At 44.7% G+C, this 60,948-nt stretch overlaps 6 protein-coding genes across 15 annotated transcripts in view; 3 read left to right on the top strand and 3 right to left on the bottom strand.

The window, feature by feature from the left end:
* Window positions 1-646: 646 nt before the first annotated feature.
* On the top strand, window positions 647-5,599 carry LOC109896650 (tetraspanin-9). 9 transcript variants are annotated; one of them, XM_020490938.2, is made up of 9 exons: window positions 647-903; window positions 1,479-1,527; window positions 2,762-2,841; window positions 2,992-3,183; window positions 3,282-3,356; window positions 3,476-3,577; window positions 3,748-3,879; window positions 4,066-4,149; window positions 4,262-5,599. In XM_020490938.2, exons 3-9 carry the CDS (start codon window positions 2,779-2,781, stop codon window positions 4,331-4,333), a joined length of 720 nt encoding a protein of 239 aa, XP_020346527.1. In that variant the 5' UTR covers window positions 647-903; window positions 1,479-1,527; window positions 2,762-2,778; the 3' UTR covers window positions 4,334-5,599. The 9 variants fall into 9 exon arrangements, with proteins under 9 accessions (XP_020346527.1, XP_020346528.1, XP_020346522.1 ...); XM_020490933.2 differs by having other exon boundaries at window positions 663-903; window positions 3,476-3,637; XM_031831642.1 differs by having other exon boundaries at window positions 668-903; window positions 1,479-2,552.
* Window positions 5,600-8,925: 3,326 nt separating this feature from the next.
* On the bottom strand, window positions 8,926-13,049 carry amdhd1 (amidohydrolase domain containing 1). Of its 2 annotated transcripts, none has more exons than XM_020490932.2 (8): window positions 12,781-13,049; window positions 12,419-12,525; window positions 11,706-11,770; window positions 11,154-11,431; window positions 10,316-10,541; window positions 9,950-10,168; window positions 9,626-9,786; window positions 8,926-9,351 (listed from the first exon to the last, which is right to left on the bottom strand). In XM_020490932.2, exons 1-8 carry the CDS (start codon window positions 12,909-12,911, stop codon window positions 9,246-9,248), a joined length of 1,293 nt encoding a protein of 430 aa, XP_020346521.1. In that variant the 5' UTR covers window positions 12,912-13,049; the 3' UTR covers window positions 8,926-9,245. The 2 variants fall into 2 exon arrangements, with proteins under 2 accessions (XP_020346521.1, XP_020346520.1); XM_020490931.2 differs by having other exon boundaries at window positions 11,706-11,797; window positions 12,781-13,025.
* Window positions 13,050-13,197: 148 nt separating this feature from the next.
* Window positions 13,198-15,033, bottom strand: LOC109896284 (small nuclear ribonucleoprotein F). Its single transcript, XM_020490548.2, has 4 exons — window positions 14,896-15,033; window positions 14,476-14,601; window positions 13,983-14,047; window positions 13,198-13,486 (listed from the first exon to the last, which is right to left on the bottom strand). The coding sequence occupies exons 1-4, from the start codon at window positions 14,896-14,898 to the stop codon at window positions 13,420-13,422; spliced, it is 261 nt and encodes an 86-aa protein (XP_020346137.2). The 5' UTR covers window positions 14,899-15,033; the 3' UTR covers window positions 13,198-13,419.
* A 6,221-nt stretch (window positions 15,034-21,254) lies between these two features.
* ntn4 (netrin 4) lies at window positions 21,255-40,455 on the top strand. The gene is made up of 10 exons (XM_031831641.1): window positions 21,255-21,736; window positions 22,452-22,993; window positions 28,185-28,457; window positions 34,376-34,502; window positions 34,688-34,873; window positions 37,873-38,086; window positions 38,193-38,287; window positions 38,665-38,733; window positions 39,176-39,349; window positions 39,474-40,455. Exons 1-10 carry the CDS (start codon window positions 21,679-21,681, stop codon window positions 39,611-39,613), a joined length of 1,878 nt encoding a protein of 625 aa, XP_031687501.1. The 5' UTR covers window positions 21,255-21,678; the 3' UTR covers window positions 39,614-40,455.
* A 7,617-nt stretch (window positions 40,456-48,072) lies between these two features.
* On the top strand, window positions 48,073-60,204 carry LOC109896648 (ubiquitin carboxyl-terminal hydrolase 44). The gene is made up of 6 exons (XM_020490930.2): window positions 48,073-48,199; window positions 49,798-51,483; window positions 53,784-53,982; window positions 57,648-57,756; window positions 57,946-58,187; window positions 58,331-60,204. Exons 2-6 carry the CDS (start codon window positions 49,933-49,935, stop codon window positions 58,453-58,455), a joined length of 2,226 nt encoding a protein of 741 aa, XP_020346519.2. The 5' UTR covers window positions 48,073-48,199; window positions 49,798-49,932; the 3' UTR covers window positions 58,456-60,204.
* A 506-nt stretch (window positions 60,205-60,710) lies between these two features.
* LOC109896646 (methionine aminopeptidase 2) overlaps window positions 60,711-60,948 on the bottom strand; it is a 7,012-nt gene continuing 6,774 nt past the window's right edge. The window contains exon 11 of the mRNA XM_020490929.2: window positions 60,711-60,948. This exon is cut by the window's right edge and continues 782 nt beyond it. The gene's annotated coding sequence lies outside the window, so the exon portion shown is untranslated.

The raw sequence follows: 60,948 nt of genomic DNA, 5'->3' as shown, positions 1-60,948 counted from the left end.
TTACAATTTTAATGTAAAAACGTGTGAGATGAAAATGGACACTAAAGGGCGTGCAATATAGAAGGGTAGTCAGTGGACATTCTGAACCTTGTTTCAGGTCAGTAGGTCACATGACCAAGGAGCTATTGAAATTAGAAACATTGAAAATTCATGTAAAATTGCATGAGATGAAAATGGACAAACTAAAGGGTATGCAATGTGTAGGCCCACTGAGTGGACATTCTGAACCTTGTTTGAAGTCAGTAGGTCACATTACCAAGGAACTATTAAAATTTGAAAATTTGAACGTTTGAAAAATGTATGTAAAAAACGCGTCAGATTAATATTGACAAACTAAAAGGTATGCACTGTGTAGGGCCACTGAGTGTACTTTCTGAACCTTGTTAGAAGTCAGTAGGTCATATGACCAAAGAGTTATTGAAATTCAAAAATGTAAATAAATAATTTAAAATAGAGCGAGATGTATATCAACAAAATGTGTGCAATGTGTGTCTATGCCATCGGGTTAGCTACAACCAGTTTGGAAAGTTTCAGGAGTAATGTTATTTTTTTAATTATTATTATATTTTTTAGGAGTAATGGTTAAAGAGCTATTGAAATTTTACCTCGATCAAATAAATCCATTATCTCCCAGGACGTCCCATACTCTCGTTGCAGTTCCATTCGGAAACGTAATTCCTCCCCGCCACCAGACCAGTTTCCGCCCTTCTGAGAGAAAATACTCCGCATGTGATTCATTGACGACAGCAGGAAAGTTAAAATATAGCCTACAAAAAGAATACAATCGGATTTAACTTTTGCGTTATCGCGGATTCTACACTGGAAAACCGGATAGAGGTCGGTCGCAGTAGTCAGGAGATGGTTGAAATGAGGATGAGCTGAACTCGAGCTGGTGCAGTTACGGTACGGAATCATCTCTTTGGTCTGGATACTCCGGCCATGCTGTTTAGGACAAATCTAAAATCATCCCAGCAAAGTTTTGGGTATCAAATCCAGTCCGTAATTTTCTAAAAAAATATATGAGAATATATGCTTGTAAATTATGTTAGATTCACGCACGACCAACGTTATCTGTTTACAACGTCAACGAATTAAATTAGAGGTGTAGCCAAAACCATTGGACCTGGCTGCTAAACAATGATGACATTTTCTTTGAACAGAAGTTACATCATAACACTATCAGATTCAAACAGTAGCAACACATTTTAGAGCTAGCAACAATGCTTCTTTCTCGATCCTCACCAAATGTCACTTCCTGTGGTGGCGATGTAGAAAAAAAGATGAAGGGGGAGTGCAATCTGTGATTTATTATTCTGTAGTTGGCCTAAAAGTGATGGTAGATTTATCTCTCGCTCTTTGTGTGCGTGTCCACTGTGATTGGCTCAGAAAATCATTTCCAGAAAAACATAACTACTACTACATAGAACAACAGTAGGCCTACATGAAAGAGTTGTGTGTGTGTGTGCTTTATTTTACAGGTCCCTCCGCTGAAAGCTCGACGGCATCATCTAATTCCTTATCTAAGTGGTAAAATTATTCAGAGAGAGGGAAATTACATTTAATCATTCTGAATTTTGAGAACAATTGACATGTTCAAATAGTATCAATTGTCATGCCCCAACACAACCCCAAGGGGGCAGCACTTTCCCAGGAAATAAGTGACTAAATCAAAACACTGTTCATTATGTTCTTTAGTTTTTCAAATGCATTTTCTGTTATTTCTCCGGGGCTATCTGGAGGTTTTGGTGTAAATATGACGCTCACAAGCACTTTTATATGCTTGGAGTGAATGGAGTGAACTGAATAGCCTACACAAATATTTAAACGTTGCTTTAGTCCTTAGGACTCCAGTCACTTTAATTATTGAGCGAACGCTGCCCTCTTGTGGTTCCGTTGAATAATTACATCAGGGTAATATTTTCACAGGTAAATGTCAAACAGATGGATAGGAGCTAATAATCTTTGTGTCAAACTGTACATTCACCTGGGAAAATGTAGGCCCTAGTTTGTTGTAATCCCTCAAGAGATCAACGAAGTGTTTTTTTTACAGGGACGAGCAAAAATAACATGACGTTTTAATAGATGGGTTAGCTGGAAATGTCACGGAAACAAATATGCACGTTTCTATGGGGGGCAGAAGTCAGTGTGTTGTTGTGATTCTGGATGGCCAGATTGCTAGCAAGAATGAGAAGTGCCATGTGGGGAATCGTAAGTGGCTTGTTCTTGATACCATGTCCCGTTTTGACAGATTTCATGTTAATGCTAATATGACCTAAATTCTCAAGCTAGTCAACAACTGTAACGATGTATTTGAGAGACAAGTGCTCATTGTGCACATGTATTTCTGTTTTTAATAAACATTGAATTCGAAATAGAGTTTACATGTTGTCAGCAATGTAAAGCCAACCCCGTGTGTTTTGCCCTATAGTTGTGCAAGCGTTGATTTCGTTGCAAAACAACCAACCCTTCCATACCTGCGAGTTTTGATTTGTTTACTTTGTTAACGCTGCACTGGTGGTTTGTTGAGGAATTACAAGAGTTTCGCAAGTGAGGTGAGTGCAGTATTACTATTTACCTGTAGTGCCTATGGAAATACACTCGGTTGTAACGACTTAAAGGAAACAAGTTCGAGCAGTGTTGGAAGTAATATAGATATTCAGTGACATTTGAATTGTAGTCGATTGCTGATCATTTTCAAGGGAGAAACGTACAAATTCTTCACAAAAGTTAAGTTAATAAACACTGCCCTTTTAATTTGCAGATCGTCACAGCTTCACCATGGCTCGCGGCTGCCTCTGCTGCGTCAAATACATGCTGTTCCTTTTCAACCTGCTCTTCTGGGTGGGAGAATAAACTCACTGCGCACATCATTTTCAAACAAATTGATCTTCTGATTCTGAATTCTATTTTATTATTAAATCATAGTATACTAAATGTATAATAATGATTAGAGTAATGACACTCATGTATTTATATTTTATTCTGCCTCAGTTGGGGGGCTGTGGTTTGTTGGGTGTGGGAGTGTGGTTGTCTGTGTCCCAGGGCAGCTTTGCCACCCTATCACCATCCTTCCCCTCCATCTCTGCTGCCAACCTCATCATCACCCTGGGTGCTGTCATCATGGTTACAGGCTTCCTGGGTTGTCTGGGTGCCATCAAGGAGAACAAGTGTCTGCTGCTGAGTGTGAGTGAACAACACTAACCACGATGCACCACACTACATTGCTTGGCACATTGGCAACCTCACCTGCCTCTCTCTCTCTTCTCTCGTGTTCCCTGTAGTTTTTCATCACGTTGTTGGTTATTCTGTTGGTGGAGCTGATCCTACTCATCCTGTTCTTCGTATACACTGACAATGTAAGACTCCCATAGAAGCCACCTGTCAATTCAACCCCTGGTTATCCTTCCACCTATGGTTCCTGTTCCCATAGTGCTCTGTGCCTCTGCCTACATTTCTCATGATCCACTGTGTGCAGGTGAGTGAGAACGCCAGACAGGACCTGACAGAGGGACTTACTCTGTACAGCACCAACAACAACGCGGGCCTCCGCAACGCCTGGAACACCATACAGACAGAGGTACGGTACCTAACTACTAATGATCTATCATATAACGCCTGGAACACCATACAGACAGAGGTACGGTACCTAACTACTAATGATCTATCATATAACCCCACACTAATAGCATAGCATTCCATCAAGGGAGAGGGTGCAATATGTAACCCTGTCTCCTCTCTCTCTGTTAGTGGCATTGTTGTGGGGTGAATGTGTACACAGACTGGCACACTGCCCTGCAGGAGAAGGTGGTTCCTGACCACTGCTGCCAGAATATCTACCAGGACTGTGGGCGCAATGCCACCAACCAGTTCTGGACACAGGTCAGTTTGTGTTTGTTTAAAAATGTCAGATTTTCTCCCTCCCATCAGGGAGTGTGTGTCTGATCTTCTCCCTCCCATCAGGGAGTGTGTGTCTGATCTTCTCCCTCCCATCAGGGAGTGTGTGTATCTGCATGTGTAGGAGTGTCCTTTTTCACATCTCATAATTGTATGTTTCTCTCTTGTCAGGGTTGCTATGAGAAGGTGGAGGAGTGGCTGGATGACAATAAACACCTGCTGGGAACCATCGCCATGTGTGTTCTGGTCATACAGGTAAGGTGTGTGTGTGTGTGTGTGTGTGTGTGCGTGTGTGCGTATACAGGAAGACATACAGATGTACATGTAATGATGTTGCAGTGTGATTGATGTGACTTTCTGTCTGCAGCTCCTGGGTATGGCCTTCTCCATGACTTTGTACCAGCAGATCCACCGATCTGGGAAGAAGTACGAAGCTTAGAACACACACACACAGTTTGAGACCCATTACTTGTATACAAAATTATACTCTAAAAAGACACACACATGCCACAAAACAGCTTTTTATTTAGTGTTTTGTATTTACACACCCTTGTATCATTTTGTGCACAAAGGCAATATTGTTTTTTAATTATCATCTTTATCATTATAATCAGTGTTCTTGGCTGGGATTCAATCCGACCGCGGTTTGTCAACAATGCACCGTAAATGGGTTATTCCACAAATAAAGTGCCAACAATCAGCATTTGGACATTGTCCCTCGTTATGTTTTTCCAACTTCTGGGAAGATTTCAACCAACTTCACCCCAAAATTCCTCCATGTTTTCAACATCATTGAAATTCTACTGTAAAAAGTTGAACTAGTTATGTTGTTGCTTTTGACAGTTTTTTCTGAAGGTTATTATTTATGCGATTTCATTTGTTTTCCCCTCATTTTAAGGCCAACCCTGTTACGTAAACCTGACTCTTTATATATATATATATATATAGTGAAACTATTCCTTTTTAATATTTTTTTTCCAAAACAAACTGTCAAATCAGTGTAAAAGCAGGTGAGCTGGTTCTATTCTTTTTGGTAATTTTCTAGTGTTTTGTGGTTAAACTGAGCGTGTTGATTATAACACGTCATACCCGTTACCCAGAGATTGGATTTGTTAAAACATTTCTAGCCAAACGTGTTGTGAGGCTTGCATTTATTTTCCCCTCCCTGTTGCACACAAGTGTCCATTCCCCCTGTCACAAGTGTCCATTCCCCCTGTCACAAGTGGATTTATGGCTGATTTCAGATGAAAACCTCAACCCTTATATGGTCAACCCTGTAACTTAAAAGACACTTAGTCATTTTTTTATTCAACCGCTTATGTGAAATGAGTTTGTTTTGACCAACTGCCCAAAGTGTTATCCTTTTGTGGAAGGACCCAAATGCTACATATAGCTCAATCAGAAATTCCCTTTAAAAGCTGAATTGTCGACAACCTGCAGTCGGATTTAATCCTGGCCCTAGTTCAGTTATGGGGGGACTAAGGGTGGGGGAGGAAGGGGGGGTTGGACTGTGTGTATGGGAATAGGGACACCCCTCAGTCATCCAGAATAGAATGGCTTGAACACAAAATAGAGTAATGGGAAAGAGGTTCGATTTCATGCCTTAGAAATCCTTAAACGGATTACATTTATATTGTATGGATTTATTATTGTAAAACCAGTTACTGTGATGTGTTCAATAAAAGTTATGCTTATTCTGTCAAAATGCTGGCCATTTTTCCCTCAGTTCAAATTCCAATTCTGTTTACTAAAGCATCATCTTCAATTGAGGGGGAGGTGGAATGAACTATCATCATCTAGTACTGTTACAGGAGTGAACTATTATCATCTAGTACCGTTACAGGTGTGACATCATCTAGTACCGTTACAGGTGTGACCTCATCTAGTACTGTTACAGGTGTGACCTCATCATCTAGTACTGTTACATGTGTGAACTCTCCCCTAGTACTGTTACAGGTGTGACATCATCTAGTACTGTTACAGGAGTGAACTCTCATCATCTAGTACTGTTACAGGAGTGAACTCTCATCTAGCACTGTTACAGGAGTGAACTCTCATCATCTAGCACTGTTACAGGAGTGAACTCTCATCTAGTACTGTTACAGGAGTGAACTCTCATCATCTAGTACTGTTACAGGAGTGAACTCTTATCATCTAGCACTGTTACAGGAGTGAACTCATCATCTAGTACTGTTACAGGTGTGACCTCTCATCATCTAGTACTGTTACAGGTGTGACCTCTCATCATCTAGTACTGTTACAGGAGTGAACTCTCATCTAGTACTGTTACAGGAGTGAACTATTATCATCTAGTACTGTTACTGGAGTGAACTATTATCATCTAGTACTGTTACAGGTGTGAACTACCATAATCTAGTACTGTTACAGGAGTGAACTATTATCATCATCTAGCACTGTTACAGGAGTGAACTCATCATCTAGTACTGTTACAGGTGTGACCTCTCATCATCTAGTACTGTTACAGGAGTGAACTCTCATCTAGTACTGTTACAGGAGTGAACTATTATCATCTAGTACTGTTACTGGAGTGAACTATTATCATCTAGTACTGTTACAGGTGTGAACTACCATAATCTAGTACTGTTACAGGAGTGAACTATTATCATCATCTAGCACTGTTACAGGAGTGAACTCTCATCATCTAGTACTGTTACAGGTGTGACATCTCATCATCTAGTACTGTTACAGGTGTGACCTCTCATCATCTAGTACTGTTACAGGAGTGAACTCTCATCTAGTACTGTTACTGGAGTGAACTATTATCATCTAGTACTGGTACAGGTGTGAACTACCATAATCTAGTACTGTTATATGAGTGAACTATTATCATCATCTAGTACTGTTACAGGAGTGAACTCTCATCATCTAGTACTGTTACAGGAGTGAACTATTATCATCATCCAGTACTGTTACAGGAGTGAACTATTATCATCATCCAGTACTGTTACAGGAGTGAACTATTATCATCCAGTACTGTTACATGAGTGAACTATCATCATCCAGTACTGTTACAGGAGTGAACTATTATCATCATCCAGTACTGTTACAGGAGTGAACTATTATCATCATCCAGTACTGTTACATGAGTGAACTATTATCATCATCCAGTACTGTTACATGAGTGAACTATCATCATCCAGTACTGTTACAGGAGTGAACTATTATCATCATCCAGTACTGTTACAGGAGTGAACTATTATCATCTAGTACTGTTACAGGAGTGAACTATTATCATCATCCAGTACTGTTACATGAGTGAACTATCATCATCCAGTACTGTTACAGGAGTGAACTATTATCATCAAATACTGTTACAGGAGTGAACTATTATCATCTCGTACTGTTACAGGAGTGAACTATTATCATCAAATACTGTTACAGGAGTGAACTATCATCATCATATACTACTGTTACAGGAGTGAACTATTATCATCATCTAGTACTGTTACAGGAGTGAACTATTATCATCATTTAGTACTGTTACAGGAGTGAACTATCATGTAGTACTGTTACAGGAGTGAACTATCATGTAGTACTGTTACAGGAGTGAACTATCATTTAGTACTGTTACAGGAGTGAACTATCATTTAGTACTGTTACAGGAGTGCCCCAAGAGAAACACACCAATGCCCCCTCATTCAGCAGAATATTGCCTCATGATTCTGAGGTTGTGGCTCAATGGTTAGAACCCGTCTCATAACCTTGAGTTTGGGTTTAAACCTCAACTCTTACACGTGTGAATTTCTGCAACTCTTAATGTCAAACATACAAGAGGTGCAAGAAAAGTGTGACGGAGTCTGGCTTGTGAAACACACCTTCCACGTCGTTCATTCTTTTCCATAGAACACATAGCCTCATTGATTATCCGTTACAGAAAGAGTAGAGGGAGAAATGTGAAGCAGTCAGTGGCTCGGTACTTAAATCTCTGCCTCCTACCTAGAGGTTATGGGTTCAAACCTCATCTCTTATGCTTTAATGTACATTTCAACAATTCTCTATGTCAAACATACAGAGGGGAGTGTGAAGGAGTCTGTGGCTCTGGTGTAAGGCTCTTGCCCCATAAGTACAGGGTTGTAGGTCTGAACCTAGTTGCTGGCTCTGGCTCATGGTTGCCTATTGGGACTCTGAGTCAAGGGTGCCACACAAAGATGGTTGGAGCAATAAGCGGGGGTGGTTAACTCCTGGGGGGGCCTACAACTTCAGAGCAGTGGTTATGAAGAAAATCTCCCGAAAAAAGTGGACACTTAGTTTTTAACTGTAGGCAACTCTTCATTTAAATACTAAGTGTCCACTTTTTTCTGGAGATTTTTTTCCCATACCATCTTTGAGTGGCAGCACCTCTTTAGCACTCACGCAACCATGCTCCAGTGTCACACACAGGACTGGATCATACTGAGCACAGTCCCCTTGCAACACTACCGGATCATACTGAGCACAGTCCCCTTGCAACACTACCGGATCATACTGAGCACAGTCCCCTTGCAACACTACCGGATCATACTGAGCACAGTCCCCTTGCAACACTACCGGATCATACTGAGCACAGTCCCCTTGCAACACTACTGGATCATACTGAGCACAGTCCCCTTGCAACACTACTGGATCATACTGAGCACAGTCCCCTTGCAACACTACTGGATCATACTGAGCACAGTCCTCATGCAACACTACTGGATCATACTGAGCACAGTCCCCTTGCAACACTACTGGATCATACTGAGAACAGTCCCCTTGCAACACTACTGGATCATACTGAGCACAGTCCCCTTGCAACACTACTGGTATGCTTGATCAGTTGAGCTGGCAGATAGTACCATGTTCTACAGGCTGAGCTTCCTCACTAATGATTCACCTGTGTTAGCTTTACTAACTCTTCTACAAACTCAGAGAGAGAGAGACAGGAAGGGGAGGGGTGTAGAGCTGAAGGGCGAAATATTAACAGCAAGAACGAGAGGAACCAAGGGTCAGAAGGTCTCCAACCTAAAACAGGGCAAAAAAATGACAGCGCAAGAATGGAGACTTTTGTTTATGGTAAGAAAAACATTTCAATCACGTTATTTTTAACAAACACTTACTGGATATGAACCCTACCCAACTCTACAGTAATTTGGAGATTGGAGAAACAATGGTTCAAAGCCGATACTCAAATGTTACCACATACCCAACTGACATTGAATATCTGGTTAATATTAACTGTCTATTTACAAAACCTTGACTGTGAGCTGTGTCCATTTATAGGGACACACAGCCCTGTCCACTAGGCCACGGGGCTAAGGGCCGTGTGAGACTATGTCTGGGGGAAGAACAATTATTCAAAACCAATTTTGGAGTTAGAAGTCCATGGTTTTGTCGTTGTTGTAGACGACGTTGCCCCTGATGACAACGTAGCGGATCAGTTCCTGGTGTCCTCCTAACTGGTAGATGAGATGCTCCCAACTGCAGGACAACACCAACACAACACTGTCAGTCCACACACACACACACACACACACAACACAACCTTAGGTAGTCTCACTCTCACAAACCAACCGGTTCCATTCACACAGCTACTGCATTTTAGACAACGCCATACACAGTCCTCACCACAATTACAAGATAACCTTCAGCAGCTAGATGACTTAACGGTCAACTGGAACATACACTGTGGTGTCTGACCAGTAAATGAAGCCAGCTCTTAAAATATAGTAGTATTTATTGACAGTAACTTTACCGTGGTGCGTTGAGGACCAGCAGGTCGCCATGTTTGTTGACCTCCAGGGAGCCGTGCGTGTGAGAGCGGCCCAGGGCGTAGGCTGCGTTGATGGTGGCGGCGGCCAGAGCTTCAGGCATGGACATCCTCATGTTGACACATGCCAGGTGCATCACCACCGGCTGGGATAGACAGAGAGGGATAAAGAGATGATGACAGAGGGATCGCTATATAGAGGAATAGGCTTTTTACCTTCTCCCGCTAACTCATTGAACTTACCCCCACAGCCCCCTCCATCTTTCCCCCCTAACTTTCCTCCTCCACCCCCCGTCCTCTGGTACCCACCATCGAGCAACAGTAGGCATTAGGGTTGAAGTCACTGCCCAGGGCAACAATGACCCCAGCCTCCAGCATGTCTCGGGCCCGTGGCTGGGGCAACCGTAGGATGTAAGCGGTAGTTGGGAGCAGGATGGCGGCGGTCTTAGCTGTCGCCATGGCAGCGATGCCCTCATCTGTCACCTCCTCCAGGTGACTGATAGCCAAGGCACCAAGCTCTGCCCCCAGCTAGCACCACCAGAGAAACACACACACAATACAGGAATGGTTAAGGGAGATGGACAGTACCATAGACACTTAAATAATACGTACAGGTAGTAAACCAGCTGTTGTTACAACAGTGACAGAAGAGAGGTGCAGGTTGATGATGCGTACCTGTGCAGAGTTCATGGGGTGCAGCTCATCTCCGTGGAAGTTGATGTTGAGGCCCATGTCCAGGCCAGCCTGCAGGATGGAGCGCGTGGAGGACAGGTCAAACACACCCTGCTCACAGAACACATCTATGTTGTCCACCCTCAGGGCCCCCGCTGACATACGCTCACGTAGCCGCGGCAACTGGACCTTAAGGATGTCTGTTGTCGCCTCGGCAACAGTCTTACCCCTGGGAAAGAATCAGAAGGGGTGGGTATTTAATAACACCTAGTGAGGATGAAAGTTAGTAGGGTTAGCTGTATGGGTGTGGGTGAATGTAATACATAACCTCAACAGGTCATGACGGGGTGGAAGTGAGGTGTCTGTTCAGGATGGGGAAGTTTTGCTCTGTCCAGAATACCTCTGAAGTACCACCTCATGTGCATTTTACCAGCTTGCCTATGGTGTCATGAGTCTTCTCAACTACCTCCTGTGGATAGACCAACTACCCTCTGTGGATAGACCAACTACCCTCTGTGGATAGACCAACTACCCTCTGTGGATAGGCCAAGTACCCCCTGTGGATAGGCCAACTACCCCCTGTGGATAGGCCAACTACCCCCTGTGGATAGGCCAACTACCCCCTGTGGATAGGCCAACTACCCTCTGTGGATAGGCCAACTACCCCCTGTGGATAGGCCAAGTACCCTCTGTGGATAGGCCAACTAAACCCTGTGGATAGGCCAACTAACCCCTGTGGATAGGCCAACTAACCCCTGTGGATAGGCCAACTACCCCCTGTGGATAGGCCAACTACCCCCAGTGGTCCTAGTACCACTGGTGTAGAGTGTGTGTTCAGTACTTAGGGACGGCGTGTGCGCCACAGTAGGTAGACGATATATTGATTGGCAGGGTACGTCTGGCCGTCTCGATGACCTCCAGCATCTTCAGCTCTGTCTGCAGCTCCAGGCCGTAGCCACTCTTACACTCCACCAGGGTAGTGCCTGCCCGCTGCATCCGACCCAGCCTGCCTGTCAGAGAGGTCAGCAGGGTGGAGGCAAGAGCAGCCCGGGTGTGCTCCACTGTGAAGTGGATCCCTCCTCCGGCACAGTGCACATCCATGTAGGTGGCACCAGCCAACTGTAAGCACACACAACATTACCTAGGCTGCATTTTGACAGGGAGCCCAATTCGGATATTTTTTCACTAATTGGACTTTTGAAAAATCAGATCAGCTCTGAAAAAGATCTTGTGTGAAACGATCTGATGCGATTGGTAAAAAGACCAATTTGTGGAGAAAAAGATGAGAATTGGGCAGCTTGTGTAAACGCCATATAAAGCTTTACTCTGAAAGATGAGTCATATTACAAGCTGTTGAGGCAGAGGGGACAGGACCCATGGAAGTCATATTTACCTTCATGGCAAATTCATGCACCCTGTCTCCAGCCCATACGGGGTGGGTGTGTGCATCAACCAGTCCTGAAACGCAATAATCAAAGAGCACAACTGCATTTCTGTAAAACCTCATTCTTTACATGATAGAACACTAAACCAATGATTCAAATATTTGTATCAATAGAACAGGGGTGCGTTCGGCAGGACCTAACATTTTGGAACACTCAAATAAAAAAATGCTATGTAGACCAAACATGGCTCTCTGACACACAGGAGGCTGCTGAGGGGAGAATGGTTCATAATAATGGCCAGAACAGAGCAAATGGAATGACATCATTCCATTTGCTACCATTCCACTGATTCCGCTCCAGCCATTACCACGAGCCCGTCCTCCCCAATTAATGTGCCACCAACCTCCTGTGCTCTGACTTGTAGAATACGGAATAATGTCGGCCCTATTCATGGCAATTCAATTTGCACAGCTCGACAACGTTTGGCAAATAAACGTGGTCAAAGTTGCATGTTTACATGGCTCTTGCTATCCAGTATCCTTGGGACATCCCTACCCCATTGAAGTTGCCATTTAAAATGGTATGGGTTAAATTTAGGATTAGGAAAAGGTTATGGTTAGGATTAAGGATCCCAGATAGCGCAAACCATGTTTACACCGGTGTGCACACCTAGATCTACCGCCCCCTATTGTCCATGGTGGCGTATTGCACTGATACTTGCCTGGAATGACACACATGCCAGTTGCATCGATGACTTTATCAAACGAGACCCCTGCATATTGGAAATCAATGGTGCTCGCTGGTCCAATATCCTTTATCAGGCCGTCGCTGCACGAACAATACACAGCTCTTTTAATCAATAGTTTGCGGTGGAATAACATCTGGTTTAGCCCAAAATTTAATTTTACTTTCAGAGCACGTTAGGGCAATTTGTAGTCTGCGACGTTTGACAGTCGCTGTCAAGTCGTTCTAACCAAATTGTAACAAACAATAACTAGTAGCCAAACCACTGAATATTAAAAAAATGTTACAATCTGCAACCCTATATCGGACATTAATGATACATTAATGATTTCGACTTACCTCCCGATAACCAAACTACTGTTCTCAATCACACACAGCTTTAGCATCCCATCCTTCGTCAGGAACTTCTCACCGTTGTTGCAAATTAAAACCACCTGTTTCGCGTTTTTTACCAAAAGTTTGTTGGACATTTTGAAATAGTCTAAATTAAAACTTTAAAATGTTGAATTACTTTTGTAAGTCACCTCTATTTCGATGTCGCCTCGCTGTCACTTTCTAGTGGTTTGGGGGAAAGTAAATATGTGCTCAACAGGTGTTCAAAGTGCAAGAGCCAAATCCTGGGTGGAGCTTTGAAAATGAGGAATACTGTACATTGATTGACAGGCTCTGTTCAATGTGTAGTGTTTGATAATAAGGTTGAGACACCACATCAATCACCTCCCTCACAAACCTGTAATAATACCACCAGACAGCAGGTTTAGGAATGGGTACAATAAACATCCTTTAATTTTTTTTCTACAGTGATAATACATACTGATCATAAACAGTAGAAGAAAAAAAAACTGTTTTCTTGAAAGTTTCACACATAAAACTAACTTGCTTCCCCAAGGGTCAATTTTCCACATAGTGAAAATGAAAAAAATAAAAAAGATTTAAACACTCATCCAGATCATCAGTTGTTAAGTCTCATCCTCGCCATCATTCTTTCATTTCTCCGTCCTCCTCTTCTTCCTCCACTCCTCTAATATATAAAACATTATTGCACCTGTGGGTAGAGAATACACACTTTAGATCAGAGAGAATTACACTGAACAGCCACTATCAAACATCTGCATCAGTCACACCAGAAGTATGCTGGATACAGAAGTCCAGGGAGAATACATTTCTACTGGTATTCATTAAAGGGTTGACTTGCAGTTTAACCAATAAATCAGAATATAGCGTTACATTCTATTGCAGAAAATATTTGATTTCAACAAATACTCCCCCCCTCATCGTTTTCTTGAACTGGGTATTATTTACTACAAATCAAACAAGACGAAGTGGGACTTTCCTGAACTTGTTCAATATGAAACCTGTTTTTGTTGCAAAACACTTTCTGTTGAAACAGTCTACACTAATGAATACACCCCAGGTCACTGCTCTTAAGAGAGGTAGATATTTCATGAACACAGTCATTGTCAATCTTGATCACCTCAGGAGTGAAGGACAAGGGGCAGAAGGCAACATTGTAGAGAATCCAGAAGAGGGCTCTTATTTACCTAACAAGTACTTCTCCAAGGTGACCAGCCAACGCTCCATCCACATACTCTTCTGTGTTCGCCAACTGTCGAAACCAATAACAAAAACATGACAAATTTACATTGGCATTAACCTGCACCAGCCACACACACACACACTGTCCAGGTTAGTGCAAAATACAAGTCTTGCACATGCAGCATATGTGGACAAAAAATGAATAACTTGTGGGGGACTTTTACTTTGACATGAGATAAGCAGAGAGAAAGTGGGTCTACAACAGACCCACATTTGGAAAGTCTGTTTAATAATACAATCCTTTAGATATTGTCTCAAATTCCGTCATAATGACTAATCGTCCTGCCCACCAGCACTGTAAACTGAAATGGAATTGTTTTTGACTTCTGGCTTCCCACGGACTGTTTTTGTGCAATACAATCCAATTGAAAGCAACGTTAGCGTATGTAAATACACCGGCGTTTCTAAAAGCACACGTGTCCAGATGTGCTCCCTCACCTGCATGTTCATGTAGCTGTCCACAGACACTAGGTAGCCCTTGTACTCCATCCCCCACTTCAGCTTCACCATCACCGGCTTGCCTGTCAGGCCGTTCAGGAAGGGCTTGGGGTTCAGAGGTAAACTCTACACACACAGCAACGGGAAGACGGTGGGATTATTGTTATGGGTAATAATTTAATAGAACAAAATAGAACGTCGAGACCCATGTGTAGGGAAGAACAGACGTATATCACCATGCAATGAAACGCATATTAGATTTCAATCTGCAACATGACTTTATGTGCTGTTCATTCACTGCAATGAATGAATGGGATAACGTTAGCTTGCTGGAAAAAGGCACCCAACTCAACTGCTGATCCGTTTTTCTTTTCAAAAGATCCTGGCAATTGTATTATAACCAACCATGTCAACACTCACCATTGCTGTGCGAAATGTGGTGCTATTATATCTTAGTACTTTACTATCTTTTCGACACAAAAACGTCCAGACTAGCACGCATTGCCGCCAAAACCAGGAAACTGGAGCAAATCAACTTTGACCCAAAACAAATGTTAATCAATTGAGAAGAAGAGCTCGAAATATTTATGTACCGCCACCTAGTGTACTGAGTGGCAAAAATTAAGAGACATGATTTACATTTCCATGTTCATTGCTCATTGCGGCAGATATTTTAACGGAAAACTTTATAGATAAGTAAAGGACAGTAAACTATTATATTTATCCATATCCATCTTCAAATGGTTGCATTTTATTCAAAAGACTGCCCATGTGTATGGGACAATGGCGCCCTCTGGCGGTTATAGTGGTTATCGTGTTGAGTACTGCAACTCGGTCCACTTCCCCAAAATCTTTGAGCTGTGATGTGACTTATTTACTATCAATGGATGTAATCTACCTAGATAAAGCTGTACTAATTTCTATGTAACCAAAACCCAGTCTTCAGTCATGTCCCAGGAGGAGTGGCCCATCAATGGAAACCACTGGTGTCCAAGGTCATTGTAATTGAATTAAAAACATTTGAAATCTGCATTTAATTTCAAATAAAATATTTATTTATTTTCAATAAAAGAATATGTTTTGTCTGGAATTGCATGAAGAACTTATGGCATAGAGGTAAACTGTCATATCTGGGTCTGTCTGGCAGCTCTCTTTACTCTTACTAAACCGTTTGGCAAGTTTGAACTTGAGATCATGAATAATACTTCCAACAGCAAGGGATGGTTTAAGTGGAAATTCCTTTGAAATTACACTAAACCGTCTTTACATTACTGAAATACTGATGTCCTTACATCAATGTTAATGTGTTTGTGTGAGCATGTTCAGGTGTGTGTGTGTGTGTGTGTGTGTGTGTGTGTGTGTGTGTGTGTGTGTGTGTGTGTGTGTGTGTGTCAAATTAAATCAAATTTTATTGGTCACATACACATGGTTAGCAGATGTTAATTTGAGTGTAGCAAAATGCTTGTGCTTCTAGTTCCAACAGTGCAGTAATATCTAACAAGTAATCTAACAAATTCACAACAACTACCTTATACACACAAATGTAAAGGGATGAATAAGAATATGTACATATAAATATATGGATGAGCGATGGCCGTGCGGCATAGGCAAGATGCAGTAGATGGTATAGAATACAGTATATACACGATATGAGATGAGTAATATAGGATGTGTAGACATTATTAAAGTGGCGTTATTTAAAGTGACTAGTGATATCTTATTAAATCAATTTATTAAAGTGGCCAGAGATTTGAGTCTGTATGTTGGCAGCAGCCACTCTATGTTAGTGATGGCTGTTTAACAGTCTGATGGCCTTGAGATAGAAGCTGTTTTTCAGTCTCTCGGTCCCTGCTTTGATGCACCTGTACTGACCTCGCCTTCTGGATGATAGCGAGGTGAACAGGCAGTGGCTCGGGTGGATGTTGTCCTTGATGATCTTTTTGGCCTCCCTGTGACATCGGGTGCTGTAGGTGTCCTGGAAGGCAGATAGTTTGCCCCCGGTGATGCGTTGTGCAGACCGCACTACCCTCTGGAGAGCCTTGCAGTTGTGGGCAGAGTAGTTTCCATACCAGGCGGTGATACATCCCGACAGGATGCTCTCGATTGTGCATCTGTAAAGGTTTCTGAGTGTTTTAGGTGACAAGCCAAATTTCTTCAGCCTCCTGAGGTTGAAGAGGTGCTGTTGTGCCTTCTTCACCACGCTATCTGCGTGGGTGGACCATTTCAGTTTGTCTGTGATGTGTACGCCAAGGAACTTAAAACTTTCCACCTTCTCCACTACTGTCCCATCAATGTGGATAGGGGGGTTCTCCCTCTGCTGTTTCCTGAAGTCCACGATCATCTGCTTTGTTTTGTTGACGTTGAGTGAGAGGTTATTTTCCTGACACCACACTCCGAGGGCCCTCACCTAGCTGGGGGCGTCTCGTCATTGTTGGTAATCAAGCCTACCACTGTAGTGTCGTCTGCAAACTTGATGATTGAGGCGTGCATGGCCACGCAGTCATGGTTGAACAAGGAGTACAGAAGAGGGCTGAGAACCCACCCTTGTGGGGCCCCAGTGTTGAGGATCAGCGGGGTGGAGATGTTGTTTCCTACCCTCACCACCTGGGGGCGTCAGAAAGTCAAGGACCCAGTTGCACAAGGCTGTGTCGAGACCCAGGGTCTCGAGCCTAATGACGAGTTTGGAGGGTACTATGGTGTTAAATGCTGAGCTGTAGTCAATGAACAGCATTCTTACATAGGTATTCCTCTTGTCCAGATGGGATAGGGCAGTGTGCAGTGTGATGGCGATTGCTTCGTCTGTGGACCTATTGGGGCAGTAAGCAAATTGGAGTGGGTCTAGGGTATCAGGTAGGGTGGAGGTGATATGATCCTTCACTAGTCTCTCAAAGTACTTCATGATGACAGAAGTGAGTGTTACGAGGCGATAAAGGGCATTGTGTGAGCGTGTGTGTGAGCGTGTGTGTCTGGTTGTATGAACAGACATACACCTAGGTATGTATCATGGGAAAACTCTTATACTGTTAAAGGATAGTTAAACTATCACTAATCATGAGCTGCTGCATGCATGACCTAGGATAACACTGACATGTCCCATTGTCTATTGTGTAATAGATGTGCAGGGATGAAGACTCACGGGGAAGATGGAAACAGAAGTGCAGGATATAATCCAGGAGAACTAGAGCTTTCAGCAAAACAGAGAATGAAATATATTAGACAGTATGCAGGTCTGCTCTGGTGTGTTCCATGCAGAGTAGCCATGCTGGGCTCATTGAGGTGAAGCAGAAAGCAGCAGAGAGGAGGCGGTTGAGGGCCTATCAAAGAATTAGAGCAGGAGATCACTGAGCTAAAGGAGGAGGAGGGAGTGGGAGGGGGCATTGAGGGTCAGAGCCCCACATCATTCCTGAATACCAATGCAGCTCCATGACTTCACTGTCCTACTGTATAATGCTCATCGCCAGCACTGACCACATGAGGGCAACATGTACACAGACACCGTTTGTTACTGATTTAGCTCAAATGTCTGGAAGCATGTAGCCTATTGCAGAGAGAGAATATTCTATAATCAAACCCCATATCCTAAGCAGCACTGTCACCAGCTACACTTTTATATAGGCCTAATGACAAGATGAGAAGTTATAATATTATTGAGATTTTGTCTATAATATTAGGCCTACAATAAGATTTATTGCTGTTATTATTAAAGGGATATTTGGGGATTTTGGCAATACCCTTTATCGACTTCCCCTGAGTCAGATGAACTCGTGGGTACCATTTTATGTCTCTATGTGCAGTTTGAAGGAAGTTGACAAGCGCTAGCGGAGCTTGCTAACTAGCATTAGCGCAATTACTGGAAGTCTATGGGCATCTACATGCTAGCAGATCCGTATAGACTCCCAGTCATTGCGCTAACGCTAGTTAGCATTGGCTCGCGAAAATACCTCTTACTGCCTTCATAATGGACACAGAGACCTAAAAATGGTATCCACGAGTTCGTCTGACTCTGGGGAACTCTTAGCCAAAATTCCAAAGTATCCCTTTAAGAGTCCTTTGGAAACAGAAGCAGGACTTTGGTAGGCTATTAAAAAGTCATCTAGGAATTAAAAGGCCAACCCCTGGTATAATCATCTCTGCATAAGCCAGGGTAGTTCATTAATTAATTGGTACTACATAAAACAGATCAGTTAATAATTCTCAATTGGCTTGCATTCCACTCCAATTAGCTGGGATTTTGGATAGGCCATCAGTAGCATATTGTCAACATAGCCCATGCAGAAGTGTATTTAGCCAAGTGACCAAACTCCCCATATATATAAACTACCGGTCAAGTTTGAGGTCACTTACAAATGACCTTGTTTTTGAAAGAAAAGCAATTTTTTTGCTCATTAAAATAACATCAAATTGATCATAAATACAGTGTAGACATTGTTAATGTTGTAAATGACTATTGTAGCTAGAAACGGCAGATTTTTTATGGAATATCTACATAGCTGTACAGAGGCCCATTATCAGCAACCATCACTCCTGTGTTCCAATGGCACATTGTGTACTACTCCCTTCACAGAACAGTGCAAACTGTCTCTAACCAGAATAGAAAGAGGAGTGGGAGGCCCTGGTGCACAACTGAGCAAGAGGACAAGTACATTAGAGTGTCTAGTTTGAGAAACAGACGCCTCACAAGTCCTCAACTGGCAGCTTCATTAAATAGTGACCGCAAAACACCAGTCTCAACGTCAACAATGAAGAGGCGACTCTAGGATGCTGGCCTCCTAGGTTTGAAAAACAAGGACATTTCTAAGTGACCCCAAATGTCTTTGTTGTTGTTGTTGTATTTTACCCCCTTTTTCTCACCTATTTCGATTTTGTCTCATCGCTGCAACTCCCCAACAGGCTTGGGAGGCAAAGTTTGAGTCATACGTCCTCCAAAACATGACCCGCCAAACCTTGCTTCTTAACACCCGCCCGCTTAACCTGGAAGCCAGCCACACCAATGTCTCGGAAGAAAAACAGTTCAACTGACGACCTGTGTCAGCCTGCAGGAGCCTGGCCCACCACAAGGAGTCGCTAGAGTGCGATGAGCCAAGTAAAGTCTGCCCGTCCAAACCCTCCCCTAACCCAGACGACGCTGGGCCAATTGGGCGCTGCCTATGGGACTCCCAATCACGGCTGGTTGTGATACAGCCTGGGATCAAACCCAGGTCTGTAGTGATGCCTCTAGCTAGACCATTGCGCCACTCAGGAGGCCCCCAAACTCCACAATTGTAAAGTAAGTGCCCAGTGAAAATCTCTCTCACTTTAACTCGTCCTACACTGGTATTTGTGGCCAAAACATAAATGGGAGAAAAAACACGTCAAAACCTCAATCTCAAATTTGTATCTCAAACAGGTGTTTCAAAAATGCTTGCCATTTCCTCATATAACATGACGTCATCTCCCTGAGGAGGATGAGCTGGCCTATCAGCATTCTAGAGGAGGATGAGTTGGCCCGTCAATGGTTTACTTGCATGAATATTTATAATGTCCAGTACACACACACCACTCTGTTGTTGGGGGTATGCCCACACCATTCCAACACAGAAACGCTGCTGTTTTAACATAATTTATAAAACATCTTGGAAGGAAAACTATTTCACTCATATTGTCAGTTATTATAGGTCATATTTCATAGAAATCTGGAAACACTGGGCAGTTACTTTAGTTTAAAGTGGGTCACTAGCTGGGTTTCCATCCAATTGGTGACAGATTTTCTTGTGAATATTCTCAAATCTGCATAAGTAAAATATGCGCATTTGATGTGTTTACATCAAATTGACTTGTGCTAAAAGTCTGTGTGTGATGACATAGTACACATAAAAATAACTGTTGCGGTTAAATTCCCATGTACAGATAAAAAAAAATACAGGTTAAACGGGTTTCCATTATATTTTCAACTCTACTGATGTCACAAAACATTTGTTATATAGCGAATGTGCCCACCCTGGTATTGGCATGTGTGCTTTAGCCACCAGCTTGCAGATACAGTTGTGGGTACAGTCTACGCATGATAAGATTATTATGGCCAAAAGAGGGAGATTGTTTTAATTTGTCAAACGGCAGCCAAGCATGGATTCATCAAGTCACCAGAATAAGATCCTCGATATTAATTGGAAAGTAGCATTAACCTCATCACCTTGCACTTTCACCACCCTATGAAGTTCATCATCATGTATTCAATCTGTAGCCTAATAAACTGTATGCTTTCCCGAGTCCTAGTGGGATGACCACATAAACATGTCATCCGTGACTACAAATTTACTTCGATATGATGGTTATATCAATATTTGGTCATAAAAGCGTTTCCACCTTCATTTCTCGCATAATACATGAACCTACACGAAAATATCCAACCTTATATTTGACCGACAATATTAGCTGTTTCCATCAGGCATGTTGTACTTTTTGTTATCGGACATCTAGGCCAACTTTATTCGCATAAAAAGGTTGGATGGAAAAGTGGTTCGTCTCCTTTCTAAAAAGGGCCAACTATTTCCCCCAATGTGAATCCTGTTCAGCTCACGAGACTCAATCATTCTGGACCCTTGGCTTTGTTATTCTGCGTTCCTTTGTTTTGTTTACACGAAGTGTCAAACTTTACCGCATTTTTTTTTTATCCGGATGAGTGTCTGTGGATAGGAGAGGTTTGGATGACCACAGCGTGCCAGCTCTGACCTGACACCGACTGGATCCTGACGACCAGGAATGTTCCTTTAAAGAGAAAAATGCAAAGAGACGGGGCGGAGCCGCAAGCCCGCTGTCACACTCTCAGTATTCCATAGTAGATTCACAGTATATCTTCAGGCCATCAGCAAGCAAATTAACTGTAAGGTAGAAGGTCCCGACGAATACAAGAGAACGAAAATCAGTCCTCGGCCTTTGCAGAAGTAAATGCGGCATAATGGAATACTTTTCCCTGGGTGTCTGAACCTTCTGTCTTGTCAAACTGGGCACTTTGTTTTTCTTTGATCATATCTGATTGTTATTGAAATGGATAGTATAACCTACACTGGCTTTGAACCTTGGCATTACATTCGCGGATGAAATCTAGCATATATTTGCCAATTGAATAACACCAACGAGGTGTCGCGTTGCCTATTCACAAGGCTGCTCTCTAGGTATCTCATAGCCTAACCTCTTCTTGGGAACACTTGCTCGTGGGTCGGAACTATGATGTGGACTTTGTTTGCTGTTTTTACCTGCACTGGACTATCTGGTATTCTTGCAGGTTTGTATGTTTTCTTTAAAAAAAAAACTGATCCTATTCGAATTGGATTCATAGGCAGTGTATTCATTGTGTGCAACAATGTAACGTTCCCGCTGTCTCGGAACAATACGCGTGATAAGGGCAGCAACGGTGACGAAAGTATTTCCTTACGCTCCGCTCTGTTGACCACCTCGGGTCAACATTCTATTTGTGTCGAGGTGAAACTCGTGTCTCATGATATCATTGAGATTTTCTCTATAATGTAGAATGTTTTCAAACGAAACACAAAGATACTGATGTGTTTTTATAACTATGTAATAACCTCAAAAGACCATAACAATGAAGGCTACTGTGAGCTAACATCCATTGTCGACTGCCAAAAATTGATTTTGAATACCTGCCCATATTATAAACAGAATTGTTGTGTTATAAAACCATGAAACCCCAGCTGTGAACAGAACAGCCCTTGTGTGCATGTTGGCAGTGGAGAGGACTCTTAAAGATGGCAGTGTTGCCCAGAAGGTGTTCTTAAGACCCATTGGCAATTCATCTGGAACGAGTCTGGAGTGCACATCCTCCTCCCATAGCTTCCCAAAACTTGATCTGTGTCAAAGTCCACATTGAAGCATTCAAGTTAAGACTTTAGATTCAAGTTTATATGACATACACACAGACGCACACACACATCCTCACTCTCCTCCTTCTCCTATAACCTGTCCTCTCTCTCTTCCTATAGATGTGGGTCGTGTAGGGGGGGTAGCCCCTCGCTGTGAGAGTCAGGCGTGTAACCCCCGAATGGGCAATCTGGTGCTAGGCCGCAGGGTCCTGACCCAGACCGTGTGTGGCTACAAGGGCACAGAGCCCTACTGCTCCTACTCTGACCCCTCCTCCTCCACAGTGCCCTGCCCCCCGGCCAGGTGTGGGGAGTGCAACGCGGCCCTCCCCCTGCAGGCCCACCTGGCTGCAGCCATGGCCGACTCCTCCTTCCGCCACCCCAACACCTGGTGGCAGTCGTCCGGGGAAGTGGAGTCTGAGACTCTGCAGCTGGATCTGGAGGCAGAATTCATCTTCACCCACCTGATCATGGTGTTCCGCTCGCCCCGCCCTACCGCCATGACTCTGGAGCGCTCGCAGGACTTCGGGCAGACCTGGAAGACATTGCAGTACTACGCCAGGAACTGTAGCGCCACCTTTGGACTGGAGGAGGGAAAGGCAGTGCTGGACGGGGCCCACTGCACCTCCAAATACTCTGGAGCTTACCCCTGTACCAGGGGAGAGGTGAGGAGGGCTTGTGTGTGTGTGTGTGTGTGTGTGTGTGTGTGTGTGTGTGTGTGTGTGTGTGTGTGTGTGTGTGTGTACGGAGACAGACAGACAGACAGGACTGTCTGAGACAGAACCAGGTGTTAGTCCAGACAGCAGCTCACACTCACACCTCTAGCCGTCCAGGATGTGCCCTGTCATGGCACCTTACTTATGGACGGATGAACAGCTGGAAGGAAGGAGGGATGATAGATGTTGGCTACTGTACTGCACACAGGAGTGTCCACTCCACTTCCCCCCATTCATAAAGCTAACCTGCATATTCCCCTGTGTGTCTGAATCATGGGTCTCTAATCTAAATACAGGTACTAATGAAAACCGTGATGAGTTGAGTCAGGTGTGTTAGTGCTGTTCTGGAACTCCAGTCTGCACACCCTAACCTCTCTACAGCTCTCTATGGCCTGGGTAGTCCGTAGTACCCAAGCCAGCAGCAGCACTACGGAGGAGTGTGTTATTACTACAGAAGGGTGGTTATCAGGTGGGTGTAGGGATTATGTGGCAAGAAAGGGTTCCTGGCAGCTCCTTGATGTCTAACTGAAACAGTGTGTGAGGGGTTTCAGCTCCTACCAAGGCAGAGCTAACAGTTCACCCAGTGCAGGGAGATCATGTAGTGCAGGGTTCCCCAACTGGTGGCTCACAGGGCCAGATTTGGTGGTTTTGTTAGGCCCCCCAAGTTTTCTGAGAATAATAAAAAACAATATACTCTATCTGTGTATGTATCTATGTATGTGTTGTTGTTTTTTTGTTGGACATAAAACACTGTAAAAACACCAGGAAATCAGCTCCATTTTGAAAATCTATTCCAAGTATTCCCATGCATAATAGAGAGGCACGTGATCGTAAACAATCGTAAGCAAGGTTTGAAATTATTATGTTTTAGTCAAATATTATATATTTGTGATCTTCTTGCGGTCATTTTGCAGTCTATAAAATTATTTCCAATTATGTTCCGTCCCCCCGACCACCCGCTTAAGACATAAATGGGCCGCGGCTGAATCTAGTTGATGATCCCTGATGTAGTGCATGTTGACTCTGTAATGAATCTAGTTGATGATCCCTGATGTAGTGCATATTGACTCTGTAATGACTCTAGTTGATGATCCCTGATGTAGTGCATATTGACTCTGTAATGACTCTAGTTGATGATCCCTGATGTAGTGCATGTTGACTCTGTAATGACTCTAGTTGATGATCCCTGATGTAGTGCATGTTGACTCTGTAATGACTAGTTGATGATCCCTGATGTAGTGCATATTGACTCTGTAATGAATCTAGTTGATGATCCCTGATGTAGTGCATGTTGACTCTGTAATGACTCTAGTTGATGATCCCTGATGTAGTGCATATTGACTCTGTAATGAATCTAGTTGATGATCCCTGATGTAGTGCATGTTGACTCTGTAATGACTCTAGTTGATGATCCCTGATGTAGTGCATATTGACTCTGTAATGAATCTAGTTGATGATCCCTGATGTAGTGCATGTTGACTCTGTAATGAATCTAGTTGATGATCCCTGATGTAGTGCATGTTGACTCTGTAATGACTCTAGTTGATGATCCCTGATGTAGTGCATTTTGACTCTGTAATGACTCTAGTTGATGATCCCTGATGTAGTGCATGTTGACTCTGTAATGACTCTAGTTGATGATCCCTGATGTAGTGCATGTTGACTCTGTAATGACTCTAGTTGATGATCCCTGATGTAGTGCATGTTGACTCTGTAATGACTCTAGTTGATGATCCCTGATGTAGTGCATGTTGACTCTGTAATGAATCTAGTTGATGATCTCTGATGTAGTGCATATTGACTCTGTAATGAATCTAATTGATGATCCCTGATGTAGTGCATGTTGACTCTGTAATGAATCTAGTTGATGATCCCTGATGTAGTGCATGTTGACTCTGTAATGACTCTAGTTGATGATCCCTGATGTAGTGCATGTTGACTCTGTAATGAATCTAGTTGATGATCCCTGATGTAGTGCATGTTGACTCTGTAATGAATCTAGTTGATGATCCCTGATGTAGTGCATGTTGACTCTGTAATGAATCTAGTTGATGATCCCTGATGTAGTGCATGTTGACCCTGTAATGACTCTAGTTGATTATCCCTGATGTAGTGCATGTTGACTCTGTAATGACTCTAGTTGATGGTCCCTGATGTAGTGCATGTTGACTCTGTAATGACTCTAGTTGATGATCTCTGATGTAGTGCATGTTGACTCTGTAATGACTCTAGTTGATGATCCCTGATGTAGTGCATGTTGACTCTGTAATGACTCTAGTTGATGATCCCTGATGTAGTGCATGTTGACTCTGTAATGACTCTAGTTGATGATCCCTTATGTAGTGCATGTTGACTCTAATGAATCTAGTTGATGATCCCTGATGTAGTGCATGTTGACTCTGTAATGACTCTAGTTGATGATCCCTGATGTAGTGCATGTTGACTCTGTAATGACTCTAGTTGATGATCCCTGATGTAGTGCATGTTGACTCTGTAATGACTCTAGTTGATGATCCCTGATGTAGTGCACGTTGACTCTGTAATGACTCTAGTTGATGATCCCTGATGTAGTGCACGTTGACTCTGTAATGACTCTAGTTGATGATCCCTGATGTAGTGCATGTTGACTCTGTAATGACTCTAGTTGATGATCCCTGATGTAGTGCATGTTGACTCTGTAATGGTACTGCTCCACAGGCTTTTCCCTGGTAGTATTGCCTACATGTAATCCTGTCATCTTTTATGATCCGCTGTATTGTACATCCAAAGCAGTCTTCCCCTGTGAGTGGTGTGTGTGTGTCCATGCAAGTGTGAGCATGTGGAAGTGTGTGCTACTATAAGATACTTGAGTCATGTTGTGATGTGCGTGCAATGCATGTTTGTGTGTGAATGCTTGTGTGTTTTTGTGTGTGTGTGAGGGAAGCAGCGAGACACTGTGATAGTAGCATGACCTTTACCCTCTAACCTCTGTCTGATGACCCTGAGGTCAGGGAAGGGGTCCAGACTCCAGAGCCCTTTCAGCTCCTCATCACAGAGTCTGTTATACTAAACCATTCTCCACTCTCTCTATCGCTATAGCTACTGTATTTATCTTGTGATGTTCATCATTAACTAAAACCATCATTCTGACAGCTCATATGTCTGTGGCCTGTCTGGTGATGACAGCAAGGCATGTACAGAACTGTGTGTGTGCTTTACCCTGGGAGCTGAGAGCTGTGCTCTGTGTGTTTATGTTCATACAGAGGGCAAGGTGCACATGCAAATATGCCTACCATGTCAGGCTTTCACCTACTAGCTCAATGTGTCAAGTGTGTGTGTGTGTGTGTGTGTGTTTAGTCAGTGTTAAGTGTTTGGGCTCCTGCAATCAGATAAGTTTTTAACTGTGATGGATAGCAAGAAGGAGGGAGGAGGAGTGTCTTAGCTTGGAGCAATACCGTGAGGGAGCAGGTATTCTCAGCTTCCCCCTCCTTTATCTGATGAACATTAAAAAGCATGTCATCTCTTGTGCTGAGAGCTGAACATGTTCGTCTGAATGGGGGAAAACCTGGGACGCTTGTTCAGGTACTAACTGAAGAGGTCTCGTTAGTCTCTCTGTTGGAGAGCTCAGGGCTCCTTGTGTTATTTATGAGGTCAGCTGGGCTGGAAGAGTGTGTGTGTTTAGGTGTTATAAAGACTGTAACCTCCTTAGAGAGGGAGCCGTGTAAACAGAGCCTCACACACACCTCTCTCTCTCTCTCTGTCTGTCTGTCAAGGAGGAAGTGCCGTTGCCCTGATGGAAGTTGGTCCTGCAGGCGAGACGGCCCATCCCCCTCCTCTCGCTTTCTCTCTCTCTCGCTCTCTCCCTCCATCAATGCCCATTGTTCCTGTTTACCAGAATACAGTCCACAACGCTTTGATGGAATTAGGGCTGTTAAAGCCAGACTTACACTGTTTTTCAGACTGTAACAGGAAGAAAAGATTATGAGCGTAGAAATGCCACATGCTCCCCTGACTAAGATTTCTGTGGAACTGCTCTCTCTGTTTCTATGGTTTGGGAGACCATACCCAGACAATGACTTGACATTTCATAAAAACTTTAATGAGAGACTTAATTTGTTTGTTTGTATGTGTGTGTTTGAGTTTGCTTTCGTTGTGTGGGTTGCATGAAGTCTGTGCCCTTCTGGATAATCCAGAAGGCCTCTTGTGGAATTTTTGCAGGGTATGGAAATGTTGATTGGGTAAGTGTGTGTGTAGTTGGGAATGTTCATTGGATGTTGTGTGTGGAGTTTGGGTTTGTCCATTGGGGATGTGTTTGTATGTGTGTGTGACAGTGTTGCTGCGGTGTCGCCGGGCTATCGTAGAGCCTTTGTCCAGGGCTGAGTTATGTGGGGCTGCATCTCTCGCCCGCTCTTTTGTCTCGTCCTCCTCTCCCGCGGACTGGCGCCCCTTGCCCTATTTGTTGTGTTCCCTTAATTGCGGAACACAATGCCATGACTCTGTGACCTATTCCAACAACAGGGAACTTAATAGTGCTCCTCCCATCACACCCCAGGCCAGCCATACAGCCAATGGAGACACAGCATGGGCTCGACTCACAAACACACACCCCTCACCCAATGATATCTATATCAGGGATACATACTCTCCTCCAATAACACCCCCTCCCAGCATCACACACTTCCCTCAATGACAACGAACTCCCCTTAAAAAAACACACTTCTGCCCCAGTGATATCTGTGTCAGAAACATACTTCTGCCCCAGTGATATCTGTGTCAGAAACACACTTCTGCCCCAGTGATATCTGTGGCAGAAACACACTTCTGCCCCAGTGATATCTGTGGCAGAAACACACTTATGCTCCAGTGATATGTGTCAGAAACACAGCCCTCTCAGGAACACAGTTCACCCTCAACAACGGCAGCAGTGTAACAGGTTGCCATAGGAACAGCCACCGATGTGATGGCAATTGTGCTTGGGCTGGGGGGTAAAATGGAGGGATCATCAATTTAGGGATGCAAGACTCAGCGAGAGAGAGAGAAAGAAAGAGAGACAGAGAGAGCGGTGCAGAAAAGAAGATGTGTTGTCACCAACTCTTGCGTAATAACATGGTGCCACTAACTCGTATCATTTTGACTGACTGTTGGATTGGTTGATTGACAGGTGATCTATCGTGCCCTCCCCCAATGGGAAGCTCTTGACCCATATGGGGTGGCAGGCCAGGAGCAGCTGAGGGTGACCAACGTGCGCGTACGTCTGCAGGAGTGCCAATCCTGTCCCTGCCAGGCCAAAGATCCCACCGTTGGAGCCCCGCCCACCCAGCACTTCGCCATTTATGACCTCATCGTGAAGGGCAGCTGCTTCTGCAACGGGCACGCCGAGCAGTGTGTCCCCGCGCCCGGTTACCGCCCTGTCAGGGACAGAACCAACCACGTGGTGAGTGTGTGTGTCTGTGTTTGTGTCTGCGTATCTGACTGTCTGTGTGTGTAAGTGCGTGCATACCCGTGTTCATGCATGTGTTTTGTGTGTCAGTCATTAGCATAGTGATGAGGGCTATCACCTTTCTCTGTCCCACTTCCTGTGCTGGGCTTGCTCTGTCTGGGTAGATAAAGAGCTCCCTTTCCTGTGATCCAGATTACAAAAGAGATGTTGATATTGATTCAGCACTGGGCTAATGATGGTGTTGAAGTCTAAAAAAGTGTGTGTGTGTGCGTGCGCTGATAAAGGTGTGAATGGACATGGCTGATTCACAGTGTGTAGATGGACATTAGAGATGCAGCGAGCATTTCCAGACTGCCTGTGGAACGCCTATCTCGGCCATCTCCACAAGCAGTTCCGCCCGACGCCTTTTGAAGCAGAGCGCCTATTCTATTGCAATCAGCAGGCCCAGAGAGCAGGGAAAGTGAGTGTGACAAAATAACCTTTAGACTGCAGACACAAAGACATAGACACACAGAGACTGTCTGACTGTGGGTAACTATAACTTTGTGTATGAGTGTTAAGCCCACAATAGCAGTGTCTGTGGCAGTATTACAGTATCTAGGAGCTTGTATGTTTGCAGCCGGTCAGTCTGTCTCCTCTGTGTGAGCCCACTGTAATCAGAGGTGTCTGTCTGTCATCCTCCCCCATAATATCACTGGCTTATCTAGTAACCCAGTGGACTACACCTAGTTAACCTAGTTTGGACTTGACTTTATCTAGGCTACAAAAGCATCCTCAGAATGTGTTTTAATCTTTTTAATGTTGATATTCTAAACATCAGGTAATATCACAACACGACCTAACGTTGTAGTGTGATATGCGGGAGAGTTGGGTAAACAAGCGTTGAGACGGGGACGGTATGAGGTTATATAAGCTCTCTCTCTCTCTCTCTCTCTCTCTCTCTCTCTCTTTCTCTCTCTCTCTCTCTCTCTCTCTCTCTCTCTCAACACACTCAAACAAGACGGGAGGGTGTGAGTTTGTGTTCATGTTTTCCTACCTAATAAGGACCAGAATGACCTGACAAGACTTTGTTCATGTCGTGAATTTGTTAAAATGCTATTTTAGGCTTAAGGGTTACGTTTTGTGTTTGTGGCTAAGATCAGGGTTAGGGTTTTAGGTTAGGAGTTAGGGTTAGGGGGTTGAGGTTTAGGTTAGGTTAAGTGAAAATAGGATTTTGAATGGGAATATATTTTTCCTCCCCAAAAAGTCCAGAAAATTCTGAGTACCCCTCGCCATGGAACAAGGCGGGGTTAGTTGTGGGCAGAGTCGGGCCTGTACCAGCCCCGCCCACCACACGTTTTCATTGGTTGAATTCCACCACACTCTGCTTTTTGATATGTCAGCACATACAGTACCAGTCAACATTTTGGAAACTCCTAATCATTCAAGGGTTTTTCTTTATTTTTACTATTTTATACATTGTAGAATAGTAGTGAAGACCTCAAAACTATGAAATAACACATATGGAATCATGTAATAACCAAAAAACTGTAAAACAAATCAAAATATATTTCAAAGTAGCCACCCTTTGCCTTGATGACAGCTTTGCACGCTCTTGGCATTCTCTCAACCAGCTTTATGAGGTAGTCACCTGGAATGCATTTCAATTAACAGGTGTGTTAAGTATAGTTGTGTTAAGTATATATTTCCTTCTTAATGCATTTGAGACAATCAGCTGTGTTGTGACAATGTAAGGGTGGTATACAGAGGATAGCCCTATTTGGTAAAAGACCAAGTCCATATTATGTCAAGCACAGCTCAAAACAGCGAAACCACAGTCTATCATTACTTTAAGACATGAAGGTTAGTCAATCCACAAAATGTCAAGAACTTTGAACGTTTCTTCAAGCGCAGTCGCAAAAATCAACAAGCACAATGATGAAACTGTCTCTCATGAGGACCGCCACAGGAAAGAAAGACCCAGAATTACCTCTGCTGCAGAGGATAACTTCATTAGAGTTAACTGCACGTCAGATTGCAGCCCAAATAAATGCTTAACAGAGTTCAAGTAACAGACACATCTCAACATCAACTGATCAGACGAGACTGTGTGAATCAGGGCTTCATGTTTGAATTGCTGCAAAGAAACCACAAGTATGGGTCACCAATAATAAGAAGAGACTTGCTTTGGCCAAGCTGCATGAACAATGGACATTAGACCTGTGGTAATCTGTCCTTTGGTCTGATGAGTCCAAATTTGAGATTTTTAGAGCTAATACGCTAACAGTATAGACTTTACGTCCGTCCCTCGCCCCGAACTGGGGACGCTCTGCACACGTCAAGAGTCACCCTCAAAGCATCGTTACCCATCGCTCCACAAAAGCCGCGGCCCTTGCAGAGCAAGGGGAACCACTACCTCAAGGTCTCAGAGCAAGTGACGTCACCGATTGAAACGCAACTAGCGCGCACCACCGCTAACTAGCTAGCAATTTCACATCGGCTACACTAACATTTATGTAAACTCTACATAGTTATGTTCTGTGGGTGTCACTGTGTAGACTGATAACCCTTTCATAGGTGCACAATCCATGGGTAAGTCTGTACAGTGCATATCAATATGCCCCCAAAGCAATTATGCAGTCTTAATACATCCACAGTGGGATTTCAAACATTTGAGTTGTTGTTGTAAACAACAGGTGTGGCCTAACAGTGAAACTCGGCCCCAGTGATGTACTACAAGGCTGTGCGCAATACCCTCTGTAGCGTCTTGCAGTCGAATACCAAGTAGTTGCCATATCAAGCGGTGATGCAGCCAGCCTAGATGCTCTCAATGGTGCAGCTGTTGGACTTTTTGAGGATCTGAGGACCCATTCCAAATCTTTTCAGACTCCTGAGGGGAAAGAGGTGTTGTCATGCCCTCTTCTCTACTGTGTCGGTGTGTTTGGACCATGATATGGCCAAGATTCTAAGAAAAAGGATATTACTTCAGGTCCCATTGGTAGGATAGTCTCAAACGGAGCTCTTCCAGTTTATTCTCCAGTGATTGTACATTCACCAATAGAACAGAGGGTAGAGGCGGTTTATTTACTTGCCGCCATAGTTTCATCCGGGTGCCCACACGTTGGCCTTTATATTGCCGGATTTAGGGTCTGGTGTGAGCAGTATGTCCTGTGCCGCCGACTCATTGAAGTAGAAATCTTCATCCAAATCGAGGTTAGTGATTGCTGTTCTGATGTCCAGACGCTCTTTTCGGTCATAGGAACCAATGGCGGAAACATTATGTACAAAAAAAGTTAAGTTCAGCTCAAAACCCCCCCACAAAATAGCAGTTTAGGAGCCAGGATTTTGTGCACCCATGATTTCAACAGTTGTTTTCTGTTTGTCAAAGTAATTAATTATTGTATTAAATCTTAAATTCTAACAACATTCCAACCATATTTAGCATTATCTAGTCCAAAGCTGACATGATTCTATCCACTATTTGTATGTTTGCATCACTTTTAATGAGGGACTTTTGTTCAGAACCGCAAATTCCACTTTTGTGGCTAATTGTTAATGTGGCTAGCTTCACATTGGTAGGGACAAGTGTGTACCAGGGCCGCGTTCAGCAGGAGGACGGACACAACGTTGGCCAACTTTCAGATATAAATGTAAAATGTAGAACAAACATGCCTCTCTGATTTAAGAAATCATGTCAGTTCTATTCATGGCATTTGAGTCTGCAACTTTCCAAAACGATTTTTTACTGAACATGCCCAGGCAAATCCATTGAGCAACACAAACCCAGCTCTGCGCATCGCTTGTCTGGAAAGCTTCAGCAAATGAAACCGTGTGGTAGGCGGGGTAGGCCCGGGCCACCTCGCCCACAGCCGCCCCCTTAAGTGTGTCGTGGCTAGGGGCTTCTTGAAAATTAATGAAAACAAAGCTATGTGTGTGTGTGTGTGTGTGTGTGTGTGTGTGTGTGTGTGTGTGTGTGTGTGTGTGTGTGTGTGTGTGAGAGAGAGAGCAAGTAAGTAAACCCAATAATCAGTGGCCTTGATATTGAGGGCTATTAGTGCCCAGACAGTTTTGTGCAGTCCGAAGTGTTTTTGGGGAGAAACAGTGTTTTTGTTGTTGTGTTGCAGGGCTCACAGGTCCAGACTACATGGGAGGGTGATCATGGTCTGTGTGAGCCACTCTGAGTTGGCCACAGAGCCAGTTTTTGACCCACATCCAACCCTCCTGGCCCATGCTCAGCTACTGGAGCGTTAGCAGCAATTAGCATAGCAAATGGAGAGGCAGTAAGAGTCTCTAAGGGCTGTAGAGACTTGCACAGTAACTGGAGTCTGATAATGAGTTTCTGCAGAGGTGTTGGAATTTAAAGACTGCACCTCATGGAGAGTATTGTGCTATACAGGTGTTTGCCTGAGTACACACACACGCTGATGATCGGATTAACACACACACTTATCATGTTGTTTGGATGAATACACACGCACGCTGCTGATGAATGACTTAATTTCACATTGGCCCATAAAGCTTTTGATGTGTGAGGGGAAATGGGCGTAAGTGACGCCCATCCTCTGGGTGTGGGGCTGCCAAGGTCTTCCTGAGCACCCGTCTGTACCCTCTGCCACCCCTCCCTGTCCATGTCCAACAACCTCTTTATCAGAGGGTCAGAGTGTTTGAAATACAGGCCTGTCAAAACAGAACACACACACAAGCTCAGGGCAGGAAGGAGTGTGCGTGCATTTTATTTGTGTGCGTGCCTGGGAGCCTGGCTGCCTGGGTATGTATTTATGTGTGTGTCTATTGGTGTATGTGTATATCAAGCAGGTAAACATGTGAAATTGTTTGGAATACCAGCTGTCTGGAGCTTGGCCAATGTCTCTCCTCTCCTTCCCCCCTCTTTCTCTTCTCCTCTCCTCCCCACTCTTCTTCTCTCTACCTGCCTCCTTCCCCCTTTTCCACAATCAGTCCTGGTTACAGATGATTCCATTCTCATTGATGTAGTGATGTACACAGAGTTCCTTTACTCATTTTCTCTATGTTTGTCCAATCCAGATCTACCACATCCATTTCTCACACTGTCTTACCTGCCTGTCCTTATCTTCCTCCATTCTCCTGGTTCATGGAATATGGTTGGGGTTATGTCTTGGGCTGGCACAGTGGCTGGGGTTGAGTTTGAGATAAGGTTAGGGTTCGATCTGGGGTTAGTGCAAGGGCCTGGGATATGTCCCAGTTCCGGTAGCTACAGGTCTCTCCCATGCCTGTGTTTAACCCTCTGTGTGAGCGTCTGTGCAGCATAGGGGAGAGGGCATTTTGTGGTAGAGGGCAGCAGCCTCTATAGCCATACACCGTGGGAAACTGAAACTACCGCAGGGGTTGGAGTGTGTGTGTGAGTGTTTGTGTTCAGTGTGTGTGTGTGTGTGCATGCGTCTGTGTGTTTGAATGTGTGTTCAGGCCTCTCTCTGTGTCTCTGTTCCCCCACACAGAGGCACTGTTACCCAAACAGATAAATAGCTACCTCAGATGCCTTGTCAACCTCCCACCTAGAGTACATCATTAACCCGCGTGCATGACATTCCAACTCACAGGAATGACAAGGAGACTGTTATTGTGCTCTCAGCGCTACATATTTCCATGCACACACACACACACACACTCAGACACTGTCCTTTTCAGGCCTCTTTCGTCACAAGGCCAATGTTCATTTCCAGCGATGAAGCCAAACAATCAGTCTCCATTCAGCAATTACAGGACAGGACCTGAAAGAGAACAGGCAGGGGAGCCCCCCCGACCCCCAGGGGTTAGACTTGGGGTGCTGCTGCTCTCACGTGGGAACTGCTCTCTCCCTTACACTGACCTCTTTGTCCCCCCTTTCTCCTTCTCTCCCTTTCCTCTTTCTCTCTCCCTTCCTCTCCTCCTCTCCCTCTCCTCTTCCTCTCTCTCAGGTTCATGGGAAGTGTGTGTGTAGTCACAACACTGCAGGTGTTCACTGTGAGCGCTGCGCTCCGCTCTACAACGACCGACCCTGGCAACCTGCGGACGGACTCACAGGGGCTCCACATGAGTGCAGGAGTGAGTGACAATACTGCTATTCACTATACACTAGGGCCAGGAGTTCTATCTGAGGATGAGATCTGGTCAGGAACAACGCACGGCCCCACTTACAGCCATCATTGATCATGATGACCAATCAGTGCCTGTTTAGAGAAGATTGACAGATATCTGTGATTCTGATGTCCCGTCCTGTCTCCCTATAGAGTGTAAGTGTAACGGGCATGCCCAGAGCTGCAGTTTTGATTGGTCGGTGTGGCGGGAGTCCGGCCAGCGCAGCGGAGGTGTGTGTGAGTGTCTACACAGCACAGAGGGACGCAACTGTCAGAGCTGTAAGACTGGCTTCTACAGAGATCCCCAGAGGGCGCACACGGCCCAGGACTCCTGTAAACGTAAGACAAACTCTCACACGTGCACTCCAGATGGCTAAAGCAAAAGCTCAATGTACTTCAAAGATTTCAAGTAGTATTTGAACCCATGTCTGACTCACATTCACTGGCTTGCTCTATCACTCACTCACTGACTCAATCACACAAACACTCACACACATAAACACACACCGTAGGAATCCAGAAAACATGAGACACATACACACCGTATACACACACCCTTACTGGCAGAGCCAACTCATTTCTGTCCGGAATGCTGATTGCTGAGATCGCAAGCCGAGACGTGCTGGATAACGTCGCTCCGGATGGGCACCTGGTTCTTTGTGTGTGTGTCAGTGTGTTTGTGTTTTGTCTTTCACACGGCCTACACTCTCTCTGAGGATTACACATAGATGAATCATCAGACTGGGGCATACCTGGGACCTGAGGGTCACACACTCACACTGCCTACCCCAACCCCTGTCCCTGTTGTTATGGCTGTTTGTGTTCTCTGTGAGTCACTGGAGTGGTTCGTCATCACTAATTAACACAGTGGTGGCTCATGTAAGGAAAAGGAACGGGAAAGGGGGATACCTAGTCAGTTGTACAACTGAATGCATTCAACTGAAATGTGTCTTCCGTATTTGTGTGTGTGTGTGTGTTGTTTGTGCTCTGTGATGGGACTTAAGTAAACACTAGATACCCATCCATAAAGACGACAGTGGCTACATTCTCTGATTATCTGTCTGATTTGACCCAGTGAGCTCAGCCCCACAGTTATGCAGAAGGCTGGGGAGACGCCGGCTGGTGTGTGTGTGTGTGTGTGTGTGTGTGTGTGTGTGTGTGTGTCACTGCATGCTTGTGTGCATGTGTTTAGGTTTGCCTTTAGGGAAGTCTGTAGCATGTTGTTATTTTCACATTGTCAACAAGTGAGAGTGGAACACATATCTGGGGAATGTTTGTAGACAGGACACATTTAGGAGGGGAACCCCAGTGTCAGAGCGAGGTTGAAATCTGACAACTGAGGAATTTCCCTCCGTCTCGAGGAACATATTTCCAATTCCAGGCATGGCGGAGCTCTTTAAAGAAAACACACAATCGAGCCGCAAACTCACACACACACACAGTAACAACGAGTGTGTGTGAGAGATTCATTTTAGTTTGTTTTCTAAGTGGGTGTGTTCTGTGGTTGTTCGGGCAGCTGCTCTGTCACGTATCACTACAGACCCATAATGTTCTCATTGTGAGAGCTCACTGCGTCAACACACACACACACAAGTCCACACATTCTCATCTCTAAACTCCAATAATTATACAATTAATGTATTAACAATGTCCTATTATACAACATGATCCTATTATACAACGTGAGAGAGCGAGAGAGAGAGGGGGAAAGTGTGTATGTGCACCTGCGTGTATGTGTGCTGATGACTTTGCTGCTTCTAGGTTTGCTATCACTTGAGGTGACTGAACACTACAGTCTCAACAGGGCCTCAATAGATGCTTTTCAGGAAGAGAAATGATTTGAAGTTCAAATGTATTACCGTAAATGGAAGAGAGAGACTGTCTCTCCTAGCTGCCTTACATATGCCTTTGGATTTAGATGTCAGTGTAATGATTCCCCTGTCTTTGAGTGTGTGTGATTGTGTGTGTGTGTGTGTGTGTGTGTGGTCTGCATGGGTCTTTACAAGGTCTGTTGATAATGAAAGACACAAAATGAATGAAACTACAGATGCATCTTATCTTATATTTGTTGCCCGTGGCGATAAGTGATAAAGGTACAGCCTTGTCTGGGTCTCAGACAGTAGAGCCTTGTGACATCATCTCCCTGCACCCAGACAGGGGAGCGGGGGAGACACACAGGGGGGCTGGCTCTGGTTAAATAGTAATTTACTGCCAGTGGGGTAGGATGGGGGGGGGGGGGGGCATCATTAAACAACAGAAATAAAGCTCTACACCACCCCTCCTCCTCCCCTTCCCATCTCTCCCTCCCTCCTCTTGTCTCTCTCTAGTCCCCCGCCCCCGCATCCCTTGCTCAGATGAGTACAGATTTATGGTGATAGTGATACTTTGGCTGTTACTCTCACCCCTGCAAAGTTATCTTGTAATTCAGACTAGTAGGACAGCAATAATGTGTTTGTGAATTTATGTGTACATTTTATGTGGTGTGTATGTGTGTGTGTTTTGAGCCTTTGCAAGTTGTGTGTTTCATAGCGGGGTTATGGTGTGTGTGTGTGTGTGTGTGAGGTGGTTGTTGAGTGGCCAGAACATAGCACTGACTGTGCTATCTTATATTGCTGCGGCCCGTTTAAAGAGCAGACTATCAGCTGAGAGAAGGGACAGAGACAGGAGAGAGCACAGTGGAAGGTATTTGAGAAAGATGTGTGCGCATGCCTCTGCATTCCTGCGCGTGTGCCTGGGTGCATGCGCATGTCGTACGCGCGTGCATTTATACTTATGCGTGTGTGTGATGGCAATCTGATAAGACGATGACAAAGAGACCATTGTGCTTCGTGGTTTTCCTGGACTGTTCCAGTCAGTCCAGAGTCCTTTGGGAAGTGGTCTCTCTCCCTCTCCCAGTCTTATCACTTCCTCCTCCAGGCTGGGCTACAATGAGGTGGCACGCTCTGGAGTGTGTCTATCTGTGTGACAGTTACACAAAGGGAACTCTACATGACTAATAAGTGCCTAATAAAGCCATAGGTAGAAAAAATATATATAAACTGGAAATGTTGCCAACATTAGGGTTCTCAATCTGAATGTGTGCAGTGGTTTACTTTGTGTGGATTTGATTGGCTGTGGTTGAGTGTGGTGGATTTAATTGGCTGTGGTTGAGTGTGGGTGGATTTGATTCGCTGTGGTAAGGTACAAATAGATCCAAATGAATGTCTGTGGTTTATTTGTCAGTAGATAACATTGGGTTGAGTGCCGATGTATTTGATTAGCTGTGGTGGAGTTATTGATGTATATGTGACTGATGTGCCATGTCTCCCCTCTCTCTCTCCTCCCTCTCTTCCCCCCAGCATGTGGCTGCCACCCCCTTGGTTCAATACCCTTCCACCTGGGTGGGGGGTCTCTCTGTGACCCTACCAACGGAGACTGTGTCTGCAAGCCCGGTGTGGGGGGCTCCCACTGCGACAGGTGCATGGTGGGATACTGGGGTTTCCATGACTACGGCTGCCGTCGGTGCGACTGTGCGGGAGACTGCGATCCCTTCACGGGATCCTGCATGTCCGGGTGAGTCATATATATATACACACACACACATACACACCGTTGGATATGATATATATAATATTACGTTTATATTAACAGCAAGTCTATAATGTGTATGTGTGTGCAGGTCAGATCGGGACCTGTATAATCTGGAGGGAAACTCCAGTGAGCTGGTGAGGATCTTTAGGGGAGACGAGCTCTTTTCTGCCCTACACTACTCAGGTTAGACATGGGGTCACCACTGTGTGTGTGTGTGTGTGTGTGTGTGTGTGGTCTGCTCCACAGCCCAGTGCCCAAGCGTTAATGGTTAAGTAGTGAAAGTTATGGTACATCCTTACAAGGGCAGAGAACAACGATCTGTGTGTCTGTGGACAGTTTCCAAAATGTCCTTCTCCTCGATCTCCCAGGGCCTACATCTGAGGAAGACAAATTCCTCCTTGATCACACACACATACACGCACACTGTCCTCACATTCCTAAGTCACCACTTATCTAAGTCCACACACACACACACCCACTCACCCACAGAGCAGGTATCAGTCACATATCCGGACGGGATATTGGTGTGTAATATGTCAATATGATTGTGTCCCCTGCAGAGAAATGTGAGTGTAAGGAGCAGGTCCTGGCTAACAGCAAACTCTTCTGCACCATGAAGTTTGCCTATGGTGAGTACTGAGACACACATGAACAACAGCGAGAGAGATGGTGGTAATAACACCATATTTGTTTTTTGCTTCCTTGGTTTCCACTGTGTTGTTTGTTTATTGATTTCCACTGTTGTTTGATTATTGATAACTCTATGTAAACAGTATTTTATTGTACAATAAAGGCTTGTTAAAATTCTAAATATCTCTTTCCCTCTCTCTACCTATCTCTGTCTCTGTCTCTGTCTCATATTTCTTTCCCTCCCTCCCTCCCTCTCCTCCTCTCCCCACTCTACTCCCTCCCACTCTCCTTTCCTATCGTTTTCTCTCTCTCTCTCCTTATCTCCTCCTTCCTTCCCTCTCTCCCTTTTCCTCCCTCGCTCTCCCTCCATCTTTGTCTCTCTCCTCCCTCCCTCTCTATCACTCCATCTTTACCTCTCTCCTCCCTCCCTCTCTGTTTCAGTGTTAAAGGTTAAGGTCTTGTCAGCCCATGATAAGGGCTCCCATGCTGAGTTGGAGGTGAAGGTTCAGAAGGTGTTGAGTCAGAATACTAAGGTGAAGATCCAGAAAGGACGAGTAACACTCTACCCAGAGTCCTGGACCGCACGGGGCTGCACCTGCCCCATCCTCAACCCAGGCCAGTCTCACACACACACCTATTCACAGGCACACGTGTGCACACACACACACGCACAGTTACGTACACACACACGCAGGGCTGCTGAGCTAATGATGTCTCTGTTTATGCTTTGACTACTTAGGTGGGGAGTACTTGGTGGCGGGCCATGCAGACAGGAAGCAGAACCGGCTTATTGTCAACATGAAGAGCTTCGTCAAGCCCTGGAGAGCCAGCCTTGGACGCAAGGTCCTCACACTAATGAAGAAAGACTGCACCTGGTAAACAGACTGGAGGACACTGGGAGTTGGACAGACTGACTGATAGATGGAGAGAGCGACAGAGAGAGGAGAAAGAAGACACTACCATTAATTTGTTTTTGCCTTCTCTGGAGGGGGAGTTCTCTTATGGAGGTGGGGACTAAACAGACTATAAATGCCCGCCTCTATCTGCCCTGGGCCAATAAGAGTGTGTGGCTGGCAGAGAGAACATATACAGACTCTATGAGCCTCTGTTTGAGTGACAGTTCGGCCCTCTCTTCCATGCATACATAGACACCCAGCCACTCCCTCTCTGTAGCACTTTAGCCCAGGGCAGAAGGGCCAATAGGATCATGGGTTGACCTCAAGACTGGAAAACCGAAGGACACATTTGACCCCTTGTGACCCCTGTAGGAAGGCTTGTGGTGGATGGTGACCTGTGCCTCTTTCCCCAATGTGTTCTGTTACAACAAACTGTCTGTCAAGCTGTGTAACAGACACAGATGTGTACACACAGAAGGATGTTGAATAAGCCATACATGCCACTACAGGTGGTCCAGGTGTGTCTGCGAATGTGTATGTATGTTGTGAACTCTGTGTGTGTCTGTGTGTGGCTGCATGTCTGATGAGCACAAATCCATCCAGCTTCAGTCCAACTGATCTGTTTTTGACTCTGGAATTTGGGCAGAATAGCCTCTAGAGATAAAAACAGTCCTATCACAACATACACCACTGAATATATGACAATACACATATTACCTCCCAATATGTAATACTGCTGTGACCTACAGAGCCCTGAATTCATCTCTATTCCTTCCTGTGTCTGCTCATGTACAGTATTACTTGTATATATCTATAGAAATATGATGTCCTCTCTCTTTCTTTGATGATGTGTTAATGTAATAATGTAATTCCTGTCAAATGTTGAGGCACTACATTTTCTTTAGATTTCCTCACTGTGGAAAAACCCCTGTCCTCCGGGTTAGTGAGGACACAAGACCGATAAGTGGAAGCACACACTCACACACACAAACAAACACTGCTGTTTATAGACTTTAAAACAACAGAGTTACATTTCTCCATCAGGAGCCTTGGAATATCTCAGATTCATTTGATGAAAATATCCTCATCATCCTTCATTTCCCTCCTGCTCCTCCTCCTGTCTTTCTCTCCCTCACCAGATTAGGTACTAATACACCCCTCCCCCTCTCCCAAAACACTGACACGTTCACACAGACTCAGGGAATGTTGACCATAACAGAGAGATGGGAGAGCAGACAGAATGTTTGGCTTTAGGGAGAGGGTGTTTGCTGCGGCATACCGGACCATTCCTGGCGTACTCGTCAGAGCGACGTGGATGAGCTCATGGTGCCGAGATATTCCACACATGCCAGGTGTGGGTAGTCCAGCTCTTCTCCTGGCCAGGTCAGAGTTCACAACCTGCTATGGTGACCCTGCACACTTGGGGCGATCACAGGAGTGGGAAGCAGAGGTCTGGGTCAAGAGTCAAGGCCATGGGGAACTGAACTGTCCTTGGAACAGAGACACAACAGTGAGCCCCCCCCCCCCCCCCCGGACTGGGAACACACTGGTAGGACGGAACACACTGGTTGAATCAACATTTCCACGTTGATTCAACCAGTGTTGCACCAACGTTGAATTGACGTCTGTGGGACCGGACTACTGCAGCTCGGTCTCTCTCCTCTGGTGGTGGGACTGAGGGGTGTATGATGTGGAAAGGTTGACTAGTATGCGTGTGTGTTTGGTCTCTCTGTGTGTACATTAGAGTTAAGTGTCTTGCTTAAGGGCACATCAACATGTTTTTTTCCCCACCTAGTAGGCTCGAGGATTCGAACCAGCAAGCTTTAGATTACAGGCCTAACACTCTTAAATGCCAGGCTACCTGGCACCTTGTGTGGGTCAACTTCCACCCAGACTACTGTGTTGTATAAGGGGATAGAGATACAGGAAGAGGGAGAGATAGGTGGGGGAAATAGAGGGAGGGCAAAGAGGAGATTGTGGGGACAAAAGAAGGGAGAAGAGAGGAGAACAGGGGAGACACACACCAACCTGATCCCAGACCTGTTTCATGTGTAAGGAGGAGTGCGATGGAGGGAGTGGAAGGAGAGAGCGAGTGGGGAAAGAGGGAATGATATACACTACTCAAAAAAATAAGGGGAACACTTAAACAACACAATGTAACTCCAAGTCAATCACACTTCTGTGAAATCAAACTGTCCACTTAGGAAGCAACACTGATTGACAATAGATTTCACATGCTGTTGTGCAAATGGAATAGACAACAGGTGGAAATTATAGGCAATTAGCAAGACACCCCCAATAAAGGAGTGGTTCTGCAGGTGGTGACCACAGACCATTTCTCAGTTCCTATGCTTCCTGGCTGATGTTTTGGTGGCGGTGCTTTCACTCTAGTGGTAGCATGAGATGGAGTCTACAACCCACACAAGTGGCTCAGGTAGTGCAGCTCATCCAGGATGACACATCAATGCGAGCTGTGGCAAGAAGGTTTGCTGTGTCTGTCAGCGTAGTGTCCAGAGTATGGAGGCGCTACCAGGAGGTAGGCCAGTACATCAGTAGACGTGGAGGAGGCCGTAGGAGGGCAACAACCCAGCAGCAGGACCGCTACCTCCGCCTTTGTGCAAGGAGGAGCAGGAGGAGCACTGCCAGAGCCCTGCAAAATGACCTCCAGCAGGCCATAAATGTGCATGTGTCTGCTCAAACGGTCAGAAACAGACTCCATGAGGGTGGTATGAGGGCCCGACGTCCACAGGTGGGGGTTGTGCTTACAGCCCAACACCGTGCAGGATGTTTGGCATTTGCCAGAGAACACCAAGGTTGGCAAATTTGCCACTGGCGCCCTGTGCACTTCACAGATGAAAGCAGGTTCACACTGAGCACGTGACAGATGTGACAGAGTCTGGAGACGCGGTGGAGAACGTTCTGCTGCCTGCAACATCCTCCAGCATGACCAGTTTGGCAGTGGGTCAGTCATGGTGTGGGGTGGCATTTCTTTGGGGAGCCGCACGGCCCTCCATGTGCTCGCCAGAGGTAGCCTGACTGCCATTAAGTACCGAGATGAGATCCTCAGACCCCTTGTGAGACCATATGCTGGTGCGATTGACCCTGGGTTCCTCCGAATGCAAGACAATGCTAGACCTCATGTGACTGGAGTGTGTCAGCAGTTCCTGCAAGAGGAAGGCATTGATGCTATGGACTGGCCCGCCCGTTCCCCAGACCTGAATCCAATTGAGCACATCTGAGACATCATGTCTTGCTCCATCCACCAACGCCACGTTGCACCACAGACTGTCCAGGAGTTGGCGGATGCTTTAGTCCAGGTCTGGGAGGAGATCCCTCAGGAGACCATCCGCCACCTCATCAGGAGCATGCCCAGGCGTTGTAGGGAGGTCATACAGGCACGTGGAGGCCACACACACTACTGAGCCTCATTTTGACTAGTTTTAAGGACATTACATCAAAGTTGGATCAGCCTGTAGTGTGGTTTTCCACTTTAATTTTGAGTGTGACTCCAAATCCAGACCTCCATGGGTTGATAAATTTGATTTCCATTGATGATTTTTTGTGAGATTTTGTTGTCAGCACATTCAACTATGTAAAGAAAAAAGTATTTCATAAGAATATTTCATTCATTCAGATCTAGGATGTGTTATTTTAGTGTTCCCTTTATTTTTTTGAGCAGTGTATATAGAGAGATGCACTACTGAGAGTGAATGAGCATCACGTGGTCTTATCCTATCCGCTCCTGATTCAGTTAGAGAGGAAATGAAGAGAAGGGAAACCTGACGGGAACTATAAACTCAGACACTCAATCACGGATTCTAAAAATACCAAAGCTATTCTGTACTATGTATCTTTTATTTTTATTTCACCTTTATTTAACCAGGTAGGCCAGTTGAGAACAAGTTCTCATTTACAACTGCGACCTGGCCAAGATAAAGCAAAGCAGTGCAACAAAAAACAATACAGAGTTACACATGGAATAAACAAAAGTACAATAGAAAAATCTATATACAGTGTGTGTAAATGGAGTAAGGAGGTAAGTCAATAAATAGGCCAATAGTAGCGAAGTAGTTACAATTTAGCAAATTAACACTGGAGTGATAGATGTGCAGACGATGATGGGCAAGTAGAAAATACTGGTGTGCAAAAAAGTAAATAAAAATAATATGGGGATGAGGTAGGTAGTTGGGTGGGCTATTTACAGAAGGGCTATGTACAGCTGCAGCGATTGGTAAGCTGCTCAGATAGCTGATGCTTAAAGTTAGTGAGGGAGATATAAGTCTCCAACTTTTTGGAATTCGTTCCAGTCATTGGCAGCGGATAACTGGAAGGAAAGGCGGCCAAAGGAGGTGTTGGCTTTGGGGATGACCAGTGAGATATACCTGCTGTAGCGCGTGCTATGGGTGGGTGTTGTTATGGTGACCAGTGAGCTGAGATAAGGCGGATCTTTACCTAGCAAAGACTTATAGATGACCTGGAGCCAGTGGGTCTGGCGACGAATATGTAGCGAGGGCCAGCCGACGAGAGCATACAGGTCGCAGTGGTGGGTGGTATTTGGGACTTTGGTGACAAAAAGGATGGCACTGTGATAGACTGCATCCAGTTTTCTGAGTAGAGTGTTGGAGGCTATTTTGTAAATTACATCGCCGAAGTCGAGGATCGGTAGGATAGTCAGTTTTACGAGGGTATGTTTGGCAGCGTGAGTGAAGGAGGCTTTGTTGCGAAATAGGAAGCTGATTCTAGATTTAATTTTGTATTGGAGATGCGTAATGTGAATCTGGAAGGAGTCTAGCCAGACACCTAGGTATTTGTGGTTGTCCACATATTCTAAGTCAGAACCGTCCAGAGTAGTAATGCTAGTCGGGCGGGCGGGTGCGGGCAGCGATCGGTTGAAGAGCATGCATTTAGTTTTACTAGCGTTTAAGAGCAATTGGAGGCCACGGAAGGAGTGTTGTATGGCATTGAAGCTCGTTTGGAGGTTTGTTAACACAGCGTCCAAAGAAGGGCCAGATGTATACAGAATGGTGTCGTCTGCATAGAGGTGGATCAAGGAATCACCCGCAGCAAGAGCGACATCATTCAAATCAAATCAAATCAAATGTATTTATATAGCCCTTCGTACATCAGCTGATATCTCAAAGTGCTGTACAGAAACCCAGCCTAAAACCCCAAACAGCAAGCAATGCAGGTGTAGAAGCACGGTGGCTAGGAAAAACTCCCTAGAAAAGGCCAATACCTAGGAAGAAACCTAGAGAGGAACCAGGCTATGTGGGGTGGCCAGTCCTCTTCTGGCTGTGCCGGGTGGAGATTATAACAGAACATGGCCAAGATGTTCAATGTTCATAAATGACCAGCATGGTCGAATAATAATAAGGCAGAACAGTTGAAACTAGAGCAGCAGCACAGTCAGGTGGAAGTTGAAACTGGAGCAGCAGCATGGCCAGGTAGACTGGGGACAGCAAGGAGTCATCATGTCAGGTAGTCCTGGGTCCATCATTGATATATACAGAGAATATACAGAGAAAAGAGTCGGCCTGAGAATTGAACCCCCATAGAAACTGCCAGAAGTCCGGATAACAGGCCCTCCGATTTGACACACTGAACTCTATCTGAGAAGTAGTTGGTGAACCAGGCAAGGCAGTCATTTGAGAAACCAAGGCTGTTGAGTCTGCCGATAAGAATACGGTGATTGACAGAGTCGAAAGCCCTGGCCAGGTCGATGAAGACGGCTGCACAGTACTGTCTTTTATTGATGGCGGTTCTGATATTGTTTAGTACCTTGAGCGTGACTGAGGTGCACCCGTGACCAGCTTGGAAACCAGATTGCACAGCGGAGAAGGTACGGTGGGATGCGAAATGGTCCGTGATCTGTTTGTTAACTTGGCTTTCGAAGACTTTAGAAAGGCAGGGCAGGATGGATATAGGTCTGTAACAGTTTGGGTATAGAGTGTCACCCCTTTTGAAGAGGGGGATGACCGCGGCAGCTTTCCAATCTTTAGGAATCTCGGACGATACAAAAGAGAGGTTGAACAGACTAGTAATAGGGGTTGCAACAATGGCGGCGGATAATTTTAGAAAGAGAGGGTCCAGATTGTCTAGCTCAGCTGATTTATACGGATCCAGGTTTTGCAGCTCTTTCAGAACATCTGCTATCTGGATTTGGGTGAAGGAGAAGCTGGGGACGCTTGGGCAAGTAGCTGCGGGGGGTGTGGAGCTGTTGACCGGGGTTGGGGTAGCCAGGCGGAAAGCACAGCCAGCCATAGAGAAATGCTTATTTAAAATCTCGATTATCGTGGATTTATTGGTGGTGACAGTGTTTCCTAGCCTCAGTGCAGTGGGCAACTGGGAGGAGGTGCTCTTATTCTCCATGGACTTTACAGTGTCCCAGAACTTTTTGGAGTTAGAGCTACAGGATGCAAACTTCCGTTTGAAAAAGCTAGCCTTCGCTTTCCTAACAGACTGTGTGTATTGGCTCCTGACTTCCCTGAAAAGTTGCATATCGCGGGGACTATTCGATGCTAGTACAGTACGCCACAGGATGTTTTTGTGCTGGTTGAGGGCAGTCAGGTCTGGAGTGAACCAAGGGCTATATATGTTCTTATCTATCAAACCATTCACACACACACACACACACACACACACACACACACACACACACACACACACGCACGCAGGAACACTTCTTTATCAAAAGTGGCCTACATCAAAAGAAGCCAGAACTGGGCCTTGTTGACATAGCAGGGTGATTGAGACACAACTTGTGATTATGATACTTCCAAGAAAACGAACCCCTGATGTCATCCACCTATTACACCCACATATACACTGAGCGAGTGACACGCGAGAGAAAGGTGCGGACAGACAGGAAGATAGATAGGCAGGCAGGCAGGCAGACAGCCATAAACTATTAAGACATGTACCAATCACACATAAATGCTACAAACATAAACCATAATTATGGGGAATGTTTTTATTTACTGGTTGTAAACCATTTCACCTCACCCATCAGCAACTGTGTTTTCACTTGCCACAAACCGCCACTATATAGAACTTTCACAGAGCTATGGCATCCACTTTTTTCAATACAAACAGGAGGTGTGTGTGTGTGTGTTTATGTTTGGTTTGTGGAGTATGTAGAGTATGGGTGAGAGAAGGCGCGATGGAGAGGAGAGAGAAAGAGGGAGCGAGAGGGGGAAGGGAGGGAACGTGTGTGGACATGAAGACTCAGTTAGGGCCGCGGGACAGAGAGGGAGAAAAACATTAGTGGTTCAACAGGAATCGGATGACAGATCTACACACACATACATGCACATACTCTTTCACTCACACACACACGTATGATCAATGTCCCTCTCACGAATCCCTCTCTGATATGGAGAAGAGCTTTCAGCAGTACCAGGTGTGTGAGTGAGTGAAAGGTGAGTGTCTGTGTGTGTTTATACTTGTGGGGACCAGAAGAATAGTAAACAAACAAATATTAGACAACTGTGGACATGTTGTTAGTCCCCACAAGATCTTATGCTATTTCTAGGGGGTTTTGGGTTACGGTTAGAATTAGTGTTCGTTTTAGGAGATAGAGTTATTTTTAGGGGTAAGGTTTTGGGGTTAAGGTTAGGTTTAGGGGTTAGGGAAAATAAGATTTTGAATGGGACTGAATTTTGTGTCCCCACAAGGTTAGTTATACAAGACTGTGTGTGTGAGAACCCGGTTTCATGTGCATATTCTTTCATTTTTCTGTTTAGTGATCAACAATCCTCCTTCTCAGTACCCCTTTTTATGCAGAGTGACGGTTTATTTAGCATGTCTAAGACTTACAGTATGTCTCAGGAGTTCTGGGGTTTAATGTTAGACACCTAGTCTGATACCATCTCTATAGTGTGTGCCTTCAGCCCCCAATGCCCTCATTAACCAGCATGGAGCCCTACACCTGCATCTCTCCAACACACATACACACACATAATACTCTCGCATGCAATGTTTACAACATATTCTCACGCACAACTTGAACATTGATTGATACATCACTGCCATCTTGTGGCATTGAAACGTTTTGAATGCAATTGTTTTTCCAGAAGCAGTAATAGAAAAAAATACTTGTTAGTGTTACTAGTGTAGCAAAGGTAAATAGCCCATTTGCAGTGCAGTGCCAAACAGTGGTCTTTATGTCATACTCAACAGCAGAATGTGCTTAATGGAATGTGAAGGGCCACTTCACTTTTATGTCAAATATGTTCTCTGACTGTGTTGTGTAGGCCTGGCTTCATGAATTTGACATGACAATTCCTGAGATTATGTCACAAAATTGTGCCATCTGTGCTGAGGAGGTTAGAGGTTGCCCCTAACCACTGATACAAAGTCAGATGTTTTCTAATCACCTCAATGATAACATTTAGAATTAGTGTAGAATAATCTGATCCTAGATCTGATGTTAGGAGAGCCTCTACCTTGAGCCATGCAACAACGACACTTGACGCTACCGCGGACGCGCTCGAGCCAACACCACGCGACAAGAGTAGATACAAGATGGCGACCATTTTAGTATCAGAGGAATAAGTGCCTTGAAGGATAGGTATGGTACTTTTTCAATTTTCGCCTTTTTATTAATTTTTTGAAACAATGTGTCAGTTGTTATGGTGTACACATTAATCTGAAAACTAACTAGCATGTTTGATAAACAATTCAAACCCTGACGCATTGATCCCTAACGTATTTAGACTTGGCTCGACAATATTAGCTTTGTTGCTGCTAGCCATGTAGCTAGCCATGTTACTCACCAAGTTAGCCAACAAACCAGTTGGATACTTTATTATTTTACTAGCGATTATGTTTAGCTATATTACGTTAGATACTCGATGTGTTTTTATTTAGAAGATACATACCGCCAGACAGAGAAAGAAAGCACAAGGGCACCTTAGGCGCGCGCACGAGCCTTTGATATCCTCCTCGATAAGTTTACGAGTAGGTTCTTGTCAGCAGTAACGTTAGCCGTGTTATAACTATAGATAGTTAGTGACATCAGGATAGAAGAAGGAGCGGTTAGTTACCAGTATTTTGGTGATATTGTTAGCTAGAGCTAGTTTTCAAAGTTGTCTTGCCGGGACAATTTACCAATCTCAGGTGAGTTAACGTTAGTGAAGTGGTAAACACGTCTGGGAAAGCTTGCTAGCTAAATTATCTGGTTTGAAAACACAAATCTCGCGCTTTTTGTTATCAGTGTTGACTGGGTAAAATGAAGCAGAAGCAAAGGGATGTCATTGCTAGTAACTGCCCACCAGATCTTTCGTGGATTAAAAAACTAAACAATGTATCACGATTGTTGGTGGTTATAAAACAACAATTGCATTAAATCACGAATGTCTATGCTCATAAAACCACAATTGCATTGATTACATGTTATATAAAAACAGTGGTCAAAGGAGTACAATGTTGACAGACTCAGTCAGGGCATTCCAGCCAGAAACTCCTTCAGTGGTAACAGCTACTTATTTAAATCACACGAAGGCAATCTGGAATGGTAAATGAACACAGAACTTGGACCTGTGTAGTCAGGGTCGGCGCTGTACTGTTTCTCCTCCTAAATAGATTATAGATTGGTTCATGGAGAAGGGTAATAGTAGCTGGGACTGGCAGCCTCTGATCATCAAGTTTAGTTTCCCTTCTGATCATCCTATCCATCTCTTTCTCCATTCCCTTTCTTTCTCCATCTCTTCTCTTGCCCCTTTCTCTCTGTAAGGCTGCCTGTACACATACAAAGGGTGCTCTACCCTCCCAACTCAGCCCCCCTTTGTCTGCCAGGCTTAAGTCTCCCTTTGGCCCCATTGGGGGGTGAGGATGATGGCGCTGAGACTCTAAAACAGGAACCCCCAACCCCATCCGTTTTCAAACTGTGCTATGGAAGTGCCTACCCCCCCCCCCCCCCATGTTCGAGAGCTAACTGGTTAAATGTGTGACCACAAATTTTTATAAAGACCAGAATGGGTTGTGGGTTAAAAAGCAAGACAAAAGGTTTTGGTACAATTGTTTTCACTAACAGGCATCTTGTAAAACAAAGGATCTCTTCATACGATTTGGGTAAGGCCTTTACTGAGAAGAGATTAGAGATGTTTAAAGAGTTTTGTACAACTGCCTTTCTCACTCAGTCTCTCTCTTCTCTTTCTTCCTCCCCAGAAAAAGCCATGCCGTGGGACCACCCCGTTTCTGAGCTCGCCATGGTGATCTGAAGCCCCAGTGTGGACGTGTCACATCCACACTCACCTACCCACAGACACACACACGGACTGAGCCACCCAGCAAGTGTGTGCGATGGACAGGTGTAAGCACGTGGGGCGGCTCAGGCTGGCCCCAGACCACTCCATCCTCAACCCCCAGAAGTGGCACTGCGTGGACTGCAACACCACAGAGTCAGTGTGGGCCTGCCTGGGCTGCGCCCACGTTGCATGCGGCCGCTACATCGAGGAGCACGCCCTGCAGCACTTCCTGCAGCATCGCCACCCGCTGGCCATGGAGGTCAACGAGCTCTATGTCTTCTGCTACTTGTGTGATGACTATGTGCTCAACGACAATGCAACGGGAGACCTCAAGCTGCTGCGCTCCACTCTCAGTGCCATCCAGAGCCAGCGCTACGAGGTCACCACGCGCTCAGGACGCACCTTGAGATCGGCTAGCACTCCGCCCGACGCCCCCCAGCCCTGCGGCTCCAGTGAACTGCAGCTGAGGGACGAGGACCGCATGTTCACGGCGCTCTGGCACCGCCGCCGGGCACTGATGGGTCGAGTGTTCCACACCTGGTTCAGCCTGACGGAAGCGGGGAAGAGGAGGGAAGAGGAGGAGAGGCAGAGAGAGGAGGAGGAGGAGAGGCGGAATGAGTTGAGGGAGAGGAGGAAGACATTGAAGAGGCAGCTAAAGGAAGCGTTGGAGAGCGCCCCACCAAGGAAGAGCCACCGCCTGAGGAGAGCCAGTCAGAGAGCTGCTGCCGCCGCCGCTGTCGCCCCCCGCCCCACACGGACACGCACACCCAGCACCACTTACACACCCCAGTCTCCCCTCAAACCCCAACCAAGAACCCAGAGCCCCGCCACTCCCACCCCCAAGAGAATGGGCCGCCCCCCTAAAACCCCCGCGCCCAAACCCACTCGCTACTCAACCCCTTCTTCCTCCACCAAAGGCAAACCCAGAGCCTCCTCTGTCCAAGCCCTGACTGCCCCCTCCCCAGCCCCCCGCCGTGCCCCCTCCAAACAGGGCGACTCGCCCCTCAAACGGCGGCCCACTGTCACGCCGGGTGTCACGGGCCTGCGTAACCTAGGCAACACATGCTACATGAACTCCATCCTGCAGGTGCTGAGCCACCTTCACATCTTCAGGGAGTGTTTCCTCCGGCTGGAGCTGCTGGCCTCGGCCGTCCACGGCCAGCTGTTGGTTCCCAGCCCCGGGGGCCCAGTGTCATCCTCCCCGCTGGCCCAGAGGAGAGGCCCCCAGGTGGGCGTTGGGCTAAGTGGGGGGGCCTCCAGAGCCCGGAGTATGGAGCTGATTCAGCCCAAGGAGCCCAGCTCCAAGCACATCTCCCTGTGTCATGAGCTACACACACTCTTCCAGGTGATGTGGTCGGGCAAGTGGGCGTTGGTGTCGCCCTTCGCAATGCTGCACTCGGTGTGGCAGCTGATCCCAGCCTTCCGGGGTTACGCCCAGCAGGATGCCCAGGAGTTCCTGTGTGAGCTGCTTGACAAGGTGCAGCACGAGCTGGAGAGCACAGGGACTCACATGCCACCCGCTGGTGTGTCAACCGGACAGAGACATCTCATCAAGCAGGTGCTCAGCGTAGTCAACACCATCTTCCATGGTCAGCTCCTCAGCCAGGTAAGAAAAAGAGAGATGTACACACTCTCCCAAACACAGTTATACACAGACTGATACACAGTACACACTTTTTATAATGATATAGACACACTTTTGTGATGCACCAGTCTGGACATGGATTGAAAAAGGGATTAAAAGGTTTTTACATGGATTAGTAGTGATCTTACTGGAGGGATTTGGATGGGAGCTTTTACTGCACAATGTGTGTGACTGTTACCACATTTATGTCTTGATAGTAATATAAAATAAATAGATATAAAATACAATATGTCAAAAATGTATCTGTCTAAATGTGCTTGGCTCCAATCAAGAAATGGGGACATTTCAATGGCAGATCAACACATTCTGAAGCTCCGTCATTTTAAAAGTTAATGGACGGGTAAATCCATTTTGAATTCATTAACTTTTCGACAGAACCCCTTTTGATTTGAACGAAACCTTACATACTTGCCCATTGTAGAACGGCTCAGAAATTAACTGTTTGGACCAGAATTTTTATTTATTTATTTATATTTTTTTAACCTTTTATTTTACTAGGCAAGTCAGTTAAGAACAAATTCTTATTTTCAATGACAGCCTAGGAACAGTGGGTTAACTGCCTGTTCAAGGGCAGAACGACAGATTTTGTACCTTGTCAGCTCGGGGATTTGAACTTGCAACCTTTCGGTTACTAGTCCAATGCTCTAACCACAAGGCTACACGAATGCCAAAACACTTGAGATAAGTGTTCAAAGTTGACTCCTTTTGCATACCATACCATGAGACATCCATGTCTTCATCAATGGAAAAGATAAATGGTTGAGATTTATATAATTTAAAAGTTTACAAAGAGGGTTGTCAAACTACTATAATGACTTGAATTTTGTTTTGTTATTGACTTAAAAATTATTATTTTTTACCTCTAACGTACACTACCATTCAAAAGTTTGCGGTCACTTAGAAATGTCCTTGTTTTCCATGAAAACATACATGAAATTAGTTGCAAAATGAATAGGAAATATAGTTAAGACTTTGACAAGGTTATAAATAATGATTTTTAATTTAAATAATAAATGTGTCCTTCAAACTTTGCTTTTGTCAAAGAATCCTCCATTTGCAGCAATTACAGCCTTGCAGACCTTTGGCATTCTAGTTGTCAATCTTTTGAGATAATCTGAAGATATTTCACCCCATGCTTCCTGATGCACCTCCCACAATTGGATTGGCTTGATGGGCACTTCTTACGTACCATACGGTCAAGCTGCTCCCACAACAACTCAATAGGGTTGTGATCCAGTGACTGTGCTGGCCACTCCATTATAGACAATACCAGCTGATTGCTTCTTCCCTAAATGGTTCTTGCATAGTTTGGAGCTGTGCTTTGGGACGTTGTCCTGTTGTAGCAGGAAATTGGCTCCAATTAAGCGCCGTTCACAGGATAGGGTATGGCATGGCAAAATGGAGTGATAGCCTTCGTTCTTCAAGATCCCTTTTACCCTGTACGAATCTCCCACTTTACCACCACCAAAGCACCCCCAGACCATCACATTGCCTCCACCATGCTTGACAGATGGCGTCAAGCACTCCTCCAGCATTTTTTTCATTTTATCTGCTTCTCACGAATGTTATTCTTTGTGATCCCAACACCTCAAACTTAGATTTGTCTGTCCATAATGTTTTTTTCCATTCTTCCTCTGTCCCGTGTCTGTGTTCTTTTGCCCATCTTAATATTTTCTTTTTCTTTGCCACTCTGCCTAGAAGGCCAGCGTCCCAGAGTCGCCTCTTCACTGTTGACGTTGAGACTGGTGTTTTGCGGGTACTATTTAATGAAATTGCCAGTTGAGGACTTGTGGGGCATCTGTTTCTCAAACTAAACACTCTAATGTACTTGTCCTCTTGCCCAGTTGTGTTTGTTTAAATCAAAAGGGATGCTATCTAAAAGGGATTGAATTCAAATCGATTTACCCTTGAGTGAGTGAGTGTGACTGAACGTGTGTACTTTCTGCTTCGGTGTATGTGAAAGAGAGGAGTGTCTTGAGTTATCTGAGCATACACCCACACCTGCTCTTTCCTAACAAGGGTGTGTGTGTGTGTGTGTGTGAAGGGGGGCAGTGTTTCTAAAGCTGTGTATCTCAGACAATCCAGTTCCTGTGTGTGCTACTGCATTAGTTAGCTCAGCTGCACTTGGCTTGCCTTCACACAACTCTCTCTCTTTCATCCTCACTTTCTACCCCTAACTCTCTCTTTCTCCCTCTCTCTTTCTCCCTCTCTCTCTGCCCCGCCTCTTTCTATCGCTCTCTCTTCTCTTCCCCCTCCATCAGGTGACGTGTCTTGCATGTGACCACCGCTCCAACACGGTAGAACCCTTCTGGGACCTATCGCTGGAGTTCCCTGAGCGTTACCACAGCAACAGCCGGGAGAGCGCAGCGCAGGTCTCGTGCCAGCTGACGGAGATGCTGGCCAAGTTCACGGAGACCGAAGCCCTGGAGGGCAACATCTACGCCTGCGACCAGTGCAACAGTGAGTGACCGAGGCACACATACAAAAATGTACACAGTGAGCACACACAAACACATTCATTCAATGGTATGATTGTTAGAGGTACAATAATTTTGCCAAAGCAGTTCGTTTTCTCGATTAATTTTTAAAATTATAATAATAATAATAAATTACTACCATCCAGTGCTATAGTTAGACTGACTATTCACATTCACACAGCCCTGTCCAGAGCATGTGAGCGGAGCTGGAGCAGAGCGTGCTGAATTTGAATGGAGCGTGGCGTGAGTTTCCCAAAGACTGGAGTGTCGGCCTTCTCGCCCACTCCAATTTCACTTCAGTAGTGCTCACTTCACAAGCTCAGGGCATGCCCGGACCAGCATGCATTTGTAGTCAACTTGTATGCTGCTTTAGCCCCTTGTTTTAGTTACTGTTATCTAGTATGCTATATATTTTCAGAAAGGAACTGATATAACACACAGGTGAAAAATCAAGGTGCCTTACAAAGATGAGGAGGACCAAGAGCAAGAGGGGGAGGGCAGTGATGTTTGGGGTCCACAACAAAAAAATCACTGTGGAATCTGAAAAGACAGGTATCCCGAAAGCATGATGGTGTAATTAGTAGGTGCACATGCTAACAGAAAGGAACGGGGTTGGTAGCTAGCTACGTGTGTCATTGTAGCAAAGTATTTATAAACCAAAAATCAGATCTCTTAACTCTTATAACTCTTATCTCTTAATGTTTCCTATTCATGAAAATCGCAAATGAAATGAAATAAATATATTCAAACACAAGCGTAGCCTTTTGTTAACAACACTGTCATCTCAGATTTTCAAAATATGCTTTTCAACCAAAGCTACACAAGCATTTGTGTAAGAGTATTGATAGCCTAGCATAGCATTAAGCCTAGCATTCAGCAGGCAACATTTTCACAAAAACAAGAAAAGCATTCAAATAAAATAATTTAGCTTTGAAGAACTTTGGATGTTTTCAATGACGAGACTCTTCGTTAGATAGCAAATGTTCATTTTTTCCAAAAATATTATTTGTGTAGACGAAATAGCTCCGTTTTGTTCATCACGTTTGGCTAAGAAAAAGACCGGAAAATGCAGTCACTTACAACACCAAACTTTTTTCCAAATTAGCTCCATAATATCGACAGAAACATGGTAAACGTTGTTTAGAATCAATCCTCAAGGTGTTTTTCACATATCTATTCGATAATCTATCAGTGGTGGCAGTTGGCTTCTCATCAGAAGCAAACGGAAAAATACTGCAGCTGGAGATTACGCAATAATTGCGACGGAGGACACCAAGCGACCACCGGGTAGATGAAGTCTCTTATGGTCAATCTTCCAATGATATGCCTACAAATACGTCACAATGCTGTCGACACCTTGGGGAAGCGACAGAAAGCCTAAGCTCATTCGTGGCCCATTCACAGCCATATAAGGAGTCATTGGCATGAGGCGGTTTCAAAAAATGCGGCACTTCCTGATTGGATTTTTATCTGTTTTGTTTCTGTAACATCAGTTCTGTGGCACTCACAGACAATATCTTTGCAGTTTTGGAAACGTCAGAGTGTTTTCTTTCCAAATCTGTCAATTATATGCATAGCCGCATCTTTTCGTGACAAAATATCTTGTTTAAAACGGGAACGTTTTTCATCCAAAAATTAAAGTAGCGCCCCCTATATCCAAGAAGTTAAACCCCCTAAAGTCTATCTGTGCCCCGTGGAATTCTACTTAGCATAATACAAAAATCCCCATAGAAATCTCTGTTAAGATATTTTTTTTGCATTGGACGCATCTCCATCCACTGCATCTGCCTATGTCTCATTTCCGCACCTGCGGTGACAGAGCTAGAGCGGTGTTTCTCACCATGAGGCATCCCGAAAATTGGTCTTCACACAAATCGTCTGTAGCGTGTGAACGGTTTGGCCCACAAACTATTTTGACCCCTCTCACGAACATGATGGTGTTCTCCGTTTTGCTCTACGACCCCCACAAACGGCTTGGGACTCGTCTGAAGTTGGTACAGCCGATCTGCCAACTTCTAACATCCAAACAGTTTGGGCTACACACTAATATGACCCTTCTGTGCGAAGGTGAGACTCTCACGAACAAGTCGGTTGTTTTGCTCTAAGACGTCCACAGGCCTTTCAAGACTCGTCTCAAGGTCCCCCGGTACCAGATGGAAAAATCTATAATTTTAAAAGGCTAATTGATCATTAGAAAACCCTTTTGCAATTATGTTAGCACAGCTGAAAACTGTTGTTCTGATTAAAGAAGCAATAAAACTGGCCTGCTTTAGACTAGTTGAGTATCTGGAGCATAACCATTTGTGGGTTCGATTACAGGCTCAAAATGGCCAAAAACAAAGAACTTTCTTCTGAAACTTGTCAGTCTATTCTTGTTCTGAGAAATGAAGGCTATTCCATGTGAGAAATTGCAAAGAAACTGAAGATCTCGTACAATGCTGTGTACTACTCCCTTCCCAGAACAGCACAAACTGGCCCTAACCAGAATAGAAAGAGGAGTGGGAGGCCCTGGTGCACAACTGAGCAAGAGAACAAGTACATTAGTGTCTAGTTTGAGAAAGACGCCTCACAAGTCCTCAACTGGCAACTACATTAAATAGAACCTGCAAAACAACAGTCTCAACGTCAACAGTGAAGAGGCGACTCCGGGAAGCTAGCCTTCTAGGCTGTGTACTTTTGCCCATCTTAATCTTAAATTTTTTATTGGCTAGTCTGAGATATAGCTTTTCTTTGCAACTCTGCCTAGAAGGCCAGCATCACGAAGTCACCTCTTCACTCTTGACATTGAGACTGGTGTTAAATACATGTATAAAATAAAAATAACATGTTTGCTGATCTTTCTTATATCTCTCAGATATAGGACAGACATTTCAGAACAAACTTCATTTAGTTTCCCCCCTCCCCCAAAAATCTATCTGTTCCATGTAGTGAATCTGTTATTCATTGTGTTTGTATGGGCTAATAGCAGTAAGGCTATTGTTTTGATACTTAAAATTTCAAATCAAATAGCAAATGTATCCTTGGAATGACACTTAATACAATTCCATATAGCTTAGTAGAACCCCACCCCCCCACCCCAGCTTAGACATGGTTTAGACTGTTTGTGGCAAAAATAAGGGGTTAAAAAAAAATATAATAACTAATGTTTTTCCTGATCTTGTATCTCTCGGATATAGGACAGACACTCAGATATAGGCGATATACTTCAGAACAAATTTCCTTTTGATATTTCTTCAGGAACTATCTGTTCCATGTAGTGAATGTTATTCAATGCATTTGTATGGGCTAATAGAAGTAAAATCAAAAATATTTTTTCATAAAATTATAATATATTTTTGTTATAGTTCAACGTGTGTTCAAATTCCAAATCAAATAGCTAAATGAGCCCGGGGTGACCAGTGTAGAACCACCTCGCCCGGATTAGACAGGGCTATAATAAGACTCTTATGGGTTAAATGTTTAGTTCATTTTCATTCTATTATCTATACAATAGGCCTGGCATATTATCTCTTTCAAGGAGGTAAGCACTGCTCCATGAGTGCGATTTCCACACGCTCAACTCCTCACAACTCTGGCCCTGTCTGAGGTGTCCCTCTAGTGTGCAAGTTTAGTTTTACAGTGTGGGTTAATGCTCACTCTTGTCTCTAGGTAAGCGGCGGAGGTTCTCCTCCAAGCCCGTCATCCTGACTGAAGCTCAGAAACAGCTGATGGTTCACAAACTGCCTCAGGTCCTGCGCCTGCACCTCAAACGCTTCAGGTACTGACCGCATTATGACCACATGATGACCATAACATACCCATGCACCTCAAACACTGCAGGTAACCATTGAGCACATAGCAATTGCTCAAGAACCATAACTCAACCATGCATTTGAAACACTCTAGCTGTCTTATTTGGTCTGTTGACGTGTTCGTTGAGTGTTCTGTGCTTGTGATTGGTCGTCAGGTGGTCTGGGAGAAACCACAGGGAGAAGATTGGGGTCCACGTCAGCTTTGACCAGCTCCTCAACATGGAGCCATACTGCTGCAGAGACCCCTCCCCCAAGAGCTCGCCATGCTCCAGTCCCACCCCCGCTGGCTCCCCGAGCCCCAAACACTTCCTGTACGAACTGTCCTCTGTGGTGATGCATCATGGGAAGGGCTTCGGCTCTGGCCACTACACTGCCTACTGCTACAACAAAGAAGGAAGTAAGAACATCTCTCACTCACGCAAAATGCATTTTTACGTAAAAATTACAAATCCAAAGATGACACACAACCTTCTCTTGATACATTTTCATGGAATCTACCTACAGCTAATACCCATTCTCTTCTCCTTCTCCCTCTCTCAGGGTTCTGGGTCCACTGTAATGACTCTAAGCTGAACGTGTGTTCTGTGGAGGAGGTGTGTCGCGCCCAGGCCTACATACTCTTCTACACGCAGCGCTTCACTCAGGACAAAGACAGGCCTCTATAGGACCAGAACCCACTGAGCCCCGCCCCAATCCTCCTCCTTTGTACCTCAGCAGTCCAGTGACATGTCATCATCAGCATTACCACCACCACCACCAAAACATCTCAACCCCCCCCCCCCCCACACACACTCTTTCTTTGTGGGCATTTTATCTCCTCTGGGGAGAGGAATGATTCATTGTATCATTATTTTTCTAAGAGAGACACACTCCTTTTTATTGTTTTTTGTCTGTGAATTTCTTGTACATGTTGTTTATATGGGTTTTAAAAGAAAAGTCAAACGTGTTTGTGTTTGATAGTGTATAGGTTCATTTTATCAAGAGTATCAGCCAAGTTGTGCGTTGTATTATAGACACGCCTTTACAGGAGTAGAGACAGACTTTGGCCAGGTGTGACTGTAATCTGTAGTTCAGATTTATTCAGGTGTCAACCTTTCTGCTCTTCTGTGCTCTATTTTTATTTTTCTTAAACGATTTGAATCAACTAAAATGTTTCTCACAGCCACTTTAGACAGTTGACCAAGGGATGTCAGTCAGTCAAATTCTCAAATGGAATGTAGATAATTCCCTCCATAAATAGTCTAATGTTTAACCCTTTTTGGTTTGCCAAGAGATGGAAGGGGAAGTGAGACAACTCACTCACTTCTATTTTCTGGTTCATATACAGTCAATGAACTAAGCAGGCCAGACCCAGCTGCTAATGCATTGGTGCCTATGGGAGAGCCACCACTTATTGGAATGGAACAGTGACATTTAAAAAAAGAAAAGGTAAACAGCCTGAGTGGGACATCTTAATTAATCCACCATCTTTGGTATCGCTCTCTCTAGTAAGTCTGGTCGGTCAGGAAATGGTTCATAATTAACTACTGACCTCACGCCAAAGCACGAGGGAAACGTTTAAAAAGTATCTCAGATTCTCCAAAAACAATTACAGAACATTTGCAAGATATATTCTTTGACTGGTTTTGGGAAATCTATTTTATAACCAGTTTCCAAAGGGATGTTTGTTTTTAGCTGAATCCTGCCCTCTGTCTTCAGAATATAGATGTCTTTTGTGGTGCTGGTGCTTTTAGGCTTGTTGCCTCCTAACTTTTGGTTGGTATCCCTACAGCAGAAACATGTCATAGAAAAGTGCCCTTCGTTATCAGAACATATCTATTTTTGTAGTTCCCTTGCCATAAGTGTATTTGGTATCAGTTCTTTGTAGCAGACTGTAAAATGCAGTCTCACCCAGGCCAGCATTTAGAATATTGAATGTATTTTTGTGTACTCGGACATTGAGGATTTTTCACAAAAGTTGTTTAAAAAAAAAACAGGGCCACTGACTGTTAGAGATGTTTTGTAATTGATTCCTTCCCCCCCAGCAGGTCTGACCCGTCTCGTGTGTGTATACCAGCATATGTGTTCACACAACCTAGTTGGCTCTGTATAATGTAAGTATAAAACAGCCAGACTGATGCAAGTAGATCCTTGCTGTGTGTTCAAAACTGTACGCGTGTGAGAAAGATATCTCCACGCTGGTACTAGCTTAACTGCTCAACCTAAATGCTGTTCATCTCTAGATTCACCTTTTGGGGAGAATTCAAAGCACATTTCCACTTCATCCTTTTGTCTGTCCGACATGTTTGTCTGCATTGTGCTCATACTGCCTCGGGTGTGTTGTACATTTATGGAAGTGATACTATGCAAATTCTTACCTCAATTTTTATAGAATTACCTCAAAATGAGAATATATTTTCATTTTTCTAAGAAAACACGTGTACTTTTTAAAAAATCCACACCACGCTGTAGCCCTCACAATTTCCTTTCACTTGTCTAAATAGGGCATACATAATGGCTGCCTCAGTGGATTATGGGGAAAGAGGCTGCCTGCTAGACTTGAGATTTGTATATGATGCTCCTGTCTCTGCCCTAACAATGGTAGTCATCCCAAAAAGCTGGCAACCAGCTTAGGTCCACAGTAAGCTCATAGAAATGCTTTTGTGAGAGTGAAATCTCTTGCTTTGCCTCTTCCTCTCTACTGGAAGCCTGCAAGATTGTGAAGGAACAGTGGGCTCCCGAGTGGTGCAGAGGTCTAAGACACTGCATCTCAGTGCTAGAGGCATCACTACAGACACCCTGGTTTGGAGTCCCATAGGGCGGCGCACAATTGGCCCAGTGTCGCCTGGGTTTGGCCGTCATTGTAAATAAGAATTTGTTCTTAACTGACTTGCCTAGTTAAAGGTTGAATTAAAAAAAATTATCCAACCCCATCGGCCAATCAAGGAATACAGAGCAACATTTTTTATTTCAATACTTTTGTTCTTACAAAAACATTTCCAGGGCATTCAAAATTAAGCACTACATTTGGGTACATATAGTGGCAGCAACCATTTCAAAGATATTTTACAAATATCTAAGAAACAAATACTGGAGGAGCAGAGTCCCCTCCCTGTAACATGAAGCCAAACATACAGCTGTAGATGTGTGGTTGTCTAGTCGTCATCGTTCCCACCCAG

This window comes from Oncorhynchus kisutch, linkage group LG9, assembly GCF_002021735.2.
Source record: "Oncorhynchus kisutch isolate 150728-3 linkage group LG9, Okis_V2, whole genome shotgun sequence".
Taxonomy (NCBI): Eukaryota; Metazoa; Chordata; class Actinopteri; order Salmoniformes; family Salmonidae; genus Oncorhynchus; species Oncorhynchus kisutch.
The sequence above is the reverse complement of the archived record's forward strand: the minus strand, read 5'-3'. Positions and strand labels throughout refer to the sequence as shown.

Bases quoted from the DNA above. Each gene is read 5' to 3' on its own strand.
- LOC109896648 (XM_020490930.2), top strand. From the start codon at position 49,933: ATGGACAGGTGTAAGCACGTGGGGCGGCTCAGGCTGGCCCCAGACCAC. The intron at 53,983-57,647 runs GTGAGTGACCGA...TCTTGTCTCTAG, and splicing joins CGCCTGCGACCAGTGCAACA to GTAAGCGGCGGAGGTTCTCC. The intron at 58,188-58,330 runs GTAAGAACATCT...TCCCTCTCTCAG, and splicing joins CTGCTACAACAAAGAAGGAA to GGTTCTGGGTCCACTGTAAT.
- LOC109896650 (XM_020490935.2), top strand. From the start codon at position 2,779: ATGGCTCGCGGCTGCCTCTGCTGCGTCAAATACATGCTGTTCCTTTTC. The intron at 3,638-3,747 runs GTACGGTACCTA...TCTCTCTGTTAG, and splicing joins GGAACACCATACAGACAGAG to TGGCATTGTTGTGGGGTGAA. The intron at 4,150-4,261 runs GTAAGGTGTGTG...TTCTGTCTGCAG, and splicing joins TGTGTGTTCTGGTCATACAG to CTCCTGGGTATGGCCTTCTC.
- amdhd1 (XM_020490931.2), bottom strand. From the start codon at position 12,911: ATGTCCAACAAACTTTTGGTAAAAAACGCGAAACAGGTGGTTTTAATT. The intron at 11,798-12,418 runs GCAAGTATCAGT...ACAGAAATGCAG, and splicing joins TGGCATGTGTGTCATTCCAG to TTGTGCTCTTTGATTATTGC. The intron at 9,352-9,625 runs GTAAAGTTACTG...GTTGTCCTGCAG, and splicing joins CTGGTCCTCAACGCACCACG to TTGGGAGCATCTCATCTACC.
- ntn4 (XM_031831641.1), top strand. From the start codon at position 21,679: ATGATGTGGACTTTGTTTGCTGTTTTTACCTGCACTGGACTATCTGGT. The intron at 34,503-34,687 runs GTGAGTGACAAT...GTCTCCCTATAG, and splicing joins GGCTCCACATGAGTGCAGGA to AGTGTAAGTGTAACGGGCAT. The intron at 38,734-39,175 runs GTGAGTACTGAG...TCTCTGTTTCAG, and splicing joins CACCATGAAGTTTGCCTATG to TGTTAAAGGTTAAGGTCTTG.
- LOC109896284 (XM_020490548.2), bottom strand. The intron at 14,048-14,475 runs GTGAGGGAGCAC...TGGTTTCGACAG, and splicing joins ACAGCTACATGAACATGCAG to TTGGCGAACACAGAAGAGTA. The intron at 13,487-13,982 runs GTAAATAAGAGC...CTCTACCCACAG, and splicing joins CTTGGAGAAGTACTTGTTAG to GTGCAATAATGTTTTATATA.